The sequence below is a fragment of the Musca domestica genome, unplaced genomic scaffold (assembly GCF_030504385.1).
Source record: "Musca domestica strain aabys unplaced genomic scaffold, Musca_domestica.polishedcontigs.V.1.1 11, whole genome shotgun sequence".
NCBI classification, from domain to species: Eukaryota; Metazoa; Arthropoda; class Insecta; order Diptera; family Muscidae; genus Musca; species Musca domestica.
In genome coordinates, this window is record NW_026712133.1 from 13,897,830 (window position 1) to 13,969,918 (window position 72,089).

The 72,089-nt window shown below is 35.5% G+C and overlaps 3 protein-coding genes across 4 annotated transcripts; 1 reads left to right on the forward strand and 2 right to left on the reverse strand.

The window, feature by feature from the left end:
* The first annotated feature begins 310 nt into the window (after positions 1-310).
* On the forward strand, positions 311-22,229 carry LOC101899638 (cilia- and flagella-associated protein 44). 2 transcript variants are annotated; one of them, XM_020036722.2, is made up of 13 exons: positions 311-753; positions 817-979; positions 1,045-1,812; positions 2,413-3,238; positions 3,297-3,519; positions 3,582-4,223; positions 4,348-4,455; positions 7,190-7,228; positions 7,325-8,616; positions 10,467-10,771; positions 10,835-11,257; positions 20,969-21,193; positions 21,263-22,229. In XM_020036722.2, the coding sequence occupies exons 1-13, from the start codon at positions 662-664 to the stop codon at positions 22,157-22,159; spliced, it is 6,003 nt and encodes a 2,000-aa protein (XP_019892281.1). In that variant the 5' UTR covers positions 311-661; the 3' UTR covers positions 22,160-22,229. The 2 variants fall into 2 exon arrangements, with proteins under 2 accessions (XP_019892281.1, XP_005183495.1); XM_005183438.3 differs by lacking the exon at positions 7,190-7,228.
* A 2,639-nt stretch (positions 22,230-24,868) lies between these two features.
* On the reverse strand, positions 24,869-28,540 carry LOC101899479 (KIF-binding protein). The gene is made up of 2 exons (XM_011294201.2): positions 27,559-28,540; positions 24,869-25,855 (listed from the first exon to the last, which is right to left on the reverse strand). The coding sequence occupies exons 1-2, from the start codon at positions 28,532-28,534 to the stop codon at positions 25,068-25,070; spliced, it is 1,764 nt and encodes a 587-aa protein (XP_011292503.2). The 5' UTR covers positions 28,535-28,540; the 3' UTR covers positions 24,869-25,067.
* Positions 28,541-31,428: 2,888 nt separating this feature from the next.
* Positions 31,429-37,565, reverse strand: LOC101898606 (KIF-binding protein). Its single transcript, XM_005183432.4, has 2 exons — positions 36,456-37,565; positions 31,429-32,588 (listed from the first exon to the last, which is right to left on the reverse strand). Exons 1-2 carry the CDS (start codon positions 37,420-37,422, stop codon positions 31,792-31,794), a joined length of 1,764 nt encoding a protein of 587 aa, XP_005183489.1. The 5' UTR covers positions 37,423-37,565; the 3' UTR covers positions 31,429-31,791.
* Positions 37,566-72,089: the final 34,524 nt, after the last annotated feature.

The following is a 72,089-nucleotide window of genomic DNA, read 5'->3' on the forward strand; positions in this document are numbered from 1 at the left end:
GTTATTAAAACTGAATAATCTGAATAAATTAACTTTGTAATAATTGAAAATTTCCATTCAGAATTGTGAGCGATTAAAAACGCGAAAACCCTAAAAGTGCCGACTACTGGTACACTTACCCTATACCGGTTTTACGCATTTTAAAGGCCCATTAACATTTTTTAAAGAAAGTAAACTTTGAATTCTCAATGTACCGAACACATTCGCCCAAATATTTGTGAGCTACGTTGAGGTTTTGGAATAACTCCCCGTTTTTCCATAATCCATATACTGAAAAGATTTAAGAACGGAATGTCTCAGGACTGGTCCTTATCTCATTTCGTTTTAAAAATAGTAACTCCAAGTGTTTAATATGTGCCTAATTAGTTACACTATATCTTAATGATTTATAAATATTTGACAAGATACTCCCATATAGCAATGCCGCTCAATTCCATGTATTTTCTTAAACTGTTTACGTCGACTGTTTGGTGGCTTCCTGCTTGTAAACATCAGAAAAACAAGGAAACCAGAAATTCGTTGTCTAAGAAACAGCCGAAACAAACTTTCCTCGGGAAACTCTCTTAACATTAAAAAGTAGCTTTGCATTTATTTGTTTTCTTCAAACAAAAATAGTTTGATTTTTTCGCAAATATATAAACACAAATATTTATTAACTAAAATGCTAAACGAATCGGAAATATCTTTTGAAAATGATGAAAATGAAAGGGAGTTTGTACCATCCTTTGAGGCCAGTGAAATCGTAAAATTGAAGTAGGTGTTTTTGTTTCAATGTTTAAGGATTTTTTTCTGTAATGAAAATGATGTTCATTGCAGGCATTCCTTTGGCTATGACTGCAAACGTCTATACAATATGGTCCTGATTGAAGAGGATACATTGGTCTTTGCTTCCGGCACATATATTCATTATTTTAGTATATCACGGCGAGAAGTGACATTTCGTGAGTCTGTGTTTGGTTGTGGTATTGGCTTCATAACGGTAAGGCTAATCTGCAACATAAAAAAAAATAAAACAACATATTTTGTTAATGTATTGCCTTTTAGAAAAACTATCATCCGGATTATCCCCAGCTCTTGACAATTGGTGAAAATGGACCAAATGCAACGGTATTTATTTATGATTATCCCAATGAACAGCCTAGACTTAAATTGGAAGGAGCTGCCAAACAACAATTTACATGTGGCTCCTACAACTACAGCGGCGAGTTATTTGCCTCACAGGCCGGTTATCCGGATTTTATGTTAACTATTTGGAAATGGCAAAAGGCAGAAGTTATTCTCCGATCGAAGGCTTTTCAAAACGATGTGCTTCATGTGCATTTCTCGCGCTTTAATCCCATTCTCTTGGTGTCCTGTGGTCTGAGTCACATTAAGTTTTGGAAAATGGCCAATACCTTTACTGGCCTTAAGTTGCAGGGTGATCTGGGTCGTTTTGGTAAAACCGATTTCAGTGATATTTATGCCGTTTACATGTTGCCCGATGAGAATGTAATCTCGAGTTGTGAGTGGGGCAATATGCTGTTGTGGGAAGCTGGCTTGATAAAATTCGAAATTTGTCGCAAAGGCCGGCGACCGTGTCACAGCAAACCCATTGTCAGAATTACCATGGAGAATGGTGAAGTGACGACAGTGGGTATGGACGGTTATGTACGCATATGGTTTTGGGAAACTGTGGATTTGGCTGATCCACCGGATGATGATCGCTTTGTCGAAATTGAGCCGATATTTGAATTTTACGTTGGCGATTGTGAAATCAGGATGGTGCAGAAAATAAAACTTTTTGATGACGATGATTTCGGTTATTATGTGTTGGTAAGTTATTGGGCGAAAAAATAGAAATGGGAGGATGCATAGTAGTGATCATAGAGCATATAACGGTACCTGCCTATATTCAGTATTTTGACATTTTTGCGACATTATCATCCGGAATTGTTTCAAATTTCGTATTTGCACTTCGTAATGGATACTCCAGCCTGTGACAGAAAATTGCCTATGCAGGTCCACATCTTCGTATAGATACCAAAATAACGTTAACTCCCTATATTCGGCATTTTTAGGATTTTAACAGCATTTTTAAGTGATTCCATTTTTTATTGTTTTTTTTTTTTTTTGAAAACTTGAAAATTCGTTCCAAGTTGTGGAGGGTATTCCAATTTAGGACCGGCCGAACTTACTGCTTTTTAACTTGTTTTTTTTTTCAATTTAATGGTAGTACAGAGATTATGTAGTTGTCAAAAAGTAGCAGTCCCTGCTGGTCGAACTAAACATATTTTCTCTGTTCCAGAACCTGCAAAAATGTAAAAATATCGAAAAAACTAGTAAGTTCCTGTAGGTTCTGTAACAGATAATTTTTTTTACTTATTTACATCCAAACATTTTTTCATATTTCGAACAATTTTTATAACTTTAAAGGACGGCAATGGTGGAATTTGGTATGGCGATTTAAATACCCGTGATATTCCCAATGAATCGTATAAACTCTATTCATGCCATGGCGGACGGGTAATTGCAGCCCAAACCAGTCCAGTGTCGCCACACTTAATGACATTAGGCGAAGATGGACGAATTTTAGTCTACGATTATGAAAATGAAAAGGTTATTTTGGAAAAACAATATTCAGCCGTGGGTACAGATCTTTTATGGTTTGGCCCCAAAGTTTCGGATTCTTGCATGGAATTGGTGGCAAGTTTTGAAGATGGCATTCTACGGCAAATCTATTTGGACTTAACGCATCCCCACAAACCAAATATATATTTGATACGACCAATAAAAACCCACACAGCTGCCATAACAAAAATTACAATAAATCCCATGAATACATTATTGATAACCGGAAGTGCAGATCGTTCCATCTTTCTGTATAGTTTAAAGGATAAGAACGATGCCTATATGCACTTGCAGCCTTTGGGTTTTGTACAATTTGAGGCAATTCCCAACTGTTTCTATTGGAAAGATGAAGAGTCGACAATTCTTGTTGGTTGTAAAAGTGGTGAGGTGTATGAATATCGGCTGCCTTTGGATGTCAGTGAGGAACAAGTATTTCTCAGTTATAATCTGACCGATAAGAGTGCTGTGAAAAGTGTTAAATTCAATTCCGTCAAAAGTCAAATAAGGCGTGAACTGCGCAGAGAGGTAATAAAAAGGCGTAAGGAGAAGAAGAGACAACGGAAATTGGATGATATTGAACGTTTAAAGGCTGCCAATCCGGGCTTGCAAATTGATATGGAAGCTGCCTTGGGTAGGAATGAAGCACATAAATGCATGCTAAACTTAAATTTAATTATTTATATTTCCAGCTGATTCTGAGCCCGAAGAGGAAGAAGAACCTCTGCACATACCTGCCATACCTAATCCAATATTATGGCTTAGAACAACACCAAATGATACCATGTGGGTATCTATGGGGGGTTATGATGCCGGTTATATTTATGAACTAGCCATGGACACTGCCACAAATCCCGTTCGCTCGACAATTATCAAAGACGGTGATGACATTGAGATACACTCAGTTTTAGATATGTAAGTGGTTTTCGAACATATTTTTTATGAGAATCAAATTCAGTTACCACCCACCATTTCAGAGAACAATATTTACTTTTTGGCTTGGTTAATGGCAAGATACGCATACAACTCACAAATCCAACAGATTTTACCGATCTGCGTAATTATCGTACGGTCAACATGCATGATCCTCTCAACGGGAATATATCGCGTTTATTACTCAGCCACGATGGCCGTTACATCTTTAGTGTGGGTTACGATGGCAATGTCTTTGTGTATCATTGGCTCGGACCGAAAATCGAAGTTGAAAAGAAATCTCTGTTATTGATGCCACGAAAAATTATACCCAGCGAAGATATAACCGATCCCGACTACCCCTCATTGGAGCAGGAGAAAATCTATGCCGAAATAAAACGTCAAGAAGAAGCAGCTGCAGCCCATGAAAGGCAAGTGCTGGACAGTATTCTTAATCTCCAAAGGAAATTCAATCAATTCATAGAAAAAAATTCTAATATCGATGAGGAGATTCGTATCCGACATCGTGATTTGCTGTTGGACGAACGTATTACGAATCAAATACGTGATGAATTACAAGCTGAACTAGTTGATGTGCGTGAAGACTTGGCATATGATTTGGAGGTAGCTCAAGTTGGAAAGCGAAAGTTATATGATTATTTCATCAAGAATTTGGATCATATACCCATCAAGATAACTGGTATTGGGTAAGTACATTGGTTTGCAACTAATCGGAAAGGCTTCAAATTGTAATTTTATATATAAGTTGTATCAAAAAGTTCATTTAAATTTCAAATTCGTTTAAATCTAATAATAATGTATTTTCTTTAGATCCAATGATGTATTGTATTCGTTTCGAATGGAACGATTGGATGATAACTTCGAAGCTATTAAAGCTGATATCGAGGAACGATTAAGACTGGAAGCTTTAAAGAGAATGTAAGTAGCTTAGTACCCTAGAGCCCAGACTTGCGCCTTTTTTTGGGGACCGGACGTAACTCAAATCACGTTTTGTAGTTGTTACACCTCAAAATATACATGGGGACCGGACGTAACTCAAATCACGTTTTGTAGTTGTTACACCTCAAAATATACATTTTAGACCCCACAAAGTATATAAATTCAAGATCCGTACATCGCGATTTAGCGATGTCTGTCCCTCTGTGGAAATAATTCTAGCTTTCAAACGAAATAAAGTATGTTAATAACATGCAAAAAAGCAGCTAAGTTCGGCTGGGCCGAAATTTTAATGCCCTCCACAATTTGGAAGAAACTTGAAAAATTTCAAACTTCCGAAAACTGAAATGAAAACTGTTATATGGAGACTATACGAAGACGATGATCTGGAGCTTACAAACTTTAAATACCAAATTTGAAACAATTCCGGTGAATAATGTCGCTAAAATCATCACAATACCGAATATTAAATTAGATGTACATTAGGTCCGCAGAACAAGTAAGTGCCCGCTGCTTCATCAGCGAAAAGTCCACCTTAAAATTTTAGATTCGTGTTTTTATAACCTCCACCTTGAAAAGCAGAGTATATTAAGTTTGTCATTCCGTTTGTAACATCCCTAAATATTCGTCGTAGACCCCATAAAGTATATATTCTCATAATCAAAATTCTAATAGCCTGGTCACATAAATTTTGTTTAAGGCAGACAAGCAAATGCTCCCTAGACAATCAAGTTTTTATTTTATTTTTCGTCTGCGAGTAAAAGCTCATTTCACCTATTGCCCGACTGTCAAAAATTGGTTTATGTTTCCAAAAAGAAAATTTGTTTATTTTTTTTTTAAATGATTGCGTTCCAAACCTACCACCAACAGAGATCCCAATACAAAATATCCAGCTTCATTCTTTAACCCTAAACCAAACTTTTCTAAACTTAGTTCAATTTAGTACAGTACGCACACTTAGTACACATTTCCAAAACCATTCTCAAAAACTTATTCTCATATCAAATTTCCAAATGGTACCTTTTTTAAAGTTTAGTACCATTTTTTGAACTTTACGTAAACCATTAGTACATCTATCCTGTATTCCATGAATGACTCTCACTCCGTTTCTCCAATACAAAGTATTATATTTAAACCCTACACCACATAGCGGTAAGGGTATTATGTCTTTGTGCATTTGTTTGTAAAACGGAGAAGGAAGCGAGATAGACCTATTAGTTACTTTTGAGGATCTTCATAGAATCGCTTTCTGAGTCGATTTATTCATGTCAGTCCGTCCGTATTCTTGTGAATAAAATGCAGGCCACATTTATTATCCGATTAAGATGAAACAAACAATATTTGAAATTTGTGATAATCGGATCAGATTAAGATATAGCTCCCATATATCTTCAAACGATTTCGGGTTAATTGTGCACCAAATGTCTAATATAAGTCCAAATGACTTGTATTTTGGCACAACCAACCGAATTCAGTCTAGAAACAAGTAAATCACATTTGGAGGAAATCGGTTCAGATATAGCTATAGCTATATATGTTTCATATATATGCTTCATCCGATTTGGTGTTTAAGTCCCTCAGATGCGTAATATGCACTCAAGGGTAATGATATTTGGTACCGGACATCAGATGCTGCTCGAAAATACCTCTGTCAAATTTTATTGAGATCGGTTCAGATTAGGATATAGCTCCCATATATATCTTTATCCGACATCAGGTTTATTGTTCACCAAATGGCTAATATCAGCCAAAATGGACTGAATTTTGGCAATTACGACTGAATTCATCCTATAAACTAGTACTTCAAACTTTGTGTAAATCGGTTTAGATATAGTCATAGCTCCCATATATATGTTTTATCCGATTTGGGGCTTAAAGTCAATCACATGCGGTTTAGATATTGCTATAGCTCCCATATATATGTTTTATACGATTAGCGGTTTTAGGTCCCCACAAGCATAATATGCATTCCATAACAATGATATTTGGTACCAGATACAGCTCTGAAATAAGTGTATCAAATATATATCTTTATCTGATTTGAAATTAATATTGCACCAAATGGGCAATACGAGTCCGAATTTAAAAGATCACCAAATTTGGCATACTACCTTTTTGGCTCAATTCGGTTATATGTGCCAAATTCCATCCCATTTGGACAAATATTAGACGTTTGGTGCACAATAAAAGGTAAATCGGACGAAGTTATATATGGGAGCTATATCCAAATCTGAACCGATCTCGATAAAATTTAGCAAAGGTATTTCTGAGCTGCATTTGATATATTTCCCCAAATATTGTTGTTACAGAGTGCATATTACAGCTGCGGAGGACAAAAATAACAAATCGGATGAACAATATATATGGGATCTATAGCTACTTATACTTATTTTCAGCACTGATTTGGTAGTATGTGCAAAATTCCATACTATGCGGGCTGATATTACACAAAAGTAAGTATGAATCTATGTCGCTTCCTTCTCCATGTTAAAAACAATTTCACGAAGACATAATACCCTTGCCACTGTGTAGTGTAGGGTCTAAAAAACGAATTGGTAATCTTCAATAGCTATTAAAGACTGACGTAAACTGAAAGAAGACAAATGGGGGCGATGCAAGTCAGGGCTCTAATAAATTATCAAAAACATATTCAATACACAATACATACATTAAATAAATACTAACACACACAATCCCATACCATTACATGCTATAGAGGAAATACTGTTGTGGAATCCATCAACATCAGTCAAGAGTAAGAAACCAACAATTTTTGGAGGCATTTCTACAAATCCTCCCATATTGCTGTTTTAAATAACAATTAACCTTCATTGTCTTATTTCGATCCTAGTCGCGCTCAAATGACACTGGCCGAAGATAAAGATGACAGCATGCCAGAACCACCCTTTGAAACGTTTTTCTTTGGACGAGATCCTAATACGATTATACCACGCTTCACTCGCAAAATGTTAAGGCTTTTAAGACGCTATCGGTCTCGTCAACTGTATCAGGTTGAGCGTAGCTTCAATTGGGAGAAAATGCTCAAACACAAACCTGATCCCAATAAAAATCACCCCGATGATGATCGTAAGATACAAGAAGCTGAACAAAACATTGGTGATTATAAACTGAAAACTGGAGCTGAATATGAACCACAGCCGCATGAAACTCTAACCTATAAATACAAGGAAATCGTAACACTGCGGGAAAAACTAAATAGTCTAGTTGAAAATTTCAATGAAAATGTCTTTCAATTGCGGAAGACCAAGAAAAATTTGTATCAACTCATTGAGGAGAAGCGTAAACGTTTGGTAGAAATTCATCAGTTTTTACCGGAGAGTAATCGAAAATATCTTATGGACGTGCCTCCGCTCAATATGGACGATGAATGGCCGGAATTGAATTTAATTGAACATTGCCGGCCAGGATGTAATATTGATATCCAAGATATTCTTTATTTGGAAAACAAAGTAGAGGATTTGTTGCCGAAGGTGCCGGATCCTGAGATCAAAGAGCAAATCCCCCCAAACTCCTTACACGAATTGGAAAAGTATTTAGCTTTACATATTAAACAAGTCGATAATTTTCCGACGGGCACAGAACTTATATCGAAATTGCGACAATTACCACATCAGTCGGAGGACACATACTACACAGCCACGGAAGATGGCCAACCCTCTCCGTGGCTAATTGAAATACGTTATCGTTGGCTCTTGGATTTACTGGTAGAACAGGATGGCATCATACATCAGGTGCACGAAAAAATTCGTATATTTAATGCACGTCTTCGTGAGTTAGAGGACCTTCGGCTCCATACCAAATTTGAAGCAGAATTTATGCAAAGCTATTTAATAGTTCTGAATCAAGAACTTTATATTTTACGAGATAGTGAACAAATTGAAAATGAGCTACTCAACAATGCCGACGTAGCTATGCAAACCCGGAATGCCGCCCAAACTTCAATTAACGTTTTGAATCGTCAAATAGACGATTTGCGTAAATCATGCGATCGATATAGTGAACAGATATCACAGATTCAGGCGAAATTTTTGAGCACCACAAAAGGCCATAAATTCTTTGATTTTTTGCGACGAATATTCAAGAAGAAATGGCGCCCAACGAAATCGGCCAAGACGGGGGATGGTAAGTGAAAGCTGTATTTCTTAGTAAAATGTAGGAACATACTTATCTTTGCTGTATTATTTTTGCCTCTTCGGAAGTGGCGTACAGTGATTCAAAATCGTTTTTTCCTGGTCCTATTTTTGAAATGTTTTCTTTGTAACATGGAAAAGGATGCGAGATAAACCCATAGTTGCTTTTGGTGATTTGCATAAAACACATTCTGAGTCGATTTATGCATGCCAGTCTGTCCATGTGTTTTTGTAAACAAAGTATAGGTTGTTCGAAGGAGATGTTGTTGATGTTGCACAAATCACTTGATTTTTTGCGACGAATATTCAAAAAGAAATGGCGCCCAACGAAACCGGCCAAGACGGGGGATGGTAAGTAAAACTATAAGAAGGAGGATTTTTTGAGTTCCATAAGAATATATAAGAACTTGTCCTTGCTGTATTATTTTTCCCTCTTTGGAAGTGGCGTACAGTGATTCAAAATCGTTTTTTCCTGGTCATATATTTTAGAAATTTTTTCTTTGTAACATGGAAAAGGATGCGAGATAAACCCATAGTTGCTTTTGGTGATCTGCATAAAATCACATTCTGAGTCGATTTTTTTTGTAAACAAATTATAGGTCGTTCGAAGGATATGTTGTTGATGATGCACAAATCACTTGTTTTGCCCAAGAACGCACCCTTTTCATACCCTACATCACATAGTGGTAATGGTATTATGTCTTCGTGCAATTGTTTATAACATGGAGAAGGAAGCGAGATAGATTCATAGTTACTTTTGAGGATCTTCATAGAATCACTTTCTGAGTCGATTTATGCATGTATTTTTGTGAACAAAATGCAGGTCGCATTTATTATCCAATTAAGATGAACACCTCCAAATAATATTTTTTTGGCCCAAGAACGAACCCTTTCGAAATTGGTGAGAATCGGTTTAGATTTAAATATAGCTCCCATATATATTTTCAACCAATTTCGGGTTAATTGTAAACCAAATGGCTAATTTCAATCCAAAATGGAGTGAATTTTAGCACTTCCGACCGAATTCAGTCTTGAAATAAGTACATCAAAATTGGTGAAAATCGGTTTAGATATAGCTATGGCTCCCGTATGTATGTTTCATCCGATTTGGTGTCTCTCACATCCGTAATATGCATTCGACAATAACGATCTTTGTTACCTGATGTCCTATAGCTCGGGAATACCATTGCTAAATTTTATCGAGATTGGCTAAGATTTGGACATAGCTCCTATATATACCCCTAATTCGATTTCAGGTTTATTGTGCTAATAATAGAGTGCAGACCAAATGGAGTGATTTCGGGACGAACGTTTTCATTTGGTGGAACTCGGCTCGGGTATATATATATTTTAATATAATCCTTCTAGTTCCCTCTGAAACCAAACTATAACTGCTCTAATGCCAAATGTTGATATGTGCCGGCCCAGCAAAAAAAACTTGATAAAATGTTAAGAAAATAAAAGAATGTTTATTATACGGCTCTGAAATTAACAGCGCTTTCTTACCAAATTGACAACAAAATGACCATTTTTCCAAAAGTAATATTTTGACCTAATCGATAAATATTTTAGATATCGGTAATGAAAATCTGGAATTTTAAAATAAAAATATCTTTTATCTCTTATTTTGTTTGAGGGCTAGTTGCAATCACCTCCCATGGACAGAAGAGCATATTAACATACAGGAATATTAAGAAACCAGGTCTTTTATATTTGAAAACGTCGAGACCCTCATTAATATGAGCCTAGATATCTGATTAAGAAAAATATAGTTACGATTAACAAATAAACGCTATTCTTTTATCAAAACTCATTCATATTCATGTTTTTTTTTCTCCACAGAATCATCGGAATCTTCATCGGATAGTGAGTCCTCTAGTGAAGAAGAAGATGACACCAAGAGTATCGATTCAACCGATATGACAGCCATTCGATTGGATGAATCCCATTGTCCAGCTGGATTAGAGAGAAACATGTACGAAATGGCCTTCAAAATGCGAGCTGATCGTCATGAAATGGAGCGATCTCAAAGCGAAGCTCTTAAACTAATCGAAGTGAAGAAAGACGAAGTTAAGGAGGCCCAAAAGAAAATGAAATACCATGAGAATGTGTACACATTGGAAAATGAAAAATTGCTGGAGTTCAGAGTGAGTTCCACTGCAGAATCCAACATTTTCAGCGAGATTCTATTCCACTTCTTTTCTATTCAGCGTAAACGTCAACAGGAATTGAATAAAGTCCATGTAGCTGTCATACTTCACATGCATCAATTGCAGCATTTTCGGGAGGGTGAAGACTATCACGACCTAAGCAAGGCTGTTCTATTCGATTCAACGCTGCTCTTGGATTTGCAGGGTCGTGTCGATCAGCTAAAAGTGGAGACGTTGGAAACCAAACGTTTACATCGCATCAATATTGTCCATTTGCGTCGCATGAATACAGATTTGAAATTCATGCGAACCGAAATAACACGGCTCGAGGAATTAATACGTCAGGAAATGATGAAAAAGTTCGGCATGGTAATCGATTTGGATGAACTGGAAGAAGAGGTGTTGAGAAAATACGTATTTGAATTGGAGACAACGGCGGAGGATGAACTGCATTTGCTTGAAATCGAAATGAAAAAGAAAAGGGTGAGTGAAAAATGTTCGGCGGGACCATATTTTAAATGTGTGATCCCTGGAGCTCTTTATACATATAAAAATAATGCATTCCACCATTGATAGGTATTATATAGATTGAGTCGAAATAACCATTACTGGTACAAAATTTTTACTGTTTGTCGAGAACGGTCAGAAGCTGACATATATGATATATGTATTTTTCCGATCTTTAATACAAACGTTGTAAATGCAGACAAATAATAAAGGTAAGAAAACATAAAACGCTTTTCTGACTGGCGATGACTTACTTCGGCTGGCTTCTTCGGAAAAGAACAAACTCCTTCCTCTACGAAAAAGCCAGACGATGACTAAAGACGTTCAAAAAAGCGTTTTATGTTTTTTCATCCTAAGGGTCTTTGACAGAAACAAGAATACATATAAAGGGTGTTTAAGTGCTATAGAAAAGTTTTTCAAAAAAATAAAAAAAAAACAAGTAAAGAAACATTAAATTAGACCAGGCCGAACTTTTAATACCCCCCACCATTGTTTCCACTTTGAACTACACATACCAGTAAGACCATTCTGATAATGCAGTTAAACTTATCCAAAAAACCAAAAGCGAGTGGGCCGTTATATGAGGCCATACCATTCCGGGTACCTTCATACATTAAATTCTAAATTTGAAAAAAATTCGTGGGTAAATGTAAATAGTATTATCAAAATACCGAGTATCGTTATATGTGCGCTATAGGAAAACCTGCATCTAAATTTTCAATTTTCTGCCGCCGGAGCTAAAACCCATTATGAACTACAAATACCAAATTTTAGACAAATCCGTAGAAAATGTGGTAAAAATCATCAAAACACCGACTATCGGGAGGTATCGTTATATGGGGGCTATACAAAAAAGTGGACCTATACATACAATGTTTCGCCACCGGAGCTAAAACTCATTATGAGATACAAATACCAATTTTTAGAGAAATCCGTGGAAAAAATATGGCGAAAATCATCAAAATACCGAATATCGGTTGGTACTGTTATATGGGGGCTATACAAAAACGTGGACCGATATATTTTCAATATCAAACATTCTAGACACAATACAAATTGTTGTGCCAAATTTTAAAGCTCAAAATTTTGTGCTGATCGTGAATATACATACTTTGCGGGGTCTACGACGAATATTTAGGGTTGTTACAAACGGAATGACAAAGTTAATGTACCCTCCTTCCAGAGGAACTGAACACGACTACTTTTTAATCTATATATATAAAACTCAATTGTTATTCGTTGGTAATCGAATCAGCTAAGAACGGCTGGACGAATTTGGATATTGTACGTCCTACCCCGAGCTTGGTTTTTATGCAAAGAGATATATCGGTCCACGCCTACTTTTGCGCCCATTTTTTGACTTACCTAAAATCCTAATATTTGCCCAAATAATGAAAATATTTGTTCCATAGTTAGTATATGACGTACTCTTGTGTCTCCCTCCAACCCTAGTTATTTGTTTGGGGTCAGAGGAACTGGCCACACATGCTTCTTTAAATTTATATGTATACAATTAAAAAAAATATAGTAACACATCAGTTGAGAACTGTTTGGCCGATTTGACTTTTGGTTATTTGTAATTATAGTTGAAACGATTTCATAAATGAACATTTTTGAGATAGCCTCTAGAAAAATCGCGGAAGTGAAAAACTTGAATTTTCTATTTTGATAGGGATTTCGTATAGAATTGTTTCAGAATGGCTTTTGGAATTAAAAATTCTTATTTTAAAAAAAAAATCGAGAAATTTTGCATATATTCTATACAATTTTGATTAAAAATACTTCTCAAAGCATCAAAATATTTAAAATCTCATCGTACTTTTAAATTGGAGCTATGCATATTGGGGAACAATAGTAAATTAAATAGTAAACAGTTATTGCCGGTATGGATTTCACAATACCGAAAATTTTAAATGTCAAATTACAGTTAATTCTGTAGAAATTTTTACAAAAACATAAAAAAAGGACGAATGTTTAGCGGTATTATTATACCTAAACGAAACGTATATATTGTAACTTCCTAGGAATATTGTATAAATGTTCAAATATTAACCTAAATATTTTGCCTTCGAAATAATTTAACGAACGGCCACATTCACAGACGGATATAGATTAATTGACATGGGATTTTGCACCAACACGGTCTTCTAAAAGTTACGAATTCAAAATTACTTTTGATTTGAAAAATATTGCCAAGACCTTTATAATACTGACAATTGAGGTTTGAAAATTTTATTAAATTCAATGATATAACGAATATAAAGGGGTACTGATGAATAGGAAATAAATCATATAGTAGACTTTTTCGTATTTTTTTTAACAAATGATTTGAATCTCGAAAATGCTTTTGAGGTCTTCAAAATACATCAAATCGGCAGGTTATATGAGAAATCAGTATTAAAGGACTCTTAAGTCTAGTCCTTTAATACTGATTTCTCATATAACCTGCCAATTTGATGTATTTGTACTGAAATCATAAAATGCCACATTAGAGCACATTTAGTCGACGAATATTAGGAGATAATATGATATGAGGGCTATATCTAAATGAGAACAAATATATACCTTTTGTAACATCAATAATCCTAAGAATAATATGTGCTAAGTCTGAAAGACGCATATTAAATTTGGTGACCTCTATCGTAATTGCAAATGGAGAACGGAGAGTCTCACGGACATAATTTAATCGACAGATTTGTACTCTTTAACATACTTTATGGGGTCCATAACTTTTATAAACCGAGTACACCTTATTTATGATAGTTAAATTCAATTTAGAAATTAAATTGTCAAAATATTATTTTCTACGAAAAAAAATTGAAGTGTTTTCAAAACACATACAATCACAAAATAATTTTGAATTTATCTGTTTTAAAACCTGAAGTCAAATTTCAAATTTTTCTAGTCCAAAAAATTAATTAATCATAAGACACTGGCAATATGAAATCTGTAGACGATATAGATAGGCATATTTTTTTAAATTACTTTTTTTTGTAAAATATATTGTTTTTTCGAGATAAGACTTTCAATCCAGACTCAAATTATTCTAAACATAATATAATGCGACATTGCATCACATGTTTCCTCTGACACATCCACCCCTCCTTCCTACGAAATAAGTCGTACAACAAAAAATTGAAACCCAATACTAATTGTGTATTGTAAACAAAATTTTTCGAAGTCTTAAGGAACACTTCAATCAAGTGTTGAATCGTAAACTCAACGGATCAATGACATTACATGAAGATGTGTGTGTGTGTAGATATATACAAACATTTTTTTCATAGTCAAATTCATGCATGCTTATCATTGACATTTCTCCCTTATCTCATGGAGTGAAAATAAACATTTTAAAGCAATTTATTGGCAGTCTCTCATAAAGAGATCAAGTGACATACATACACTTCGCGCATATATTTAAAGAATATCAGAAAATGCCTTTTGAATTTTTTTTTTAGGAAAAATTTAATATTACGTTAAAAATATGATGGCTAACTAATGGAATAGTTCATATCTTCTTTTGAGTTTAAGCGGCATTAGTTTTAAATATGTGTTCAAAATTATATTGGTCTGTAATGTCGACTATATGACACCCTACACCACTATGCGCATTTAGCGAAACCCCCCCTAACAAAAAAAATATCTTGGGAATTTATGTAAAGTAGATCATGCCAACTTCGAACCTTATTTGAATGTGTACCGTGGCTTTAGAGTAGTCACAATTTGGGAAATATATCCAACTCTGAATCGATTTTCAACAAATTTGACGTAGGCTTTAGTACCTCTAGTACCAAATGACATTGCTGTATAGTGCATGATACGACTTCGATAAGAAAAAACAAGTAAACAAAGGCTATAGTAGTGCGGGGCCGACCATGCGATATCCTACTACACTACAATATGTTAGAAGTCCCCTTATGTCCAAATCCATTTTGAATGATTTCGCTTTTGAAATTATGTCAGGTAGCAATGCCCAGATGTTACCCTTAGCATTTTGACCAGGGACATTTGCCCAATATTTACGCACTCCGTCGTGCTAATTATTTTGCGATCCTCTCCAAAAGCAAGAGGCCCCTCTGTATCTCCAAATTTAGACTCATCTATTTGATTTGCTTGTCTACGATATTTGACTATATTCGTCAGCGAAATCAGCATAAAAAACCAGAAGTTCGCCTTTTGAGTATTACGGATATCGCCTACAAGTAAGCTGGTATTTTTCACACAAAAGTAGTGCTCCATTCTATCAGCTGTCATAAACTCTAACTTCATGCGAGATTTCGTGTCCTTTGGTTTCTATTTGTGACCTTTATAAGTTGTTGGTCCATTTCAACCCCTAAACAAATTGCGAACATCTTTGAACACAATAAGCCTAGCCCTACTGAGCCTAACACTACCCTTGTGAAAGTTTTCGTGAGGATCGGACGACAAATGCAATCTGTATACAATAACCCCAACCTGTGTTGTAAGGTGAAAAAAATATTACAAAATATACATTTCAATATTATAAGTCAAATTGAAAAAATCGCAAGCCATAAAAATATGAAAAAATAAAAAAATGTTACAAAATACTACAAAATCTTATTAACATCATTATTGGCATCTTTTAAAACGATTTTTTTATTTTTATTTATTTTATACTTTTATGCCAAGAGGGCATTCTGAATTGACAAAATCGGTCCAGCCATTCTGGAAATATAAGCATTCTAGCTAACACCCCCTTCCTTTCTATATACAAATTGTATATATTTCGCTATATATATCCGATATATTTATTATCGGCATCTTCGTAACGGTCAGAATTGACCTGTTCGTCTATTTGTGATTTCGTCGGAATTAAAAATATTCGCGGTTTAATGGAAAATTTGACTTTTACTTAACACCCACTAAATATTACCCGATGACCATCAAAATTGGAAGGCTTCTGCCCAGCCCATAGCTCTAGTCCCGTGCTAACTCCGCTTCGATTGGTCCATACTGCGAACATCTCCAAAAGCAATAGGCTTCTATTCTAGCCCCACCTCCATTCTAAATTTCGTGAAGATCGGGCCATAATTGCGACCTGTAGAATGATTACAAATTAAGATGGACAGACGGACGGACGGACGGACAGACATACATAAGTAGAATAAGGATGTATGATTTAAAATACAAAGGATTAGCCAAAAGTCATTAAAATGGTCAAAAACTCATTAAAGTATCAAATTACAGTAAACAAATCGTCTGTCCGTCCGTGTATGTGTGAACACGTGCGCTTTTGTTTACAAATAGTGTGTGTGTGTGTGTGTGATCCTCCGTTCTGAGTATGGCAATTTATGTATGCGCGTGTGTGTGTGTGATCCTCCGTTCTGAGTATGGTAAAGTATGTGTTTGTGTGTGTGTGTGTCTCCGTTCGCAAACTGTGTTGATCAACGTGTGTGGGCGCGCTCTTGACCTTGAGTATGGCAATGTGTGTGCGTTCGGTTTAAGAATATTAGAGATGGCAAACTATGTGGGCATGCGCGGAGCTTACCGAAATGTTTACAAGGGGAAGGGGGAACAGATAACGCCATCTCAAATTTTAGAATTTGAAAATGCAAAAATTTGTCGACAAAGAATTGGGTAGTGATAAGGTTCGTGATCATTGTCATATAACGGGTCGGTATAGGGGAGCTGCACACAAAGAGTGCAATATAAATTATACAGTTCCAACATTCATTCCAATTTTATTCCACAATTTTTCTGGATACGATTGCCATCTTTTTATAAAAGAACTAATTAAATACATCTATAGTAAGAAAACTAATATAATTCCACAAAATAAAGAATTATATATTTCAGTATCACATTAGCATCATATCGCTATTTACACCAGAAGTCGTTCTTTGTTTCATCCCTTCAATTTTATTTTGTTGATGGTTTGAATGTTGTATCTGTTGGTGTCTCTGCCATGTTCCTGAAGGTTGTTGATTCAAAGCTTCATTTTGCAGTTGATAAAAATTTGGGTGATACACTTCATAATGTAATTTTAAAGCCCACTTGTTTGCCAACATTTTCTTACATATTTCACAAACTTTATGTAACATCAAATGCTTTTTAAGTGCAGCTTTAGAACTCAACGCTTTTGAACAGAAATTGCATTGGAAGCTTTCCATTGTAAATACGTTTCAATGTTTTTCTCACTTTTAGTCTATTTTTATAACTTTATAACTTTCGTTCACTTTTCACTCTGAGTCTCTTTTTGGTTTTGCAGAAAGTATTGAAAATCACTTATACACTGTAAAAAATCACTTTTTACTCAACTGAAAGTGGAATATAGATTCCTTTTATATTATAATTATACCTCGTATTGACAATATCATGTATTATTACGTTCGTTTATTAAAAGTATCCCAGAATGCAAGAAAATGCCCCCCTCCGTCTTTTCCTCTTGTATCCAAACATTTCGTAAACACATATTTGTTCCTGTCTTTCCCCTTTTTACTCCTAATCATAGTTGCATAAGATTGCGAAATTCATTATGCTGTTTATCATATTTCTGTCCAATGGTTCTTATCAACAAGTGTTCGCCTCTTTATTTTTGACGCCCATCAGTCTTTAAAATCATACAAAAACATGCGTCTGTCTCCTAATACCGCTGACCATTTTTACCGATACAATTGATGCATGTATGTTGTTGTTGTTTGTTGATATTCTCAATAGTCCCTATAGTTTGTTTCCCATATTTGTCCCCCTTCCCGTTGTAAACATTTCGGTAAGCTCTGCGCATGCCCAACACTCAACGATGCTCGATTTAACACAAACACATTGGTATTAATATAATCAGATATAAACATCAAACTCAAAGCTAGGGCGTACATATTCCTCTCCCCCAGTTTCCAATTGGATCCACACATTTCGTAAACACATATTTGTTCCTGCCTCTTCCATTTTCACTCCTAATCATAGTTGCATAAGATTGCGAAATTCATTATACTGTTTATAGTTCGTTTCCCATATTTACCCCCCTTCCCCTTGTAAACATTTCGGTAAGCTCCGCGCATGCCCAACACTCAACAGTGCTCGATTTAACATAAACACATTGGTATTGATATGATCAGAAATAAACATAACTGCGTCTGTCTCTTCATGCCGCTGACCATTTCTATCGCTAACCATGCTGTTGTTGTTGTTATTCCCTATATTTTGTTCCACATATCTGTTCCCCCTTCCCCTTGTAAACATTTCGGTAAGCTCCGCGCATGCCCACATAGTTTGCCATCCCTAATATTCTTAAACCGAACGGACACACACACACGCACACACATTGCCATACTCAAGGTCAAGAGCGCGCCCACACACGTCGATTAACACAGTTTGCGAACGGAGACACACACACACACAAACACATACTTTGCCATACTCAGAACGGAGGATCACACACACACACACTATTTGCCCTTCAGAAAAAAAGAGTAGTACCGCAGTGCTGCTCGAGTACTCGCCAAGCGATACCGACCACTCGCTCTTCATTTCCCCGTTAACGGTAAGAGCTGCTGACTTTTACACTGGACTGTCGTGTGAAAGTCAGTACTCGCTTTTGCAGCGCTCTGTGAGGGGTGAGCGACTGCTGAATTTTGCATCAGTCGCCATTGAAAGAAAGTAACTGAACATACTGCACGAACGTAATTATTCGCATTGCCATTGCGAATAATTAAAAGAACGAAAGACAGATTTTGTTTTCATTCAGCTATTTTTATTTCAAAACAATATTAAATTACAAAATAGAAATTAAGTAAAATATATAATTTCAAAAAAAGGCACTTATTTGGTTTTAATAGTAAAGTATTAAAAAACTAAATAATATTAATAAAAAAAATTTGTACTTCGTTGGCATTTATGTTAAAAAGGAAAACTTAAGTCTCAGTCTCTCAGGTACGCTTATTCATTTTTTACATACACTTTCTTTTTCACTTAAAAAAAAAAACAAATATTTTACTTGCAAGTTCACACAATGCACAAAACACAAATCACAAATAAGCATAATCAGATGCTGACAGTGTTACCAATATATGCGATTATAAAAAAAAAACAGTGCAGCACTTGCGAGTAGTCAAGCAGTACTCGCCGCCTACAACCATTGATACTGCTGACTTTTTCATCAGTGTAGCACCACTCGCAGTTCATCAATACCTCCACCGTTTTCTGCAGGGTGTAAACAAAAGCGCACGTGTTCACACATACACGGACGGACAGACGATTTGTTTACTGTAATTTGATACTTTAATGAGTTTTTGACCATTTTAATGACTTTTGGCTAATCCTTTGTATTTTAAACCATACATCCTTATTCTACTTACATAGCTAGATCGACTCAGCTCGGCGAGATAGGAAGATCCATATATACTTTCCTATGTGGGAAACCAATATTTCGAGGTGTTACATAATTTTTGGCCTAATCAAACTTATAATACCCCCAACACATAGTGTTGTAGGGTATAACTATTTATTAGAGCAATAGATATACCGGACCGAGTTTCAGCAAATGGAAAAATTCAGTTGAATATGAAAAAATCTACTCAATTTGGGTAGTTATTACATATTTGGTGGACAATAACCCTAAAATCTGAGCTGATCTCGATAAAATTTGGCAGAGGTTTTTTCGAGCAGTATCTGATGTCCGGTGTCAAATATCCTTGTTGTGGAGTGCATATTATGCATGTCAGGGACTTTAACTGCAAATCGGATGAAACATATATATGGGAGCTATAGCTATATCTGAACCGATTTCAATAAATTTTAAGTACTTTCTTCTAGAATGAATCCCGTCGGAAGTACCAAAGTCCATTTGCGCTTATAGAAGCCATTTGGTGCACAATAAATCTGAAATCGTATAAAGATATATATGGAAGCTATATCCAAATCTGAACCGATCTTGACAAAATTTTAGAGACTTATTTCTGAGCTATATCTGATATCTGGTACCAAAGATCATTGTTGTGAGTGCATATTACGAATGTGCGGGACTTAAAACCCAAAATCGGAGGAAACATACATATGGTAGCTATAGTTGTATCTGAACCGATTTTCTCCAAATTTGATGTTATTTGCTTACAGACTGAATTCAATGGATGTGCCAAAATTCAGGTCATTTCGACTGATATTGGCACAATTAACTCGAAATCGGTTGAAGATATATATGGTAGTAAAATTTAAGCCGGTACTCACCAATTTTAATAGGATTTGTCCTTGGGCCAAACAAATATTGTTTGGAAAATTTCATTTCCATCGGATGATAAATGCGACCTGCATTTTTTCACAAGAATACATGGACGGACGGACGGTCCGACATGCATAAATCGACTCCAAAAGTGATTCTATGAAGATCATCAAAAGTAACGATGGATCTACATCGCATCCTTCTCCATGTTACAAACATATACACAAAGACATAATACCCTTACCATCATGTGGTGTAGGGTATAAAAACCGAACAAATTGACACAACTCGAGGTCAATTCAGCACAATTTTTCTATTTTCGAAAATTATAATTTCAAGGGACACCTTACCTTACCTCACCTTCAGATTCAGAGTTCGAAATAGACTTTGAAGATGTCATTAGGATTTTCAGAATTGACTTCCAAGTCTCGAAATCACAATAGAGATTTACTTACATAAAAACTTGTTTACAATATTTAATTCTTTTCCTCTACTTTTGCTTGTCACCGCAGAAGGAGCTGGCCATGGCTCAGGAAGAACTTATCAAGGAGACCCAAATGCATTGTGATAAATTGAACATTCTGGCCATTTTGACTGAAGAGAAAACCTATCTAGAGCGCTTACTTTTATGTCAGGAGAAAAACTATCAGAAATGGTCGAAGCCGCCAAGTTTAAGTGTGGACAAAGACATTGAGAAACTCTCAGCCATTGAGCGGGAACAAAAAGAACAAATTAAAGTAAGTAATATTCTAATAAATATTTAAAGATCTACCGACATAACATTGACCAAAAAAATTGTCTTTTAGTTTTTGGAACGTGAAATATGTACATTGCGCATGAAGGCCAAACCCCTGCAAATAGATGGCGAATTAGATGAACATGGCATATCGGCCCACCAGGAAATGATACCGACCGATGAACCTCGTACTTGTCCAGATATTTTACAAAGCGATGCCTACCATGCACATCGCTTGGTGCCAGATGATTTTATAATGGATCGCTGCCAAAAAGTCGTCCAAAAGCTATTCCTGCAACATTTTGGGAAAATGACATCACGTGAAAATATTCGACGTTATGCATGTAAGGTCACCCGATACTTGGGTCAGGCTGCATATAATTTTGAAGGTTCCCTAACGGAGGAGATTTTGAATTGCATTATTGAAAATCTACAAGATATCATACCGAAAAAATATTTAGTGGTCTTAACACGAGACCATTTGGAGAAAATGTTCAATGAAATACTGGCCGTGTTCGATTACGAACGTTCCGATGTTAATACCGAAGATGTGGTGTCTGGAATATTTGATAATGCTCGAGAGGCTCTGAATCAGGCTGGCACCAGCTCAACGGCTGTAATGAATAAAACACAATTCGTGTTGGTGCATATGTTCAAGGAGCTCATTGAAATTTTACCTCTCGAAGAGTTTCAAAGCGACGATACGGTGCGCTTCATTGCTGACAATTTGGAGAAAGAGGCATTCTTTGATGCTCGATGTATAAATATTGAAGGTCTGGTGGAGAAAGTTGTCGACTATGCGAAGGCGAATTTTTTGGATGCCATAACAGCAATTCCCATTCGAACTTTGGCAGTGCGAGTCCAAAAGGAATGTACCAAACATCGTCCACATTATGCCCTTAGTGTACGCTGCTCCATTGGTTCGGTTCAAAGTGTTTCGGTGAAATCCAAAGACCGTTTGCAGTGATCTTAAGAATGGTGAATTTTGAATTTTGTAACAATGATTATAGCAATACAGCAATGATTTTGAAATTTAATATTTAAAAAATCTTTGAAGTTATAGTTTAATCTCAAATACTTTAGTTTACAGCAAGAGAAGGTGGCTATTACATATCCCCATGCTACTAAGCTTGGTAACATTGAAGAATGTACTGATACATTAGGAAGCGGTAAGTCAATTATGCCCATACTGATGACGGATAGGAAAGGTTCGTATCTGGAAAGACTACGATTGGTGTGAATATCACAGAGCTTGTAAGTTCAGATTTTTCTAGCCAAACAAAGTTCTATTTTTCTTTTCCTTTCTTTTTAAATGAATATCCACAGTTAACGTCAGTGAGTATCTTTTCTAGAATACCTTTTTCAAATTTAGAAATAAAACGTCACCATTCCTCGAACTACTTTAAATCTTTGCCCCATCGTTAAAATACGGCTAAAGCATAGACTAATGAATATATAGACAAGTAAAAAAGCAGTAAGTCCGGTCGGGCCGAACTTTGAATACCCTCCACCATTTGGAACGAATTTGGAAATTTTCAAAAAAATGAAATCCGTTAAAATCTTAAAAGTACCAAATATAGTGATTTGTCGTTATATTAGGGTCTATACGAAGACGTGGACCTGCATGGGCAGTTTTTGTCATAGGCCATTACGATGTTCAAATACGAAACTTGAAAAAAATCTGGTGAATAAGGTAGCTAAAATCATCAAAATACCGAAAATAGGGAGGTACCGATATATGGGGTGTATACGAAGACGTGGACCTGCATAGATAATTTTCTGTTACAGACTGTAGTACCCATTACGAACTGCAAATACGAAATTTAAAACAGTTCCGGTGAATAATGTCGCTTAAATCATCAAAATAAAGAATATAGTGAAGTACCGTTATATAGGGGCTATACGAGAATGTGGACCTGCATACGTAGTTTTCTGTCACTGGCTGTAGTACCCATTTCGAACTTCAAATACGAAATTTGAAATAATTCCGGTGACTAATGTCGCTAAAATCATCGAAATACCGAATATTGGAAGATACCGATATAAGGGGGCTATACGAACGCCTGGACCTGCATAGACAATTTTCCGTTACAGTCTATAGTACCCGTTACGAACTGCAAATACGAAATTTGAAACAATTTCGATGAATAATTTTACTAAAACCATCGAAATACCGAATATAGTGAGATACCGATATAAGGGGGCTATACGAAGACCTGGACCTGCATAAACAATTTTCTGTCACAGGCTGTAGTTCCCATTAGGAACTTCAAATACGAAATTTGAAACAATTCCGTTAAAATCATCAAAATCATATGGGTGCTTTACCAAAACGTGGACAATATAGCCCATTTTCACATCTGAGTAAAATTTTATTAACTTACAGGCAGACAGACGGACGGACATCGTTAAATCGCCATAGAATTTTATGCTGATCAATAATTTATATATACTTTGTGGGGTCTAAAATGTATATTTAGAGGTGTTACAAGTGGAAGTCATACTCTCCATACTATGGTGGAGGGTATAAAAACGGAATGTTGGTTTTGTTTTTTTATCCAGATAGCTCTCAGCACGCTTTTGCATAGTCAACATGCCGATTAAGTCGACCTACTTGGCTTCGAAAACACATTTAATCATTTTCAGGAATTGCTCTGGAATAGTGGCGTCTTTTTCGATGTCATGATGTATTGTACACCCACATTTCATTATGGAGCTGAGTTAAAGTGGCAAATACCCTAAAATTGTTGATAATTTTAAAATGTTGGGTTAGAATGACTTCTCCTGAAACAAATGCTTCGAACTTTTTCGAAGATTAGCGGCGGGCAGCGAACGAAAACAAACGAAACGAATAACGTACTGCTCCCACGAAGTCACAAACTTTAAAACTATTTTCAATCGTTTTGTACTTCAAACAAAACAATACCGCAAACATTTCAATGTCAGAAGTATACAAACAATACGATTGCCTTCATGTACTTCGGCTGTGTTTTGCCGAGCTGCATCGTTTGCGAACGAATCGCCGGGAAACCTTTGCAAACGTTTGCAAACGATTGCTGAGCGAAATGAGGACTGCTATATTTAGAGCCGTCATTGTAAATATTGTTTTTTACACAGTTGCCATTGTATTATGGACGTAATAAATAAATAAAAAAACATGAATTTAAATAAATATTGGTTTTTACTTTTTTGTAATGAGTTAATATACAGGGAAACGTTTGCAATCGTTTGCAATTAGTTTTGTACTGTTTCGTTTGCAATGTTGCGTCATCCAGCGGAGTACATTTCAGTTTTTTTTTTTGTTTCCACTCATCTACATAAACAGAACAAAATACAAAAGAAGTCCCGTTATCTTAATATCGGTTGTGTTTCGTTTCGTTCTTCAAGAAAATACAGAACAAAACGATTGCAAACATTTGGTAAAGTTTATTTTCGTACGCTGGCGGCGGGAGCGTTTCATTGTCCATGTATTCATTAGTCGCAAAAATTATTTTAAATCGTGGTAAGAATATTTTGGCTTCAGTTCAGAATAACCAGATGCAAATTTGCCACTAGTAAAGTTAGGTACACCGTCGGCACTGGCTATGATCCTAAGGTCTGCCCCTAATGATAGAATCATTCAATAAAAATTTGAGAGCATATTATTTCTATGCGGTTTCTAATAAAACAAATATAGTTGGTGGAAATTTATTTAAAACATTCTTTATTCATATTGCACAAACATACAAACGGCATTCAAGAATTCATAATAGTTCATAATAGGTGTGTTCCCGTACGACAAAAAAAAATTGCAGAACTTTTCAAATTTATAAGGCAAAAATGGTAAAAATTGGAAATGTAGTAGGTTCTTGAACAGAGCATCTGATTGCACATAATTAGCTTTTAATCTTCCTCATGTGTCCAAACGCAGCCTTAATCTTTACTATCTGTTCTCGTGAAATTTCAATATCTGATTTTAATTCAATTCTCAATCTCTCATCCTTGCTGCATTCTTCGACAAATGTCTTAAAATAAAATATACACTTATTAATTGGTTCAGGTTTGCCGGTATCTATACCTCGACCATATAGTATGGCCAGTTTATAGTGGGCATCCATGCACATTTTCTTTTCGTCGAATGTCAATTTGGGTATCACCTGGCTCAAATTACCTCCAAACGAGGTAATTAAGTTTTTGAACTTTTCAATGGCACTTTCCGTCAATTGCTGTACCTCATTGCGAATCTTTGGAGAAGTGTTGATTTCTTCGACAATGAATCGCCATTTGAGTAGCAGTTGAGCGCTGTAACCCAGTGCCGCTTCATTCCAACATTCACGGCATATTGGCATGCGTGTTTGCGGATCAAGGTTATCTAGAAGTTCTTCACAGTATTTGATACGCATTTTTTGCATTTTGAATTGGTTTCGCCAATCGGTTTCGAAAAACGACATGTAATCGTAAAGTCTGGCGGAATCCTTCATTACATCGGCATAAAGAAGTATATCGCCATCCGGTGTGTAAATTTCTTTGGCCTTCTCCAGCCATTTCTTGGCGAACAAGAATACTCTTTTCGCCTCCTTGAATGTGGTACGATAACCAATTGATATTTGATTTTCATAATTGGCTAATGGTAATTTGTCGAACAAGAGTGGCATTTGGTTGTCCAGCTCCATCTTGTCCATATCTGAAAAGCAGAAAATAGGGAAACCGCATGAAGATATTCTTTATTTTTTTTTAAATGCAAACGGTATTTGATAACTGCAAATTATATGGTATATATTATTAGTAATAATATTAATAATAATAATAATTATAATAATAATAATAGTAATAATAATAATAATAATAATAATAATAATAATAATAATAATAATAATAATAATAATAATAATAATAATAATAATAATAGTAATAATAATAATAATATTAATAATAATAATATATTCAATATAATCATAATAAATTTGTTTATAATATATTCACAAATACAGATGCATAGTGATACAGAAAAAAAAAAGACATGTTATAAAACGCAAATGTGCCTGGGGAAGGGGAGTATATGAAAACGGGAATCTAGATTAACTATTTTCCATTTTTTTGGTGAGAATTTTCCAGAAAAAAAATGTTATTCGTGATGGAATTCAAGCGTAATAGTGTCATTTCTTTATATTTGGCTGCAAAACCACAAATGGCTATCGTTAGAGCACTTCTGCATTTAAATGTGAATAAATCTTTTGTACTCGTACCATCGCTCGTTACCGTGACGAGCGATATGGTTCGAAAAAGTAAAGAAGCGACTTGATCGAAACCCGCTTCAAAGTGGCCGAAAAATGGCTCGTGAGCTGAACATATCAAATTATTCCATTCGGCAAATACTGAAAAATTAGCTCGGGGTAAAGCCATTGAAATTCCAAAAAGTGCAGGAACTTGCACCGCAACAGAAAGAAGATAGACTTAAAAGAGCTAATGACTTGCTTCGCTTGGCCGAAAGTTGTGAACTGCCCAATTTGGTTATCTCCGATGAGAAAACATTCGTTGTTCAGTAGTTTGTAAACAAACAAAATGATCGTGTTTACTTGCCAAAGAGGTCAGCTAAAAATGTACACCTTCGTTTGGCTACCAGAACTCAAGCGTCGGCCATGGTGATGGCGTGGACCGCCATAACAGCCGATGGTCGCTCTCCGCTTGTATTAATCGACCGTGACATCAGAATAAATGCCGAATATTATCGCGAAAATATTCTGGAGGATGTATTAAAGCCTTGGGCACGCAAACATTTTGGCCGCAGACCTTGGACATTCCAACAGGACTTAGCACCGTCGCACTCAGCACGCGCCACCCAAGAATGGTTACAAAATGAGGTTCCTCGCTTCATTTCCAGGGCACAATGGCCAGCAAAATTTCCGGATAGCAATCCGTTGGACTATTGTGTCTGGAGTATTTTTGAAAGCAAGGTTGGCACTAAAAAATACCAAAGTGTCGATCACCGCAAGCAAGAGCTTCGCCGGGAATGGGCCAAAATACCGCGGAGCAACATTCGGGCAGCGTGTGATGGTTTCATTTGCCGTTTTAAGGCCATAATTCGTGCCAAAGGAGAGCAATTCGATCCAATCTAAACTTATTCTAAAATTTGATGCTATTTTCGATATTTTTTGCTTTCATTCAATAAAATTTAAAAAAAAATGTAAAAATTATGGCGTTTGACTTTGTTCCAGTTTTTTTATATCACCCTGTATGGGAGGTATATTCAATACAAAATCGTTTTTACTAAATTTTGTCGGAGATACAATTCCACATAAGTCTCTTTGACAGTTCTCACCGTCATATATTCAACTAATACCACAACAATATACTGAAATTCAAAAAGTTTTTTTAATTTACACATACCTGCCGTTAAATTATCCTCATCATTCTGTAAACGTTTCTTCGATGCCAACAGCAAGGCAATACCATATTTCGCCCAATGACGGCTCAAATGGCCAACCGCCGTTTTGACAGTTCCAAATACATTTGCTTCCCAATTGTTTTGTTGTTGATCGACAAAATAGTTGGAAGCTGCCATATATCGTCTGGCTTCCTTAAATTTATTTAGTTTGATATAATAATTGGCCAGATCGGCCGATTGTTCTGCCATATCGCCATTGTCATACGATTCGTTTTCAATAGCGCGCTTTAATGTTGAATAATTATATTTGGCCGACATATCAAATATTTTCAAATTATCATATACTTGGGCAAACCTCGTGGTAATTTTACTATAGAATGCTTCAATTATCATGGCATCTAGTTTGTCAACTTCTTTGTCATCCACTTGACTCCTCTTGAAATCCATGTAGGCATTTTCAGCATCCGTTAGAAAGGAGAGGGCCTTCTTATTATCCGATTGTTTAATAGCTATAACAGCGAGATCCAGCAGTGTTTTGGTATATGGTAAAACAGCTTCTTTTTTCATATCGCGATGTGTAACAAGTTTGAGGCATTTCTGAAAGAAAGTCTCGGCTTTGTTGAAATCTTCACGAACCATGTAGAGTTGTCCAATGTCAGTGTAAATATTGGCCAAAAGAACTACTTCATACGACAATTGTGAAGAATCTTCAATGTTTGCTAGCGATTTTTCAAGTATACTTTTCCTATGCAACAGAGATTCCATTTTCCTTTCCATATTGTTGGCCATCCACATTCGGGCGAAATTTGTGTTCATTTTGTGGTTGCAAGCTGGTAAGCACTGATCGATGTTCACTCGACGACTGTTTAAAACGATCTGAACTATGGTTACGCGGATGCATGGCGACACAACTTCTTGTGAATTGAATTCACAAAGAGTGTTACCGGACTGACGATAGGGGCGCACCATCTTAAGCATAGCATAGCTCAAGGGAATGCAATTGGGCTTAGGTAGTAAATATAAATAACCCTATCACCGATACATGTGTACACAAGGATATCAGTTTTCGTATTTTGTCTCGAAAGATTCCAGAATTTCGCTAAAATTTCAATACAACAAATAAAACGAAAGACATTGCGTGTAAAAAAATAAATAGATGATTAAAAAAAATATAGTAAATATTATAAAATTCAAATGGAACAAGTAAAAAAGGCTGGGCCGAACTTTGAAACAAACATTTTGAAACAAATTTAATTTTTTTTAATTTAGATTGTAGTTCCCATTACGAATTCTAAATACGAAATTTGAAACAACTCCGTTGAATAATGTCGCCAAAATCATTAAAATACCGAATATTGGAGGCTATACGAAGATGACGGCCTAAATAGATAGTACTTTTCCAGGGAGTAAAGTGCTTCGAAAAAACTTCTAGTATGGATTTTTAGAAAATTCCATTGAAAATGTAGCTAAAATCACCAAAATACCGTATATTGGGAGGTACCGTTATGTGGGGGATATTTGATATCGTAGTCCTATATAGACAATATTCTTCCAGAGGGTAAAGTACTCAGAAGGAACTCCTTTTGTGGATTTTTGACATTTACATTGAAAAATGTAGCTAAAAAAGCTAAAGAAACTGCAACGAAGTCAAACGCCATAATTTGTACATTTATTTTTTTTTAATTTTATTGAGTGAAAGCAAAAAATTTCGGAAATAAAACCAAAATCGGCAGTTCACCACTTTCGGCCAAGCGAAGCAACTCTTTAGCTCTTTTGACTCTATTTTCTTTCTGTTGCAATTTCAAAGGCTTTACCCCGAGCTCATTTGGCAATATTTACCGAATGGAATATTGCGATATGTTCAGCTCATGAGCCATTTTTCGGTCACTGCGACGCGATTTACTTTTCGAACCATTTCTGCTGATGTTACTGTTTTCTCCGTCCACTTCCTTGACGTCGGGCTACGTTACCAGTATCACGGTAACGAGCGACGGTACGAGACACAAAATATTTATTCACATTTAAATCCTGGAGTGCTCTAAAAATAGCCACTTTTTTTCTAGCCAAATATAAAGGAATCAAACTATCACGCTTGAATTCCATCACGAATAATTTTTTTCTGGAAAATTCTCACCAAAATGCTTTTGTACGCTTGTAAACAATATATTGAACTGTCACTGGAATAATTTTAACAGCTGTCGGACTTAGTTAGAAATGTCAGCAGTCTGAAGTTGGTTGCAGTTTTTTCATCTCACAGTGTATATACTTTGTTGGGTCTAAAATTATTATTTCGATGAGTTACAAACGGAATCACAAACATAATAACCCTCCATAATATGTGTGATAGAGGGTAGAAAATATAACAGGGTTGGGCATATTGCACTAAATTTTTAGTGCACTAAGAATTAAATAATTAGTGGTAGTGCAATTTTTAATTCCACTACCACTAAAGGGTTAGTGGTAGTGAAAAATAAATTGCACTACCAATAACCCTTTAGTGATATTTAAAAAAAATTGCACTACCACTAAATTTTAGTGGTAGTGAAATTTTAATAGCACTACCACTAAATTTAGTGATTTTTCAAAATAGAATTGCACTACCACTAAATTTTAGCGAAGCCAAAAAAGCACTATGTATATAAGTATTATACCAGCTATAACGAAGTTTATTGAAGTGAGAAGGGAACAACAATCCAGAATCCACTAAATGAACAGTGATAGTGAAATTATTAGTGCACTAAAAATACAGTGCATTATGCCCATCTCTGAAATATAATTGCAAATACAAATCATCATTAAATATATAATTGTGACATGTCTCGAAATGCTTAAATTATAAATTGACATTTTTAAACATTTTGAAATGGTTACTGAGTTAAACTTTCATCTATATCTGCTGAACTGTTGGGTGTTCGGAATCGAACATAATACAGCTCATTCCCTTTCGAAATTTAAAAGTTGGTCCTTGAAAATTGTTGCCAGGAGTGGTTATATTGGTCACAAAGGCTGCTTTCACTTAGTCTTGTAAAACGGGTTTATATACAAATTAAATAACTTTAAATTTCCACTGAACCTTATTAAATTTATTATCAAGTAAGTATAAGTAAAATATCATTTAATGTTAATATTGGAGCGAATTTGGTCTCAAAATCCCCATCAACCTTCGTCGCAAAATTCGATATAGAATGGGATTGCCCCCAAGAATGTTTATTCCAAATATTATACAACGTTTTTACATTTGCCATACTTTTCTTTTCCGAATGGGTTACACTTTTGGTGATATATTCTTTGCTCTGTTGCACATCCTTAATATAACCCGTACTTTAATTTTTTCATAAATAGGAGATTTGCTTGAATCCTTCACTAGAAACTACGGATTTAGTTTATTTATTACCACAAAAGCCATATCGACATTTGCTTTTATGTATCCCTTAATCAACAGAAATGCGAAACTAAAACTATTATGTTCTATGGTGGTCCAATGTGGTCTACATATGCGAGATGACACATTAATAACATTAACATTAATTTTATAATTTAAGCATGTCATCACAATATTACATTTTGCTGCTTAGTATTTCTAATTTGTTGCTCCAGTTATTTGTCAGTCGCAACACGAGGATGTCTGCAAGATTTTTTTAGATTTTCCTTTATTTATTAATACGTTGAAAGATTTAATGTAACGAACTTATTTTAGTTATAAATTGTCTTACCAACACCACAGAATGCTATTGTGAATACGACAACTGCTTTTTATTAAAATTGTAGACAATATTTTAAATATTAAAAATGTTTAAAATTGCTACTTTTTCTAAAGATTTCTCTCATTCATATTTTTTTTCCAGTATTCTGCAGTAAAAAGTACGTACATATATACATATTTTCTAGGTCAATATTGCTTTATTGAGAACAAAAAAATCGCTTACATTTGCAAAACATAACAGATAAAAACCAATCAATCTCAAAAGATAATTTATTTATTCATATTTTTTTTTGAGAAAGATTGAAATTAAAAAGCTTAAAATAGATTTCAATATCTAATGTTATGTATTAATAAATACAGATCAATTTTATTTTTATAAAAGCATAAATTATCTAGACATGGACAAGAGTTGAGAGGTATGTAAGGCAGAAACACAAAGAAATTAGACACATACTTTCTTTGTCCTTCTTGTTGTGAGAATGAAATGCATATTTTGTATCCAGCACAAATTTAACACAGCGCACTTTTTTCCTTATTTAGCTAAACGTTTTTTCACATTTGCTATTTTCATTGGCAACAAATTAACCATTTCCCGGCAAACGCCAACTTCTGCCTGCAAAGCTTTGGCTGGTTCCTCCAATTTGGAGCATTCATCGATGAAGGTTTTGTAATATTTAAGGCTGTTGGAGAGATTTTCTAATTGCAAATTCTGATCGGGAGTTATAATTTTGTAGTGCAGTCTTCCCACATGGAAATGGGCATACAAAACAGTGCGCTGTTCCTCCACATCCATGTTGGGTTTCCATGAACCATCCTTTTCGGTATACGATTCGATGTAACTTTTAAAATTTTTAATGGCTTGCTGGCAGACTTGATTAATTTTACCCAATTCCTGGGGATTTGGTGTACGACTAGCTTTAAGTAAATCTAATTTAATATCGAGTATGGCGCTGTAAGCAAGCCCAGCTCCATACCACGATTCACGACATATGGACAAGTAGAAGGTAGGATTGAGCAATTCAAGAAGTTCTTCGTAGTATTTGGCGCGACGTTTTTGCATTTTCGACTGATTGACTGGATCTTCTTCAAAGAAAGCAATATGCTGATACAGTTCGGCGAAATCGTTAATAATTTTCGCATACTCAGTTGCATCGGTATCCGGTTTGTAATGTTCTTTGGCAATATCAAGCCACTTAATAACAAAGTGATAGACTTCTTTGGCATCGTCAAATGTTAAACAATAATCACAGGTAATACGTTTTTCATAGGTATCCAATGGGAAATCAGCAAAAAGATATGCATTTTCATTGATTTTCAAGCGTTTGGCATCTGAAAATAAAAAAAAAAAAAAACATGGCGGTTTATTTGTGTATAAATAAATATTTGTGTTCTAAAAAATTAAAGAATTACAAAATAGATTACATGTATGCATCCTCACATTCTACCTGTGTATCTTTAGATAAACATGTTCAATATGAACCCGTGTTTAAATTGTTTATTGCGCCATTATAAAATGAAAACAAAACTCACGCTGGTTTCCAGATTTTTTTGCAATCAGTTTTTTTATGAGACTTGAGGCTGTCTACCTACTTCCTATCGTTCTGGGATCTGTGAAAGGTCAAGTTGGCTCAGCATGACAACAAAACCACGAATTCATATATTTCCCCATATAATACTTTACTTATTTTTAGACATTTTTTCGTCCTGAATTCTTAGAATATGTGTTGTTCGCGTTGAACCAATGTGAATTCCTTGTAAGATATTGAATATTTTATCAGCGAACTTGGAATCTATTATAACCAGACACAGCTACAAGGCCATATGTTGACATAAGAGAGTTGTACACAATTTTACGGATTTCAGAACAACGGTGCAATGTCAGTATTGCTGTATGTAATGTTTAAACAGATTGGAAAGTAGACTCGAAAAACACAGGTATGACAATTCAAAAACGTAACGCTTGTTATGATGTCGTTCAAACTATTCTCAATCGAGTTAGGCACGTTCGCGGTCGTGAATGTTATAGCATTTAATTTGTACAACTAAGTTGTATCCATATTAATTTATAAATTGGAATATAATGGCCACTAGATCCATTCATACGATGTCCTGAATACTCCTATAGTATATTTTTAATCAAATGCCATTTTAAAGCAGTTAAAAAAAATGACTATCAATAATTGCAGCATTTGCGAACGTGTTAAAACACTATTACAATCTCAATCTGTAGAAAGCCTGTTCGCAAACATTTTTCAATACGAATTCAAGGTTTAATATAATGTTAACACCATAATATTTTTCACTTGAACATTCTTTACATATTTTGCAACCAAATGGGTACCATCTTTCAGGGTTAAAAAGATTGAAAATAATAAGAAATTGTATAATTGAAATATTATTATTTTTTTTTTTATTTTCTTCATGTTGGGTTTTTTAAAACCTCGGTCCGGTCGTACTTACATTTGCTTATTTTTATTTTAAATAATGTATCTAAATGTGAAAGATTAAGGTATGAATGACTGATTGATCACCGACGCCCAGTCGATACGATATAAGCTTAGATAAAGAAAATTTGCATTGATAGTCACAATGAGTGCGAAAAAGGCTACGCAAAACTACAGTTTGTAATAAGCTTCAAAAGAATTGTGGCCGTAAAAATACCCAAAAACAAGATGAGGCATTTCATAGCCTACACCACATTATGATACAGGTTATTATACCCTCAGCTACATAGCTACAGAGGGTATATATTATTTGATACGGCTAAAACGTGCCTCATAGAAATAACGGTGTTAGACCCTAGGTCTCTTTGGACCAAAATCCGTTTCAGGGGAGTATCTGATTTGATCCAAACTTGGTACATGGTAATATTATTGTCAAACTCAGATCAGGTTCGGAGATGGGAAATATCGGTCCACTCCTTCTGGTACCTCTCCCACAAAATGTCAACATTTTCAAAGAAAATAATTTACTGCACAGAAAGAGAAAGGATAATCCGATTTTGCTCAAACTTTGCATTTCGTAATATTTGCATCAGTGCTAGGTCAGGTGCAAAAATGGACAATATCGGTCCACTCCATCAGAGGTACCCACAAACGGTTAAAATTTGGAATAATTTAAACTCTTATAATATGTGAGGTAAGTGTCCGATTGTCTTCAAATTACACACATCACAATATTTTTTTCAATTCAAGGTCTGATGTGAATATGGAATATATCGGTCCAATACTTCCGGAAACTTCCCCACAAAGGGTCAAAATTTTATATACTTATAAAACACGAAATTAAGATCCAATTCCATTCAGACTTGGCGCATCTCAATATGTCCATCAACACAAGATCTGTTATAAAGATGATAAAGTCGGACCATTCCTTCTGGTACCTCCCCCACAAAGGGGTACAATTTTGAAAAACCAAAACGAAATAATCAAATTAAACACATCACAATATTTTTTATCAATTCAAGGTCTGGTGCGAAGATGTAATATATCGGTCCACTCATTCTGGTACCTCTCCCACAAAGGATAAACATTTTGAATATCAGTGAAGCTCATATAACACGATCCCATTCAGACTTATCAAATCTTAATATTTCTATCAACACAAGATCTGTTACAAAGATAGTACCTGGTTTTGTTCTGGTTCCTGGTTTCAAAATATTGATAACAAATTTCAATTCTTTTATCTGTCATAACTTCCGAAACAACACAGCGATTCTTTTCAACTTGCTCTAATACTTAAACTCTAAATATTTCTCTCAACCAGAAACCTGAGATGAATATGGAATTTATGATTTCGCATAAAATTGGATATAAATGTTAGATTTTCTTGTAATTTTGCCCATACCAATTTTATTTATCTGTTTTAGACGATGTTTGAAAATGGAATGCTTCGGTCGAATATATCTGGCACCCCACACGCATATTAACATTTTTTAAAAATTATCACACATTTCATATAAAGTGAAGGGAGTAATCAATATAATTCAAACCTGGCATGTTGCAATATTTATATTATTTAGGTCCGATAGGAAATGGACGAATTCCTTCGAAACCTACTCCTGAAAAGTATTCAAAATATATATATATATATGAGGGTAAACATCTGTCGGCAAAACCGACTAATACTTTTTAATTTTTTTTCTAACAAAAGAAGACGGGGTAGACCAATAGGTCATATTCAGATAAGCTACCATCTGTCCATTCATGTAGTTTTGTTTACAGGAACCCTATTTAAATTTGTTATTTCCCAATGCTTATTGGATCCTTCAGTATTTGGGAATATTTTCTCCAGGAATTGTGTAATACCAATCGTTAATACTTCCACAAAACGTAAAATGCAGTGTTTAAGCATAATATTGTTACATTGGGGTAAACTTTGACGTCCTAGCTCGCATTAAAAAGTGGTCAAAAATGGAGTGGAAGAAAAGAGTGATGTGAGAGCAAAAATCTTTAAGACGAAAATCGAGACTTTGCTTCCGAACGACCAAAGCTCCTGAAAACTGACACAGACTTTCAGCTCAGCACATTCTATGATCAAATTTAAATTAAGTCGAAACTATCGAGTAGAAGTCATATCGTTTTCTTCCATGACTTTGTTTACATTGATGTCAGGCTCTACTTAAAAACGCTTGCCAAAAATACTTGGCTATACTATACTTATACTATACTTGATGGGTATACTTTATGAGAAAAGTTCCGAAAAAATAAAAGTCCGAATTTACAAGTTTCTGTTCCTGTCCAGGGAAAATTTAAATTAAAAAGTTGTTCGTCAGACGGGATTACTGGCCGATCTTATATCCCTTGATATTAAAAGTAATGTCTGAAAAGGAAATATGATTTTTTTGACAAAAATTATACAAATAAATTATACTATGTGAGGATGTAAAGGCGATTGAACACACACTATTAAGATGCCCCATGTTAACAAACAGGAGACAAAGGCCATTTGAACGGATCGAACCACCGTGCTACAACATCTCTTCAAATGTTCTTTTTACTTCTATATGTAGCCCCCTATACTTTCTATTACGGACACAATTTACCAAAGGTCACCGAGTGAAATAGCTGGCGACTCCTATGTATGTGCTTCCTTCCTAAGAACTACTTTGTGTTAAATCATTCTCTTCACATCAAAGTTAATCATTAACAAACTGGCTTGCATAAACTCCCATATTTTTATGTTTACTTTACTCACCTTCAGCCAACTTCGTTTCATCATCGTTGAAGAGACGATCTTTAGATGCGGATAACAGCGCCAAACCATATTTGGCCCAACATCTGGCCACATCGGCATAACGATGTTTAAATGTCTCCTGAATATCAGCTTTCTGTTCCTCTGTCAGATTGGGGGGTGTTAACATAGTTGCTTCGTGTTCTGACATCACCAAAGTAGCTGCCGCCAAATGATGACGTGCTTGCTTAAACATATTTTGTCCTATAAAATACTGCGATAGCGTTGCTGCATTTAAGGCAAAGTCTATGGGTTCATAGGATTTAGCCTCAACCTGGCGCCTCAATGTCATGTGACAGTATTGAGCTGATTTTTCTAATTCACCCAAATGACCATAGACCTGTGCCAAATAGAATGAGCAAAGTGTGTACAGACTTTCCAGTTCTTTAAGTCCCTTGCCTGGCTCAATTTCGTCGGCAGTCCCGAAAACATCAGTTATTGCCAATGGACTTTTCTTGGTCTGCATAAATTCCTTATACGATTTTTCGGCTTCAGCTAAGTATTCAAACGATTTCTTATACTCAGTGCGATTTGCATAGATTATGCCCATTTCGTTCATGGCACCCATATATGGTATAATAGCCGGGGGTTCCAGTTTACGGTCCTGCACTAAGTTCAAACAATCTTGCAAGCACTTTTCTCCCGTACTAGGCTCTTCACAGAAAACATAAATACGTCCCAAGTCACGACAAACAAATGACTGCAGCACTTTGTAGGTGAAGTCATCTGTACCATCATCGGCCTCCTCGGCTTGCACTGAGACCAATTCATTCTTGAGATTCTCCTTCATTTGCAATAGCAAATCCCTTGCGGCATAATGCGACCTATACGGGTCTGTGGGTGGATCATTTTTACTCTCATCGTTGACGAGTTTAAAGGCCTTCTCGTAGATCTCCTTGTAGTCGCTGAGTATTTCTTTGGGAATTACCATAATGCAGTCGTTGCTGGAGCACGAGTCTAATTTATCGTTTACGTAAAACGATCTATAGGTACTTGTTTGTGCTGCCACAAAAATTTCCGGAACGGGAAGCGCACGCACTTGATGAAAATTTAGCTATGAATAACTTAGGGATTTAAAAATCGATTTTTGGCCAAACGAAAGAATCGATTTTTGGCAAGGGAAGGAGTTGCGATTTTGAACTTTTCAACAGCTGACTTTGTTTGATAGAGACGGAAATTTTAATGGAAAAGAAGAAAAACATTTCAGAAGAAAAAAGCAAAAAATGTACCATTCATACCATTTTTACCAATTTTAGAATTGAAAATGTTGTATGAAAAATTATTTAAATTCCTAAAAATTGTTGGAAAACGCGTGTTATAATAACCTCCGAATGACGTCGTATTAGAAAACATATAAGAATCTACTTATATTTGAAAAGACATTTACATGTTTTTAATATATCAATGTTTCCAAGCGTTGATGCATCTACCCGTATCCTTCTACCATGATGTATACCATGGCACAAACTGAACCCATGCAGATTCTGGAAGAGAGCAAAAGTTTTATTTCAAAATTGTAAAATTTATTCCGCAATATCGTCGAAAATATGCATTTTTATACCCTACACCACAAGGTGGTCAGGGTATTATGTGTCTGTGCATTTGTTTGTAAAGGGCAAAAGGAAACCAGATAGAACCATAGTTCTATAGAATCACATTCTGAGTCGATTTATGAATGTCCGTCCGTCAGTCCACGTATTTTGTAATCAAAGTACAGGTTGCATTTATTGCCGATCGAGATAAAATTTTGCACCAATCATTTGTTTGACCCAAGGACGAACCCTGTTGGAGATAATCGGCCAAAATTTAGATATAGCCGTTATGGCTTTTATTGTGCGCCAAACTTGCAATGCTATCCCAAATGTGATGGAATTTGGCACTTACGACCAAATTGAGTATAGAAACTAGTATGTCAAATTTGATCGAAATCGGTTCAGATATAGATATAGCTCCCTTATATGTGGTTCTTCCGATTTGTTATTTTTGTCCTCCGCAGCCGTAATATGTACGCTGTAACGACGAAATTTTGGGGAATAATATCAGATTTGGATATAGCTCCCATATATATTTTTATCTCACAAAGTTCCCATAAGAACTTGTTTTACGTGAAGCTCTACTAAATATGTAAAGTGGTGTAGGGTATCATAAAGTCGGCCCGCCCGACTTTAAGACTTTCTTTACTGCTTGTTATTACAGAATTTTAAATAATATATCTCACTTCGGACTATTCCTATAATATTTACAATTGCCCTGTTCCAGAACCTGATTCAGAAAAGATTCTCCCTATACCGAACAAATTTCGGCCGGCTACTAGTTTTTTGACTAGTTTTGAATGGCAAATTTGAAGACCAGATGTGTGTGCAAAAGTATTAATTTTTATCAATCAAAAAATGCGCATATAAAAATTTGTTACGAAACTTTTTCGATATCGAATGCAAGAATTTGGACCAGTAGTGGAATTCTCTGACTCATTTTTTGGAATTACCGACAAAAGTCGGTAAAATAAAAATGCTCATAATTTCGGTAATTTACGAGTAAAGTTGTCGCTAAGACCTACCGATAGATACCTATGTTGTCAACATTAACTTATTTTTTATATCAAAATTTTGGGTTTCAAAGTTACCGATTTTTGTCAATAACTCAAAAAATGAGTTAGAGAATCCCACTGCAGAGCAATAACTTTCTAATTCATAGGTAATAGCAAAAATACTAAATGTTTCTACAAAATTTCTTAAAATTATTACCAAACAAATGTTTCCTAGTTCCCACTGCCTTCTGTTGTTTTGACACTAAATGCTTTCTTTTCCCTCACATGAGTTTATGCAACTCCTTCACAAATATTACACTTCATTCGTCAGATGGATGCACTTCGGTTGAATCTTGCAACTTTTTTGATATGTCCAGTCTGACATAAGATTAAAATTATATAAACCACTGATTGCCAAAAAAATTATAATTGCCTTAAGAATTCGACCAGGAAAAAGTTGTAAAAAAACATTCATTGCATCTTTAAATAAACTAATGGATTTTTTTCTTATTATTTATACGTCGTGAGTAAAAGAAAGATTATTTCTTTATTAACATCGAAAATAACAACAAAAAATAATAAAAAAGATGTTGATAATTCCACTAAATAAATTAGATAAACTTAGCAACCCTTTCCAAAAATACTGTTGTTAGATGGCGCTGTACACAATTTTTTCCCCCAAAAATACAACTCTATCGTTTTAACCAATGTATCGGTAGATGTCGCAGTCTAAAATGCAACTCTGTTACATACACAGCTATGTTCAATAAGCACTAACTATTAATACACCCCTCTTTTTATATGCTTATAATTCTCATATGCTTTTTCCAAAAATACTAAGCATATATACAAAATTTGTACGATATGCCAGCGGAAGTGTGTGTCTTCTGTTTGTGATGGCACGTAGCTGGACATTGATCGCTAGACCGTTATTAGTGTTTGCAGATCTGCTCAGTGGACATCCGTCACACTATTGTTCTCCCAACATAAATTTGCCTGACAGACGTTTGGTGCTGAAGTTCTAGTGCCGGTCTTCTGTTGCATCGACGCCGGGTCGAAACGCACAGTCATGCATTGTCCGTCGGGTGTTTCTGGCGAAGATGGTGGTGTCATGCCGCCATTCCGAACCAAGGCTCCTTGGCGGTATACAATTGCTGTGAGACCAGCATCGAATTTCCCAGTCTGTCGTTTTCAAAATTTCTTAGTTAAGTAACTTGGTAGCTTAGCTTCGGATTTTCGTAAATTTACAGTTCAGAACACTTCCATACCAGTGGCATTGCCGAGCAATTTGCCCATTAATTTTGCTTTTTGTTGTTGTTATTTATGTTTTGTTTTTGTTTAGGAAATAGAGATAAAGATATACATAAATTGCTTTAAATAAAGTAATGAACATCATTAGAGAAAGCATAAATAAATATGTATATTAGTGGATATTATATAATAATTGAATAGAATAGTTTGTTAGCAAATAAACTCACAAGGAAATGTGTGGACATCACTTATACTTCAAATAAAATAAAGCAGGTTAATCCTATAAAAAGTTCTAAAGTAAACTTGGACTAAGACCTTCCCATACCTTCGAAATTATTGTACCCTATAAAATATTATAAATCTGCGTAATGAACGATAGAAAAACGTTTTTTCAGTTTGCATTTAATACATACCTGTTTAAAATAATTATGTGTCATAGCCAAATATTTAATCTTCATTTTAGTCAATTAATAATAACCAGTAAAGAAAGTCTTAAAGTCACCACTTTGCATATTTAGTAGAGCTTCACATAACAATTAAAAGTTTTTTTTTTTTTTTTGGATAATTAAATCATCAACAAGCTATGATTATAATTATAATTTAAGTTCAAATTATTTAATTTGCCGAAGAATTTGTATCTTTTCAATTTTGGCTTGTATTGCACATTTGGGGCACAATTATTATAATGATATACACTGGTGGCCAAAACTAAAGCAACTGAAATCGCAAATACAATAAATACCCGGTTACTTTTACAAAAATAAACAAGTCGTATTTATTTTTCCAGTTTTAAATGAGGTACTTTATTCAGTTTTAAAAAACTTAAAATGAAAATACAAAAATAATTTTGAATGAAAAATAATATAAGGAAAAAGAAAATGATCCAATTTTTTGCTTGGTCAAAACTAAAGCAACTTTTTGATTTTTTATTATAAAATAATTAAATTTTGGCTAGTCGATAGCATAACCATTATTTTAGATAGCAGCTGCACACCTACGAGGCATTGAATCTATAACACGCTCAATTTGATCCTTGGGTATGCTTTCCCAGGCACCCTGAATTCTTTGGAAAATGTTGTGTTTATTTGTTTCCGAAGGTTTTCTATGGGGTTTAGGTCAGGTGATTGCAGGCCATGACAAAACATCGATTTTTGACTCCCGCAGCCAATCTTTGACAAGTTTTAATGCATGTTTTGGATCATTGTCATGTTGAAGCACCCAAATAAGCCGAATATTTTCCTCAGCGAAAGGGAACAACATGAGGTCCAACTCATCTTTGCAAACAAACCGATCCATAGTTTCTTCTATTTCATGGATAGGCCGAAGTCCATACAAAGAAAAACAGCGCCACACCATTTTTTACCCTCCCTCATGATTTACTGTACTTTTGCAACACTACGGCTTTATTCTTTCAATTTTTGGTCTTCTCACCGTAAAAGTTTTCATGTCTGAGCCTTTAATATTAAAGCTAGACTCATCCCATAATAAAATGTTTTTCCATTGAGCTGGATTCCAATTAATATTATCGCTTTCGAAAGGCTTTCCGATTTTTTCTGATACAAATGGCTTTGTCGATGGCTTACGGGCATGCAGACCAGCTGCCACTACTCGTCTACGTACTGATCTCGAGCTTATATCCAATGATAGCTCTCTCACCAACTCAGTTGGACTCTTAAATGGTTGTTTTTTTATTTCTCTCACAATTTGTTGATCAGTACGGGCTGAAGTTTTTCATGACCTTTATCCGGTATAGACTTACTACTGTTCTAGTTGCATAAAACCGACTTAGTATACGAGAAATCGAAGATATATTTATGAAATATTTCTCGGAAATCATTTTCTGTGATATCTTATTTTCATAAACACTGATAATTTGCTGTTTTAATCATGTACTGTATTTCCTTCAAGCCATTTTTAAACTTTTTTGGGCAGTACTTAAAAAACGAAAACAAACACGTGCTATTGTAAGAAAACTTCTCAAAAATAGTTTATGACAAGCGAAATTGTTGAAGGAAACAAAAAGCAATAGATATAACAGTAAAACAACTGACATTGCAGCGGTTATATGAATGTACAACAGAGTTGCTTTTGTTTTGTCCAAGCCAAAATCGGGTTAATCGACCTTACCATACATTATTTTTTATATAAAAATTAATTTTGGTTTTTTGTTTTAAGTTTTTATAAGGCAAATAAAGTGCCTAATTTAAAACTAGAAAAACTTTCTCATTTTCTTAATTTTTAAAAAAGTTACATGGCATTCATTCTCCTTGTAATTTCAGTTGCTTTAGTTTTGGCCACCAGTGTATATGGGAGCTTGTCCAAATCTGAACCGATTGCGATAAAATTGGCAAAGATATCGTTGGTACGAGGTGCATATTACGGTAGTGAGGAACAAATATAACAAATCGGATGAACAATATATATGGGAGCTCTAGATATATCTGAACCGATTTTCATTTGACATAATAGCTTCTAGACTCAATTCGATCGTATGTGCCAAATTCCATCCCATTTGGGCTAATATTTCACGTCTGGTTCACAATAAAAGGCAAATCGGACGGAGTTATATATGGGAGCTATATCCAAATCTGACCCGATTTAACTAAAAGTTATTGTTGTTACAGGGTATTACGGTTACGGAGGACAAAAATAAAAAATCGCTTGAACAATATATATGGGCACAAAAAAGGCATTTTGTTCACAAGAATACTTGGACAGACGGACGGACAGACAGACGGCCGGACTCAAAATGTGATTCTATGCTGATCACCAAAAGGAACTATGGGTCTACTTCAATTCCTTCTCCATGTTACAAACAAATGCACAAAGACATAATATCCCGACCATATAACGGTACCTCCCGATATTTTTATTATGATTTTTGTCACATTATTCACGGATTCGTCTAAAAATTGGTATTTGTATTAATGGATTTCGCTCCAGTGGCAGAACATTAAATATTAAATATCTAGGTTTTACTATAGCGCGAAATATAATGGTACCCACCTATATTCGTTATTTTTGGACAAATCCGTGGAAAAATGTGGCAAAAATAATCAATATACTAAATATCCAAAAGCTATAGTCGAGCGGGGCCGACCATGTGATACCCTATAATACTACAATATGCTAGAAGCCCCTTTATGTCCAAATTCATTTTTGAAAATCTCGCTTTTGGAATTATGTCACGGAGCACTGCCCAAATATTACCCTTAGTATTTTGACCAGGGACATTTGCCCAATATTTACACACTCCGTCGTATTGTTGTGGTCCATATTATAGCTAAATATAATCCAATGGTCAACTATAAATGCTAGAATTCTTTCCTGTCCCTAACTCTCTTCTCAGGCGGGTCGATTGGCTTCAATTGTGTGATCAGGATTTTTTCTGTTTTTTAAGTTATTTTCAGCGTTTCGGTAGAATGGAAATTTTTGTATTTTTTTACACAAAAGTATTTCATTGCGAGATTTCATTCAACATTTTTAGTTGTTGGCCCATTTCAACCCCTAAATATATTGTGGACTTGTGAAAATTTTCGCGAGGATCAAACGATAATTGCAATCTGCATATAATAACCCCAACTTGTGTTCTGAAGTGAAAAAATATTACAAAATATACACATCAATATTATAAATCAAATTGAAACCAGTAAGGAAAGCTCAAAAGTCGGGCGGGGCCGACTATATGATACACTACACCACTATGCATATTAAGTAGAGCTCTCGTAAAAGGGTTTATACAGGGCATTTCAGAGCTCTATGAGATATTTGGTACAAAATCAAAATCTATCTAATTCTATCGTGCATTTTACGAACTATAGCTATCTCTGAACCGGGTTTCTCCAAAATTGACGTATTAGCTTCTAGACTGAATTCGGTCTTATGTACGAAAAATCAGGTGATTTGGGCTGATATTGACCATTTAGTGCACATTTAACCCGAAATCGGATGAAGATATATATGGGAGCTATATCCAAATCTGAACCGATTTCGATAAAATTTAAAACAGCTATTCCTGTGCTCCAACTAATATCTGGTACCAAATATCACGGTTGTGGAGTGAATATTACGTATGTAAGGGACTAAAACACTAAATCGGATGAAACATATATATGGTTGCTATATCTATATCTGAACCGATTTTCACTAAATTTGATATACTTGCTTCTAGGCTGAATTTGGTCAGATGTACTAAAATTCAGTCCATTTGGACTTATATCGGCCATTTGGTGCACAATTAACCCGAAATCGGATGAAGATATATATGGGAGCTATATCCAAATCTGAACCGATTTCGATAAAATTACAAACAGCTATTTCTGGGCTGTATCTTATATCTGGTACCAAATATCATTCTTGTGAATTGCATATTACGAATGTGAGAGGCTTAAACACCAAATCGGATAAAACATATATATGGGAGCTATAGCTGTTTCTGAGCCCATTTTCTCCAAATTTGTTGTATTTGCTTTAAGGCTAATCTCGGTCACATGTGCCAAAATTCGGGCCATTTGGGCTGATATTGACCATTTGGTGGTCAATTAACCCGAAATCGGATGAAGATATATATGGGAGCTATATCCAAATCTGAACCGATTTCGATAAAATTTAAAACAGCTATTTCTGTGCTCCATCTAATACCTGGTACCAAATATCACGGTTGTGGAGTGCATAGTAGGAATGTGAGGGACTTAAAGATCAAATCAGATGAAAGATATATATGGGAGCTATAGCTATATCTGAACCGATTTTCTCCAAATTTAATATACTTGCTTCTAGGCCGAACTCGGTTGGGTGTGCCAAAATTCAGGTAATTTGGACTGATAGTGGATATTTGGTGCACATTTAACCCGAAATCGGATGAAGATATATATGGGAGCTATATCTAAATTTGATCCGATTCTCACCAATTTCAATAGGGTTCGTCCTTGGGCCAAAAAAATATTGTTTGGAAAATTTCATCTCAATCGGATAATAAATGCGACCTGCATTTTGTTCACAAGAATACATGGACAGACGGACGGACGGACGGACGGACAGACGGACTGACATGCATAAATCGACTCAGAAAGTGATTCTATGAAGGTTCTCAAAAGTAAGTATGGGTCTATCTCATTTCCTTCTCCATGTTACAAACAAATGCACAAAGACATAATACCCTTACCACTATGTGGTGTAGGGTATAAAAATCGCATGCGCTAAAAAATATGAAAAAATAAAAATATGTATGTCACAAAATACTACAAAATCTATATTAACATCATTATTGGCATCTTTTTATTCGATTTCTTTTAGATTTTATACTTTTATGCCGAGAGGGCATTCTGAATTGATAAAATTTGTTAAAATCGGTCCAGCCATTCTTGAGATATAAGCATTCTAGCTAACATTCCCTTCCTTTGTATATACACATTATATATATTTCGCTATATATATCCCATATATTTAGTATCGGCATTTACGTAACGGTCAGAATTGATCTTTTGTTCTATTTGTGATTTAATTTAACACAAATGTTATGGTCTATGTGACCCACTAAATATTACCCGATGACCATCAAAATTGTGTAGAGCAACAACAAAATCAGGAATTTGTTCAGTTTTTGGTCCATTTCAAACCATAAATATTATGCGATCATCTCCTTCATCTCCTATGCTTCTCCATCATCTCCTAGGCTTCTATTCTGACCCTATCCCCACCTCCATTTTCAATTTCGTGAGGATCGGGCCATAATTGTGACCTGTAGAGTGATTACAAATTAATATGGACAGACGGACGGACATACATAGCTAGATCGACTCAGCTCGGCAAGATAGGAAGATCCATATATACTTTCCTATGTTTGAAACCAAAATTTCAAGGTGTTACATAATTTTTGGCCCAATCAAACTTATAATACCGCCAACACATAGTTTTGTAGGGCCGACCGGGCCGAACTTTGAATACCCTCCACAATTTGGAACGAATTAGGACATTTTCAAAAAATAAAAATAAAATTCATTAAAAATTCTGTTAAAACCTCGGAAGGTGACAATATATGGGGGGATAAACGATATTGTGGACCTATATAGACAAATTTATGTCTAGGTATAAAGTACTCACAAATAACTCCTTGTAAAGAATTTAAGACAATTCCGTTCAAAAATGTGGCTAAAATCATCCAAATACCGAATATCGGGGGGTACCGTTATATGGACCGATATAGCCCATCTTCGAACTTGACCTGCCTGCAGACAAAAGAGAGATCTGGGCAAAATTGTAGCTTTCTATCTTAATTCGTTTAGCCTGTAGCGTGTTTACAACAGACGGACAGACAGGGCTAAATCGTCTTAGAAGTTTACGCTGATCGATAATATATATACTTTGTTGGGTCTAAAATGAATATTTCGATGAGTTACAAACGGAATGACGAACTTAATATACCCTCCATACTATGTATGGTGGAGGGTATAACAATATTGGTAAGTTACAATTCAAAAATAAACTAAGATTAGCTGACGAGATCGAAATCATGAACGTGTTTTATTAATTTGTATGTTGACAACAAACAACCATAAAAATATGTTTTCGGCTGCTCATTCGGCTAAAACGGCTCATTTTGTGTGCTGAATTTTTATACCCTCCACCTTGGAAAGGACGGTATATTAAATTTGTCATTCCGTTTGTAACATCCTTAAATATTCGTCGTAGACCCCATAAAGTATATATATTCATAATCAGCATAAAATTCTAAGTCGATTTTACGGTGTCTGTTGAAATCACGATACAGCCCACATTATTTGACGTAGAGCGCCAAAATTTAGCAGAGCAAAATGTATTGTGTCTAGGATGGTTGGTATTGAATATATCGGTCCACGTTTTGGTATAGTCCCCATATAACGGAACCTCCTGATATTCGATATTTTCATGATTTATGCCACATTTTTTCACGGATTTGTCTGAAAATTGGTATTTGTAAGTCATAACGGATCCCAATTCGTGTGGCGAGACATTGCATGTATAGGTCCACGCTTTGGTATAGCCCCCATATAAAGGTACCTCCCGATATTCGGCATTTTATTATTATTCTTGCCACATTTTTTCACGGATTTGTTTAAAAATTTGTATTTGTTGGTCATAATGGGTTCCAGCTCCGGTGGCGAAACATCGCATGTATGGGTCCACGATTTGGTATCGCCCCCATATAACGGTACCTCACGAGATTCGGTATTTTGATGATTTTTGCCACATTTTTCACGAGTTTGTCTAAAAATTGGTATTTGTAGGTCATAATGGGTTCTAGCTCCTTTGGCGAAATATTGCATGTTTAGGTCCACGATTTGGTATAGCCCCCATATAACGGTACCTTTCGATATTCGGTATTTTGATGATTTTTTGGCACATTTTCCCATGAATATGTCTACAAATTTGTATATGTGGGTCATAATGGGCTCTAATGTTTCCTTTACCCTAAGGTGGGGAGTATTAAAAGTTTGGCCCGGCCGCACATTTTTGGCACATTTTCCCATGATTACGTCTAAAAATTGGTATATGTGGGTCATAATGGGCTCTAATGTTTCCTTTACCCTAAGGTGGAGGGTATTAAAAGTTAGGCCCAGCCGAACTTAATGTTTTTTTACTTGATGGATTTGTTGTCGGTTATGGCTAAACAAAAATAGCTAGCGCGTCAAAAACGAGCTAAATATTTAATAGAAGCTGCACTGAAAAGCTAAGGCTATTTTCAGTAGGTGCTAGCATTCAAACACTGGTTGTAAATTATTTTCGTTTTTATTGAAAATACAGTGTATGTGTTTTGACATACAGTGTATGGGGTACCAAAAGAAAAAAAGCTTTTGAGTTTTGCCTTGTTAAGGCGAAGATCATATGTTTATGATTTATGTGTTTGTTTCTCTTTCGAGACGAGCTTAATGATCTGAAATTTGCATAGAAAAGTGTTCTACCTTCTGTTATTGTGCAATGCTACAACCTAACACAAAAAAAAATCACATATGCAGGTCCACGCCTTCGGATAGCCCCATATAACGATACCTCCCTATATTCGGTATTTTGTGGATTTTAGCGGAATTATTTACCAGAATTGTTCCAAATTTCGTATTTAAAGTTTGTAATGTGTGCTACGGCCTATGACAAAAAATTACTTATGAAGGAACATATAAGGTGTTTCATCTGAGAGGTATTTTATACCATCCACCAAACTTAGTGTGGAGGGTATATTAAGTTCGTCATTCCGTTTGTAAGTCATTGAAATAATAATTTTAGACCCAACAAAGTATATATTGTTGATCATTGTAAAATTCTAAGACGATTTAGCCCCGACCGTCCGTCTGTTGTAATCAAAACGAATAAAGATAGGAAGCTAGAATTTTGCACCGATCTGTCTTTTGTCTACAGGCAGGTCAAGTTCGTATAGCCCCCATATTACAGTACTCCCGACATTCGGTATTTTGATGATTTTAACCATATTTGTCAATGTTTGAAATTCTACACAAGCACTACTTTACCACCTAAAAGAGAACTGTCTGTATAAAGCCACGATATCGTATAGCCCACATACAATGGTGCCCCTCGATATTCGGTATTTAGATGATTTAAGTCACATTTTTTAATGGAAAAGTCTAAAAATCCACATTGAGTACTTTACACCCTGGAAGAGAATTTTCTTTATAGGTCTACGTTTTAGTATAGCACCCATATAACGCTACCCCAAGATATTCGGTATTTCCAGGATTTTCGCGACATTATTCAACAGAATTGCGTCAAATTTCGTATTTGAAGTTCGCAATAGGTACTACAACCTATGACGGAAAATTGTCTATGCAGATTCGGTATTTTGTGGATTTTAGCGGAGTTATTTACCAGAATTGTTCCAAATTGTTCAATGAAATTGACCGAAAATCCACCAAAAGAGTTTCTTCTGAGTATTGTCTCTCCCCATGTAACTGTATCCCATATATTCGGTATTTTGATGATTTAATCTACATTTTCAATGGAATTGTCTAAAAATCCATACTAGAAGTTTTTTCTAAGCACTTTACCCCATGGAAAAGAGATGTCTATATAGGTTCACGATTTCGTATAGCCCACATGCAAAAGTACCCCCAGATATTCAATATTTTGATGATTTTAGGGACATTATTCATCGGAGTTGATTCAAATTTTGTATTTAGAATTCGTAATGGGTATTTCAGTCTATGTCAGAAAATTGTTTATACAGGTCCTGGTCTTCGTATAGGCTCCATATATAGGGTTTCATTTGAAAGGTATTTTTCTACGGATTTGTTTTTAATTTTTCAAGTTCCTTCGAAATGCTGGAGGATATTAAAGATTCGTCCAGACTGCTTTTTTTACTTGTTCTATTGGGTCTTTTCCTTTTGGTCATATTTCAGATGCATTATTGACATTTTTGTCAGCATTGAAATTGAAGAGATTCTTTTGTGTTTAAATAATTAATTATTTTTCAGATTAAAATTAAATTAGTTTAAATAAGAAATAATTTCTTTTATTTTAAGATTACAATTAGAAAAAAATTCAATTCTAAACTTACGATTAGGAGACGCGTTATATGCCAAAAAAATATGAGATGTGTGTGAGGCCATTGGTTCTGTTGGTTATGTAATGTATCAATATGAGTACCTGGGGGTGTTTGTCAGTTCTACCAGGCGCGTCCCCACCGGCGGATAGGGGCTCGTCATAGGGGCGCCACATTTACGAACTGATTGGAGCGTAATAGTGTTGTCTCTCGTCTCTGGGGATCTTCGGATTCCTTGCGGATAAAAAACTGTCTATGGGGGCGTTCCCTTAAAAAAAAAAACAATTTTGGAAGAGGAAGAATAAAGGAAAAAGTTATGGTGCAGGGCCTAAATAACGCAGAACCGGTGGTTGTTTGTGATCCAGCCACGAGTTACATCCTGTCATTATCCAACGATCGTGAGCAATTTTCTCCCGCAGTTGTGGGTTCCTTGGCATCTATGGTCGAAGGTATTACTACAAGCACACAACCTTCGGGCAAAAAGAGACACAAGGACTCCGACCCAGCCTTCAACGAAAGGTAGTGACCCGGACTACGAATTTTAAGTGGTAATGCACCAGCAACTAAGAAGGAGGAGAAGATATCTATATTCACATATTCATTGGAGTATTTCCATTTCGAGCAGTTGATGAATTAGAGATGGACACAGATTTTTCTGTATTTTGATGATTTTAGCCACATTTTCTAATAGAATAGTCTGAAAATCCACACGAGGAGTTTTTGTGAGCACTTTACCCCATGAAAGGGAATTGTCTATATAGGTCCAAAATATCATATAAACCCCACATAACGGTACCCCCGATATTCGGTATTCTGATGATTTTACCCACATTTTCCAATTTTTATTACAACAGTTTATATTATATTTATTATCATCTGGGTACGATGATGTTTCAAAGGTCAATGTCGGGTCTTATTACTTCATAAACATCTTCAGAGAATATTGCATATATAAAAAGTCAGTATACATGTAATGTAAAATTTCGCGCTGATCGAATTTCTTCTTCATATATTCAATAGCGGAAATCATAAATCTTCCACTTGGCTAATTCCAATATACAAAAACCAAGATATATAGGTTTATTGTATGTTACTTGTAGCCAATTCATTTCAATAATCCAAAAATCTGTACAAAATTCAGTTACGCTGTAAAATTCGGTCTAGACATTAAAGATCTAGTTGTTACCAGCTTTATATCTCACTTTTTATCAACATTCTCCATAGTTTTGGCAAACACGGCTGTACAAAATACTTTGCCATACTTTTGAGTGCGGTTGAGGCGCTGGGAAATTCCAACAATTAAAAATGAAGATTCTAAAATATCAGTTTCCCAGCTGCGATAAAATATCACATGTGTAGAGTTCAGTGATCTTGTGCGCTGTCGCATATGATAATGTGTAAAATAATAAAGGACATGACCCACACACACAGATATCGATGCGCCAGCAGGTAGTCAAGACCACTTGAATGAAGGTACAAGCAGCCATGCAATAAAAATAGATAAGAACAATTGTGAGGCTGTGACTAGGTTAAGAAAGATTAGTTTCAGTAGTACATAAGGAACATATTTTAAAAATAAAATCAGAATTGAATCAGCATTCGAACAGTCAGGTTATGTTTTTCCTTTCTCACTTTTACGACTGCATTATTTAAAAGTTTAAAAAGTTTCTAAAAAACCTTTGTTGCTTCTTGCCTTTCTTTATTATTTTTATTGATATACGAGGCTAGCCTTGGAGATTGTGTAAATGATAAAGCTCGATGAACATTTTTGAAGACTAAACCGTTTTCAAAGCATTGTTTTAGATTTATGTAATGGATTTTATAATTGGTTTTTGAAACAAAATCTGCTATACGTGTTGGATACTTTGAACATCCAATTTTGTGGACAGAAGGGTCAATTATTATGTTTATCATGAAGTATCTCTGGATAATTGCAGTCAACCACTAGAAAATATCCAGTTTCTTGATTTACTTTAAAATTGTCAATTGTTTGATCATCAAAAGGCGTCTTCTCGAGATCAATCCACGCAAAATCTCCTGTGGGTAGGTATAGTTGCTTAGACCAACCATACAAATTGTCAACATTTACATACAATAGATAGCTAGATGGTTTACTAACGTCTAAATCGTTCATCTATTTATTATTTGCTTTGGTATGAATTGTAGAACATTGTGCAAGGTCACCTCTTATACCATATTTGGACAAATTAAACATTTCTAAATCTGTTCACAAATCTAATGGAGGAGCAGTGTAATATTGAGATGCGTCTAGTTTGTGGATTCCTTTCATGATTTTGTAAAATTTATAAAAACGTCGGTCAGAAGAAACACGTCAGTTTTTAAATATAATTCCATGTAATCACATATTGTCTTGCATTTAAAGGGCTTTTAAACTTGTTTTGCGTGTTCAAAGTCTTCTACGCAACAACTTTTATCGTTTATTTACTGTGAAATGCTTCAATACGAGGTACAGCAGTTTCACCTATTTTTCAAATGAGTCGATATATTCATAACTGAATATACCTTTTTTCCTCATCAATCTAAATTCATCATCGTTTGAAAAATGTTTTTTTTTTAATAGATATCCAGTCTGAATCATCACAGAAACTTGCTAATGCGTCTAAACTGACTGCCATAAAGTGGAAAAAATCTAAAACTCTTTATTCGAGTGTATCATATCTACCATCACTCATTTTTATAGTTTGTGATAAAGATGTATACAATTCTTTATTGTGAGGTACAATATTTCAATTGTACTCAGCAAATTTGTTACGAATAAATGACAGTCATAAGCAGAGAAATTGTGGAAGTAAATAGGGATGAATTTTTAAATTGTATAATTTATATTACACTCATTGTGAACTGCTCCCCTATACCGTCCTGAAATATGACAATGATCACGAACTCTATCTGTACCTAACTCGTCATCACATATATAACAATACACTGCGGAAGAAAATGATTTCTTTAATTTCAATGGTGTCATTGTGCGGTTTACATTTAAATACTTATTATAAATATTTTTACCTACGCTTTCTAAAGTTTCTATAAATATTTGAGCGTTACCATCGGTATAAGAATAATATTTATCTGAACTACTATCAAAACTACACTTTACATTAAAACCAAAAGCGAATTTATGGTATTACCCTCTCCCCCATATCTTTTAAAATGCACTCAAAATCGGCCTATACTACAAATGGGACATCCATTTGTTTATTGTAGTTTGCAAATGCTATTATATTCTTACCATCTTTGGGGTAATGTGTAATAACACCACTGCAATTCTCCTTATGTTCCTCAAAAAGTCTTTAATCTGGTGTGTAATAAAAACATGTATTACATATTTTAAGATGGTTTCTTCCTGAGGAATGTTGGAATGATGCCAATAACCTAAAAATAAAATATATGTGTATGTGTTATTAGAATTGTTTATGTGTATTGTATTTTCAATAATCACCTTGATGTATTCTTAATTACTATGTAGTGTGAATTGTTGTCGATTTCCAACAACAGCAAATTAATATGTATAGGCTTCTCTTTATTAGTGATGCGATATGGTCCACTAACAGCACTTTCTTCGTGCCCAAAAATGTTAACACCAGTATTTGGATTATTTTCTTCAACGATTTTTATAAAACTCAATTCTAGTGGAAATTGCAAACCAATTAAATTTAATTTAAAACCATTTTCCAAAACGATTATTGGATCTGCAATATTTCTGATGATGATGAAGTTTTACCAGCATTCGTAAGCCTATATCCGAATGCAGCAATTATGCACCATTTGAAACAATACATATCATTATTTGAAATATTCATGCATGCTGTCTTCTTTGCAAGTGTCACTGGTGTTGGTATATATTGGGATCCTTTCAGTGGAAGAGATTTGTTAACGCTTATTTCTAGTGTTTTAAATTGGGATAGAGCCCATTCAGAGTCACGTTCTTGGAACTCTTACAGCTAATTTTTTATTAATCAAAATGCTGTTTTAATGCTGATCCACATCATCAGACAAATGTAATTTGTATGGTTTTACTGTTCTAGAATATAGAATTAAATGCATAACTTTTTGCAGATTCTTTAAAATATTCACCAACAAGATTTAGATTAAATTTGATTAAACAATGTGTGCTTAACATGCCCTCTAGTAGTGCGATAATCGATTGTTCAGCATTGCAAATTACTTCATTGAAACCGAGTGTATTATTAATTATTTTATGTTGAAACTTCTAGATTCGTTTGAAAGCCTGAACTCGTTGATTGCAGGTTTTCTTTAATTATTCTCTCTCTTTTTTTTCTATGCAACTGTGATCTACAATGCAGTATCCAAGTTTCCAATAAAATATTATCATTGCATGAATTGCAATATTTTGTTCTTTTTGTGCAAGGTTCATTTTGAATTTGGTTACCTAAATGTGGTGCTTGTTGCTGTAGTGGTTGATTCTATTGTTGTCAAAAATATTGTGGATTTTGTTGTAAATTATACTGATGATTGAAATCTTCTTGTTGGTGTTGTGTTCGTTGATATTGTTACGTTCTTGGATTTTACTTAATCCCGTGTAGACGTTGTTTTATTTCCCAATACAGCTCGTACCAAATAAAACGCGGGTTCTTTCGGATTACGATTATTACAATGATTTTATTCACACAACTTTACTTGGCACTTTACTTTACTCGACGGTTTCAATTCGCGATCTGATTCACAACTGACTAACTGCCTTTCCATTTCCCCTATTTATATGAGCCTCGCCTGTCGCTACAGAAGTTTCTAGACGATCTGGTAACGCCTAGATTACGAACAATCTACCAATGCAACGAACACATACAAACTTACATTGAGTGAACAATAACAACAACACATACAAACTTACATTGAGTGAACAATAACAACAACACATACAAACTTACATTGAGAGAACAATAACAACAACACATACACAGGCGAGGGGGTACAAAGAAAGAGGAATTAAGCGATCATCAATGATGACGTTTAACAAGAATTGTACGTCAGCAACAAAATAGAAAATGAAAGAGGAAATGGAAGGATTTAGAAAAATCTATACAGTAGTTGTTGTTGTGAAGTTATTCAAATAAACTGCGTAGTAGAAATTTACGTTACAATTCAAATTCTTAAATTAACGGAATTCATCTAAATTAACTTAAATCTAAAGTTATATTCGTAACATTGCCCCCCGCTTAAGCCTGTTCGTCCCGAATAGGCACAGTTCCCGTTCCGTAGGGGGTCAGCCGCTCCAAATGTACAACTTTCATCTTCGACCTGGGACTGTCGCTCCCCTGGATGCGATAAACGACGTCATTTATTTTCGTGACAATCTTGTAGGGTCCTTCCCAGTGCGTTTGTAATTTGGGGCATAGTCCTTTCTTTCGTTGTGGGTTGAACAATAGTACCAGTTGCCCTTCTTGAAACCCATCGGTATTTGCCACTCGATCGTACCTTGCCTTCATGCGGTTGCTAACCATTTTTATTCGATGTCGGACTGCATCGTGGACTTTACTAAAAGAGTTTTGACTGTCTTCATCTTGGTTCACATCGTCGTTTGGGGTAGCACCGAATATCAAATCGCCAGGTAGCTTTAATTCATTTCCGAACAGAACTTTGGCTGGGGTCCGGGATGTGGAATCATGAATGGCCGATCTATAAGCCAGTAAAAACTTGGGAATATGCTCATCCCAGTCTCGTTGGCCACTGTCCACCACTTTCCGTAGATGTTCTTCCAGGGTGCGATTGAATCTTTCCACCATGCCATCTGATTGTGGATGTAGGGGCGTCGTTCTGGTTTTCTTGATTCCGTAGGAGTCACACATTTCCTTGAAGATCGCTGATTCAAAATTCCTCCCTTGATCGGAATGAACCTCAGATGGAACACCATAGCGACAAATCCAATTTCTGCTGAACACATCCACAATTGTCCTGGCTTCTTGATTTGGGATAGCATAAACCTCTGGCCATTTACTGAAGTAATCCATGACCACTAAGACATACCGGTTCCCAGAGTCGCTTGTTGGGAACGGTCCAGCTACATCCATTGCGATTCTTTCAAAAGGGGCTCCTGAATTATACTGCTGCATGTAGCCTCGACTCTTCCGTGTTGGACCTTTAGCTCTTATGCACCTTTCACAATTGGCGATCCAGTCGGCAATGGATTTTTGACAGCCGACCCAGTAGAATCTCTGCTTTACCTTTTCAGTGGTTTTTGCTATGCCAAGATGTCCTCCACTTGGCCCATCGTGAAACTCCGACAAGACATCTCTTATTTTGGAGTCTGGGACGACGATCAAGTTCCGGTGAGATTTACCGTCCTCACTTTCCCATTTGCGATATAGGCAACCATCTATTATAAGTAGACTGTCCCACTGGGCCCAATAGGATTTTAAAAGAGGGCTTTCGGAGGTAATTTCTTTGCGACTAGGTCGTTTGCCCGTTTCTATGGCCGAAATTACTTTGCCCAGAATGGGATCTCTTCGTTGTTCCGTCGACCAATCTTCACCCGACTCAAATTGCAATAGTCGGACATCAACGATATTCTCTTTATTCTCAGCCTTTGAGCAGTGCTTGCATTCTACTTTGCATGGCCGACGAGACAGGGCATCAGCATTACCGTGTTTTCCGCCTTTTCTGTGCTCGATTCTGAAGTCATAACTCTGGAGCCTCTCGATCCAACGGGCTAGTTGACCTTCCGGATTCTTAAACTGCAGCAACCATTGGAGAGCAGCGTGGTCGGTCCTCAGCAGGAAATGCTGGCCATATAGGTATTTGTGGAAGTGTTTAACGCACTCAAGGACAGCAAGCAGCTCTCTCCTCGTCACACAGTAATTCCTCTCAGGTTTCGACAATGTCCGGCTGTAGTACCCGATGACTTTTTCCTGTCCGTCGATTTCCTGGGAAAGGACGCCACCGATGCCGCACGCACTTGCGTCTGTGTCCAGGACAAACTTGCCGCCAGGTATAGGGTATGCCAAAATGGGGGCTCTGCATAGCATGTCTTTGAGCTTTCTGAATGCCTCCTCCTGGTCGTTGCCCCACTGAAACCTCTGGCCTTTTTGCGTCAAACGGTGTAGACAGGCGGCGATGTTGGCAAAATTTTGGACAAATCGACGGTAGTATGTGCAGAGACCCAGAAAGCTTCGCAGCTCATGGAGATTTCGGGGCTGCGGCCAATCTCTGACGGCTTGAATTTTCTCCTTATCCGTCGATATGCCCTCCGGCGTCACGTGGTGCCCCAGGAACTTCACCTCTCGTTGGAAGAGACTGCACTTCTTTGGGTTCAGCTTGAGGCCTGAAGACGAAAGCTGCTGTAGAACATCCTTTAAGTTCTTGATGTGTTCGTCGAAGTTGCGTCCCATGACTATGATGTCATCCAGGTATATGAGGCACGACTTCCACTGCAGCCCTTTTAACACACGCTCCATCAGCCTTTCAAATGTAGCCGGGGCGTTGCAGAGTCCGAATGGCATGACATTGAACTGCCAGAGACCCCCATTTACGCCAAACGCTGTTTTCTCCTTATCTTTCTCGGCGATCTCTACTTGCCAGTACCCACTCTGCAGGTCGAGGGTGGAGAACCATGACGTCACGGCTAATGTGTCCAATGTGTCGTCGATTCTTGGGAGCGGATAGCTGTCTTTCTTGGTGACATCATTCAACTTTCTGTAGTCCACACAAAATCGGGTGCTTCCGTCTTTCTTCTTGACCAAGACCACTGGGGAGCACCATGGACTTGACGATGGTTCTATTACACCACTCTTTTCCATTTCACTTATCAGCTTCTGAACCTCGTCTCTTTTTGCCAGGGGAACACTTCTTGGAGGCTGTTTAATGGGTCTCGCGTCTGCTGTATTGATTTCATGCTTCACCACTGATGTTCTTCCTTGGTGCTCTTTTGTCAACGCAAAGGTAGAGGCATATTTCCATAATAGCTGCTTAGCCTTGTTCCTCTCGGAAGGTGATAATTGGTGTGTCCACTCTTTTATGTAGCCGTCGAGGTGCTTCTTCTCCATGGCAGCTGGCTTTTCGGTGCTAGTTTCCAAATTAACTACAGCTTCAGCTGGTGTGCATTGTCCAACATCGGAAAATTGGCAAATTTGCTCTTGCTTGTTTGACAGGTTCAAAACTCTAACAGGAATTAATCCTTCCTTGTTGCTTTTCACCAGGGCATTCGCTATTAGGATGTTACTGTTTCTGTTTTCTGCTGGTTCCACCACCCACAACTTCTCGGCTCCACAATCTCCATTCATTGGTACCCATATTATTGCTTCGGCACAGGGCGGTATTATCTCTGGATGGTCCGTGGTCAGACGTCTAATGGGTGTACTTTCATCGTAGCCCACGTTTAACGGAATTTCGACGTTAGACCAGGTCATCACACGTTCTTTCATATCCAGATTGATACCAAAGGCAATCATAAAATCTGAGCCTATTATCACTTCGTCTACGATATCGGCAACTATAAACTCGTAATTCTCCGATTTATTGGCAATAGTTAGTCTCAGGGTAATCTTGCCGTGTACTGCCGCGGGCTCCCCCGTTGCTGTGCGCAGTCTGACTCCATTAAGTTGCGTTATTTTTCCCTTTACCAGATCTAACGTCAGAACTCGCTTATCACCATTGATGTACCCAGTTGTTGTTAGGTTGTGACTTTCCTGTTGTACTATTGCTATGGAGATTGTGGGGCCATCGTCGATGGGAGCCAGTTCATGCCCCGCTGGACTGGCTCGATTTAGTTTAACTGTGACTCATTGGTGGACTGTTGGGCCATTCTTCTACCATCTTTCGTTGGAGGTGGTGACGATGACCTGGATCGTTTGCGCATAGCTCTGCATTCGCGCGCAATATGACCTGCTTTATCGCAGTTGTAGCATCTAACCCTAGGCTTAGTCATCCCAACTAACTTTGTCCCGCCTCATGGCGTCTTCGATCGAGTTAACGAGAGATTTGGGTTCGCAACCTTCGGTCTCCAGTTGGCGAATCTTGTGGGTCTGGGGCTTAACAACTGTTCTTGCCGTCTCTTGGGCAAGGGCAAACGACACAGTTTCGGAAAATGATGCTTTTGGTGACGCATATGTTGCATACTTAATCTCAGGGTCACGTATGCCATTCACAAAGGTTTCGATTTTCATACGGTCCAGCAATGGGTGATCCTCTCCTGGATACGTCATTAGCACCAAACGTTCCACCTCAGCTGCAAAGTCTTGTAACGTCTCGTTTGCCCTCTGTACTCTTCCCCTTAATTCCATAAGGTAGATGTTTCGTTTATGTTCGCCACCGTACTTACGTTCCAGTGCAGCAATAACATCTTCATAGTTGTTTCTAGAAGCGACAGGAATACTCTGTATAACATCAGCAGCACTGCCCTTCAATGCCAGAAGTAGTGCAACCGCTTTGTCGCTGTCGTTCCACGAATTTCTAGAAGCCACTGTCTCGAACTGTAACTTGAAAACATTGAATGACGTAGAGCCGTCGAATACAGGAGGTTTGATTTTTAGTGTGTTATCAGGAACTCGCACCGGACCACCTTTGATTTCCAGTTCCGAAATTTTCTTCTCCAGATTTGTAACCCTATGGTCGTGGGACAGAAATTTCTCGTCAACCGACTGCACTTTCTTATCCAACTCTTTAATTTGGACCTCCACGGTTTCCATTCTCCTTCCAATAACTTCTGTAATGTACTCGAGTTTCTCTTTCGTTATTCTCGAATTTTCTTCGACTCTTCTGAAATTTTCCTCAAACATTTTGGCTAGCATTTCTCTGAAATCGTCACCCCTGGCAGCTACTGACGAGACTTCCCCACCGTTGGATTCGCCCATTTCCGATAAATCCACTTCATCCTTACTGTGAAACTCATATGTATCGATGTTCATACCACGGCGCTCGAACTCATCCAACAGACGTTTTTGTAGTTCAGCCTTGTTGCCAGTAGAGGACAATTCCAATTTATTAAGTTCCTTCTTCAAGTCTTCCACTCGTAGATCCTTAAACTTCATCGTAGTATTATCGTAATCTCACTTCCGACACCAATTGTTACGTTCTTGGATTTTACTTAATCCCGTGTAGACGTTGTTTTATTTCCCAATACAGCTCGTACCAAATAAAACGCGGGTTCTTTCGGATTACGATTATTACAATGATTTTATTCACACAACTTTACTTGGCACTTTACTTTACTCGACGGTTTCAATTCGCGATCTGATTCACAACTGACTAACTGCCTTTCCATTTCCCCTATTTATATGAGCCTCGCCTGTCGCTACAGAAGTTTCTAGACGATCTGGTAACGCCTAGATTACGAACAATCTACCAATGCAACGAACACATACAAACTTACATTGAGTGAACAATAACAACAACACATACAAACTTACATTGAGTGAACAATAACAACAACACATACAAACTTACATTGAGTGAACAATAACAACAACACATACACAGGCGAGGGGGTAACAAAGAAAGAGGAATTAAGCGATCATCAATGATGACGTTTAACAAGAATTGTACGTCAGCAACAAAATAGAAAATGAAAGAGGAAATGGAAGGATGTAGAAAAATCTATACAGTAGTTGTTGTTGTGAAGTTATTCAAATAAACTGCGTAGTAGAAATTTACGTTACAATTCAAATTCTTAAATTAACGGAATTCATCTAAATTAACTTAAATCTAAAGTTATATTCGTAACAATATGTTGATTTTGTGTCGACCTTCTGGCTGATTGTGGTCTTGATTACATTCCTGAGGAATGTATTGTTGGTTCCAAATGTTCATCTCATTACGAAATTGTTTCGATTGTTCTTCATATTCCCAAAAAAATTCTCTCTTTTTTTTTTGCTGGCTCAGAATGTTCCACAGCATAATGGAGCTTAAGAGCTGGGGAATGCAATAACAATTTATGCTTTTCTAAATGATTTTTATAAGCTGAAGGGCTAGTCGAATTTTTGGAGCAGAATTTGAACACAAATTTCCCGCTTTCCCTTTTCAAAAGAAGGTGAATATAAATAACAGACCGTTCACAAAACGTCGACTCTGTTGCAACAATTAAGACACATATTCTACGCTCGAAATCATTCGTCATTTGTTGTGCAAAAAACTAGTAGTGTATTTTCTACATTCAATGGAGAAGGATAATCATTGCTACTACCCAAGTCTTAAACCTCATCTATTGTAGCTAAGTTTTGCAATTCAATGAGGTCTAAATCTACATTCATTGGGATTGTTGAATGTAAATTATTTTTATCTGAAAAATCCTCGTTAATCCTATAGTGTCCCTAAACATACGTATGTATTCCATCTTCTCTAATAAATCGTTTGTCATCTTGATAACTGAGACAAACTTTGGATATCCTATATTTATATACATCATGTTTCCTTTATCTAATTGTGTACATACTATTAAAATAATTTTGTTTATTGTACAGACAATCTCTGTACGCATCAATTGTATATTTCTTTAACACACATTTTTTGACACCCTTAGATTTTTTTATATCTTGGCTATCACTCTTTAATGGCATACATTTTTGGTCAAAGCCCGACAAACTCTATCATAGTTTTACCTGCATTCTCATCTTTCATCATACTTATAACCTTTTTGTTAAGAAGCGGTAGTTTATAAATGTTAGATGGTGAGAAATCAGATGTATCGAATTTTGCCTTTATGTCGTCTAGTATTAGTTCTCGGTAAAGGTTCCGACCATAAAAAGTTAGTAAAAATGAATCGGTGCCCATATAGTTTAGTATGAAATTATTTTCAAACTCTTCTTTTAAAAAGTCGTATTCGAAATCATACATCACCCACTTGGATATCTCTAAAATGCTGAATCCTAAATAAATGGGTTTATCATATTTTATCCTGACCTTATTCATTTCAATTGCCACCATATTTTCCGAAAATTGTGATAAACTATGGAAATTTGGTTTTGAAATAAAATCTCTTGCGCCCAATCGTTTTCCATATGACTCTCAATGTGTTCTAATCTAAACAATTTTTCTTTTGTTAACATTATCCATTGTGTTTCCGTAAACAGAATTATTGAATAATTTGTATAAATCTTTTCAAATGCATTTGAAGCTTGAGCTCAAAAATAATTATTTTTCATAATATTTTTTTTTCAGCCAATTAGATTGAGTGAAAGATAAACATATATTCACTTTTTTAAATATTAAGTTATGCTTCAAACATTGCTTTAAAACTCTATAATGTATGGTGTAGGACTTTTTGTGTGAAAAATCTGCAATTAGTTTTTTCGTCTTGGATACCCCAATACATATTTTTTTTGGGCAGAAAGGTAAATATTTTATCCTGACCTTATTCATTTCAATTGCCACCATATTTTCCGAAAATTGTGATAAACTATGGAACAGAATTATTGAATAATTTGTATAAATCTTCTCAAATGCATTTGAAGCTTGAGCTCAAAGATAATTATTTTTCATAATATTTTTTTCAGCCAATTAGATTTAGTGAAAGATAAACATCTCTTCACTTTTTTAAATATTAAGTTATGCTTATTGCTTTAAAACTCTATAATGTATGGTGTAAGACTTTTTGTGTGAAAAATCTGCAATTAGTTTTTTCGTCTTGGATACCCCAATACATATGTTTTTGGGCAAGGTAAATCGTTATGCATATAATGATCACTATTCATTTTCGATTTCTACATCCAATCATCCGGAATTGATAATATGCTATTAATATCATAAAACTTTTCCAGTTCTTCCTCTTCTACACATTTAAAATCCTTTATTGGGAGATATTGTGTCATAGCCATTCCATACATATTATTAACATCTAAGTAGTAAACATTAACGTCAGGCTTACTCTGATCTTAATTTGACATATTAGGGTTATTGGCGACAAAGTGTACAAAAGTTACTCAAAGACTCAAAGTCACTTATCAAATTCTAATAATAATCTAAGGAAATATTTGACGAAATGATCACTTTAATAAAAAGTGGGTTTAAAAATCGGATAAGAACTTATCAATATAACTGTGATAGACTTCAGATTTACTATAATGAATTCTCAACAGATTCTAGTCAACCGATATTTCAATTATTGAAATTTAGCTGAGCTAACAATAATAAAGTTGAATCTTATTCTTATTGCGGAGTACATTAAGACATCGGATGAAAAATGACTTCAACGAGGATTAATCACTCAATTAAGATGTCCCATATAACATCTGGACTTGGTATAGATGAAATATATAAAGTCCATAAAGATTCTGTAAAATAATAAAATGACAGAATTTAAAGAGAGAGATATTGGATGAGCTCTACACTAAATAATTGGCCAAGAGTTGAGTATAATATAAAATAAATCCTCTCCAATAAAGGTTCCGAATATATAAGAACCCCGTGTGCGCTATATAATTGAAAAGCATGCTGGAGCATTTCCAATGATGATGTATATTACTTCAAGTGGTGTGTTATTGCAGCATTGGAAACACCTCCATCAACAAACAAGACAGTGTCTTCCGCATATCATATACTTCATATATAGATGAAGATAAAATCACGCTTAAAAATCGGATAATGCTCAATTTTGAAGGATTATCATTCCCTATGGAATTAAGAGCAATCCACAAATTATAGAAGAATAATCCAACAATAAGTATTAATGAGTTCGGATTTGACGTAAGGACTGATTCTGTTGTTGGGCCTTTTTACAATACAAAAGAGGAAAAGGCGTCGCATATTAATTTAATATTATTGGAGGATGATCAAAAATTTTACTACATTTTAGTAAAAAATTTGTCAAAGTAAGTAAAATATTCGAATTATTTATAAATAATTATTAATTTATAATTAATTATTAATATTATTTTATTCATTCTTTTACTTTATTTGTCTCTTCAGATTGTTATCAACACAGCTGTCATTAACGAAAGGACTTTTACAGATATATAATCAGTGTTTTTATTATATAGCTAGATTAGATCTAATAAATAAGCATAGTATAGAGCGTAGTCATATTGTTACCAAAATGCCCGATCCAGGGAAAAATAGTGTAGTGTTTAAAAAGTATATGAAACAGCTATATGTACCATTTGTCATATATGCAGACTTCGAGTGTATATTAGAAAATGTTAGGAGGGAAGATAGAAAAGTGAATAAATTAATATTAAAGCCAAATGGCTTTAATATTAAATGTTCTTACGATACCAGTCTTAATAGATTCTTTATTTATTCCGGGGAGGATGCTGCTCAGAAATTTGTAGAACGGTTAGATGAAGAATGTAGAAAATTGTATAACGTTTTCTTGAAGTGAATCGCCTAATGACATTGTTAGAGATAGATGCATTCAATGATGCATAATTTTGTCATATATATACTGAGTGTAACTTGAAATACTCTGTTCCAAAATTTATTCCAAATGTCCCCATATTTTTTCGGCATACCACTGCGACTTATTTGTGAAGGAGCTAACAAGCATCATACTTGGGAAGACTACTATTATTCCTCGGAATAAGGAATGCTATATTTCATTATCACATACTATTTTTTTACGAAATTTTTTTAAGTTATTGAGTAACGCAGTATTTGATAAGCGTAAAGACATAAAGAATAATAACAAATTGGAGAAATATTAACCGTAACAAACTAGGAGCTCAATCGCTTATAGGTAAACCAAACTTTCATAGAATTGCAGTATTTCCAGATTTCTCAGCTGTTTCATAAAATGATAAGCGCATATGTTTGTGATTTTGTCTACTATAATTAGCAGAATATATGAAGAAGAAATTTGGCGAACGCATAATTTTACATGGTTACCGATTCCTTCATATACACGATCTGTACGGAGGATGTATATGAAGATTTTAGAACTGATATCGATATTCACGTTGACACATCTTCATATCCAGAGAATAATTTATATAAAATGCCACGTCGCATTAAACAAAATTATGGGTATGATGAAAGATGAAAATTCTAGTAGGACAACCCATTTGTTGAGTTAGGTCCGAAAATGTATTCGTATACGGTGGATAATGATGAAGACGTTAATAAATACCAAAGGAGTTAAAAAGTGTGTCACTGGGCTATACAATATTAATGATTATAAGAACAGATTATTCAATGAAGAAGTGATAAATGATACTATGTTTCATTTTAGATCGAACTACATGAAAAATATACCAATGAATTACATAAGAAACTTTAACATTTTAAAGATACGAAAAGAATGGTTAGAAAAGATAAAATAGGTACATATGCCTGGGGACATGTTGATATAGAACGGAAAAAACTATAAATCTATTGATATAAATTCAATTTTCCGAAAGTAACATATCAGTTTTCAAATATAATTCCATGTAATCACGCAAGTTTTTACAATTAAAGATTTGTCAGACTTTAGTTGCATATCTATAGTAGTCTTCCCAAGTATTGTGCTTAGAAGCTCCTTCACAAATAAGTGGAAGTCGTTCACCGAAAAATATTGGTATAAATTTTGGAACAGTTTACTTAAGCTTACACTTAGTGTGTGCAACTCTCCAGTACTGACGAGTTATATAACAATGATTGCGAACTCTATCATTATACAACTTCTTATCACATATATGGGTAGCATCATTAAATGCATCTATCTCTAACGGTTTCAACTGTGTCATTGGGCAATTCACTATCAAATGATCGTTATAAAATTTTCTACATTCTTTATCTAACTGTTCGAAAGGGACATGCTATCTTCCGCCTAACAATTTTTAATACACACTCGAAGTCTGCATATACGAGAAATGGTACATATAGATTTTTCTTATAGTTATTTTTTATCTTTTCGTGGCTCGGGCATTTTGGCAACAACTCTACCCCATGCTTATTTATTAAAACTTATCTAGCTGTATAATAAAAACACTGATTACATATCTGTAAAAGTGTTTTCGGAAGCTTTTTGTTCATCCTCCAATAATATTAAATTAATATGTGACGCCTTTTCGTATTGTAAAAAGGCCTAACAAGAGGATCCGTACATCATATCTGAACACATTTATACTTATTCCTGGATTATTCTCCATTAATTTTTGGATTGCATTGCAGGGCTAAATCGTCTTAGAATTTTACGCTGATCAAGAATATATATACTTTGTTGGGTCTAAAATGATTATTTCGGCGAGTTACAAACGGAATGACGAACTTAATATACCCTCCATACTATTTTTGGTGGAGGGTATAAAAATACACTACTAATACAGAAAGGAATTAGAGCAACACATATAACATTTATAACAAATATAAACAAATAACAGTGAAAATAATATGTTTAACAAAGACTACTGTTCAAAGGCTGGTGTCTATTGTTTCTGCAGAGGGAATTGTAGACTAGGTGCCGTGAAAATGAACTTAAAGATTCTGACAACTAGTGCTTAAAGGCTTTGACTACTGGTTCCGCAAAGGGAGATGTAGATCTGGTGCCGCAAAAATGAGCTTTTTAAAGTAAACAAGTAAAAAAGCAGTAAGTTCTGGCGGGCCGAACTTTGAATACCCTTACCATACCATTTGGAACGAATTAGAAAATTTTCAAAAAAATAAAATCCATTAAATTTTATTTTAAATCTTTACAATATCTAATATAGGAAGGTGCCGACATATGGGGGTATATATGACCTATTAAGACAAAGTACTCACAAGGAACTCCTTGTGTGGATTTTCAGTTAATTCCATTACCCAATATCGGGGGTACCGTTATATGGGTGCTATACGATATCATTAACCTATATAAAGAATTCTCTATCGGGGGGTAAAGTGCTCACAAAAAACCTCTTGTGTACAATTTCCTTTGAAAAATGTGGCTAAAATCATCAAAATACCGAATATCAAAGGTACCGTTATATGGGGGCTATACTATACCGTGGACCTATATAGATAATTCTCTGCCGAGGTATAAAGTACCCACAAGGAACTCCTTGTGTGGATTTTCAGACAATTCCGTCGAAAATGTGGGTAAAATCATCAAAATACCGAAAACCGGGGGATGCCGTTATATGGGGGATATACGATATCGTGGACCCATATAGATAATTCTCTGCCGAGGTATAAAGTACCCACAAGGAACTCCTTGTGTGGATTTTCAGTTAATTCCATTGGAAAAAGGGGCTAAAATCATCAAACTACTGAATATCGGGGGTATCGTTATATGGGGGATATACGATATCGTGTACATATATAGATAATTCTCTGCTGAGATATAAAGTACCCACAAGGAACTCCTTGTGTGGATTTTCAGAGAATTCCGTTGAAAAATGTGGGTAAAATCATCAAAATACTGAATATCGTGGGGTACAGTTATATGGGGGATATACGATATCGTGGACCTATATAGACAATTCTTTCAGACAATTCCATTGAAAAATGTGGGTAAAATCATCAAAGTTCCGAATATCGGGGGGTACAGTTATATGGGGGATATACGATATCGTGTACCTATATAGATAATCCTCTGCTGAGGTATAAAGTGACCACATGGAACTCCTTGTGTGGATTTTCAGACAATTCCGCTGAAAAATGTGGGTAAAGTTATCAAAATACCGAATATCGGGGGTACCGTTATGTGGGGGATATACGATATCGCGGACCAATATAGATAATTCTCTTCCGAGGTATAAAGTACCCATAAGGAATTCCATGTACATATTTTTAGACAATTCCGTTGAAAAGTGTGGCTAACATCATCAAAACACCGAATATCGGGGGGGGGGGGGGGGGGGGTGTACAGTTACATGTGGGATATACGATATCGTGGACCTATATAGACAATTCTTTTTCAGAGGGTAGAATGCTCACAAGGGACTCCTTTTGTGGAATTTCAGACAATTCCATTGAAAAATGTGGCTAAAATCGTCAAAATACCGAATACCGGGGGGTACCGTTATATGGGGGCTATACGATATCGTGGACCTATATAGATAATTCTCTGCCGAGGTATAAAGTACCCACAAGGAACTCCTTGTGTGGATTTTCAGACAATTCCGTTGAAAATTTGGGTAAAATCATCAAAATACCGAATACCGGGGGATACCGTTATATGGGGGATATACGATATCGTATACCTATATAGATAATTCTCTGCTGAGATATAAAGTACCCATAAGGAACTCCTTGTGTGGATTTTCAGACAATTCCGTTGAAAAATGTGGGTAAAATCATCAAAATACCGAATATCGGGGGGTACAGTTATATGGGGGATATACGATATCGTGGACCCATATAGATAATTCTCTGCCGAGGTATAAAGTACCCACAAGGAACTCCTTGTGTGGATTTTCAGTTAATTCCATTGGAAAAAGTGGCTAAAATCATCAAACTACTGAATATCGGGGCTATCGTTATATGGGGGATATACGATATCGTGGACCTATATAGACAATTCTCTCTCAGGGGGTGAAGTATTCACAAGGAACTACTTGTGTGAATTTTCAGACAATTCCATTGAAAAATGTGGCTAACATCTTCAAAATACCGAATATCGGAGGGTACCGTTATATGGGGATATACGATATCGTGGACCAATATAGATAATTCTCTCTCAGGGGGTAAAGTATTCACAAGGAACTACTTGTGTGAATTTTCAGACAATTCCATTGAAAAATTTGACTAACATCATCAAAATACCGAATATCAGGGGTACCGTTATATGGGGGCTATACGATATCGTGGACCGATATAGCCCATCTTCGAACTTGACCTGCCTGCAGACAAAAGAGAGATCTGTGCAAAATTTTAGCTTCCTATCTTAATTCGTTTAGCCTGTAGCGTGATTACAACAGACGGACGGACAGGGCTAAATCGTATTAGAATTTTACGCTGATCAAGAATATATATACTTTGTTGGGTCTAAAATGATTATTTCGATGAATTACAAACGGAATGACGAACTTAATATACCCTCCATACTATTTTTGGTGGAGGGTATAAAAAATATACTACTAATACAGAAAGGAATTAGAGCAACACATATAACATTTATAACAAATATAAACAAATAACTGTGAAAATAATATCTTAAACAAATATAACTGTTTCTGCAGAGGGAATTGTAGACTAGGTGCCGTGAAAATGAACTTAAAGATTCTGACAACTAGTGCTCAAAGGCTTGGTCTACTGGTTCCGCAAAGGAAGATGTAGATCTGGTGCCGCAAAAATGAGCTTTTTAAAGTAAAAAATAGGTAAGTGAACATATACAGTCACATGTGGAGAATAGATCTTTTAATAGAGTTCAACGAATTACTTAAACAAATACTAGATTATTGTAAATTACATATAAGGATCTCAATGGGTTACTGATTGCGAAATTCAGGGGTATGCAACCATAATATTGCTTTCAAGACTTGTGAGAGATGCGAAATTTTTTATGGTTCTCGATGCTCCCAACCATTGTGTACGATCAATTTCAATACCATTGAGCACATATCGGATTTCATCAAATGAGAATGCACTGCAATTATTGTGTAAGCGAGCGTTTGCAGTAATTTCTCTTGTTGATGTTGTAATAAGAACTCAAATTAAGATGTAATTAGAACATCAAAGTAAATGTAATTTTCCCTCGGTAAAATGTGTAAATCTTAATTTTTGTAATTCTTATTTCATTATTATTTTTAACGGAATATATATAAAACATGCCACTATGTCAATATGATAATGTTATCATCTGAGAACGGCGGGTCTTCAGACGTTTTCCTTTATGTATAATTTAATATATTTCAAAAATGTTTTACATTTTCCGTTAGTAATCTTCTTTTAGGTTTGATTGTCATTATAGGAATGTGAGATTCTTTCTGCTTATTTCTTGTATATTCACTGGTAAATAAATCAAATTACTAGGTATTTCGTCCATTTTATTTCCAGGGGAAATGTTGAGTCACGTACATATCATTGATAAGTGCCGCATATGTGCCGTAATAGGTACTACCTATTACGTACAGTTACAGGATCATTCTAATTTTGCATTTCACTGCTTTATTTATTGTGGTTAACTAAATAAGAGAGACTTCGATTTCCTGTTCCACACAGAGACTTCGGATTCCTGCACCCCACGGATGCTTCGGGTTTCCGTCCCACTCAAAAATTTCGGTTTTTTCCGTACCATACGGAGGCTTCCGTTCCCACAGAGACTTCTGTTTACTGTACCCAACAGGTACTCGAATTCTCTGTTCGTATAATCACGGAGTAGTTTGTGATCATATCCCGTATAAATAGTATTCCCGATCGTCGTCGCATAGTCATTCCCGATTATCAACCGAATTCCCGAAAATCATCAACTCCATGACAAATTGTAACGAGTAAGGGTGCTCTTTTCGCGCCTATTGGCTCGCTTATTCTTCTTCATTATTGTTATTCTGATTTTCGTCCAAGCAACATTACATCGCAACACGCATTGTTCAAAAGGTAAATACCATTATTTATTCGACTAACATTATCAATAAACCCGGCAATTGTTATTAATATAAAAATTTTAATATTTGTGTTTAATTATTCTCTTTGTTTATTTTCGCTGCTCCACTTTTATAGAAAAAATTATTCATTATATAAATAACGATTTTTTTAATTTGAAAGACGTGCTTAATTTTTTTTGTATATGAATTATTAATATAATGAATTTAGATGTATAATTAATATATTTAATTGCATTATCCGGTATATGGTGAATAAAAGAATTCCATCGTACTGTACTTTCACTCCCATCACGTAAATATTTCTTCGTGAGTGAAAATCCTCTTTCACTCTATTGGGTTACTGTTTCATCTCCAATGGAAAGAAATCTGGCTGTTGGATCGAAAATTAAATCGCCCAACTTCAAATCTATTTTATTTCCCTATTTCATTTGAGTCCTATATGCACCGCCAATGACATATTCCCATGATAAAAGAATACAGGTAGAAAATTTGTAAATGCTTTTTTCTAAAATGAGTTAATTTTTATATATAAAAGAGAGCATTTGACTTATTATTCTATCTTTATGAAGTAAGCATTATTCTCCATCACTCTAATGTATTATAGAAAAAAGAATATTCTCGTAATTTATTTCTTTGAGCTTTTAGTAAAATATTCAACAGTTTGTTTTTAGAATAATTACATATTGGTTTTTATAAAATCTTTAAGTTTATTTAGATCCTGGTCTCAGGATGCTCTAGCACTTTGTTTAACCAACAACCGATTAAAGATTGTGTATTTTGATGTAGCTCTCCTCCGCTAGGTGGTATAAGTTAAGGTGTACAATTATCAAGATTTCTAATTGGTTCTTAGAGCTTTTTGTGAAATATTCAACAATATGCTATTCGGTAAACCCATAACTAGTATTTTGGAATAATTACAGCTTTTTATAAAATCTATAAGTTCATTAGGATCGTTTGGTTTTACTTCACTCAATGTGAGATCCCTGCTTTCAGGCTGCTCCAGCACTTTGTTAACCAGCAATCGGTTTAAGAATGTGAATTTTGATGTAGCTCTCCTCCGCTAGGTGGTATATGTTGAGGTATAAAACTATCAAGATTTCTAATTGCTTCCAAATGTTCCACACTACATTGATCCCCTGATGGCTTTAATAAAATATCATCCTTATATATCATCTCCTCTGTGTTCTTCTTCAACAGCTTTACAATGGGCTGCTAATATATCTTTCTGCTCAAAGCAATTCCACTATATGAAGGCCAACTTAGGTAATCCATGTTAACAATTAGAATGACTTTGATTTCATACTGAGGCCAGTTTTTATATATTTTAAAACTCCAAACAGAATGTTTTTTTTATTTGAAACTCCTTTCTTTTGGAAATGTCAAAACGATTCTCTTTTTAAAGATAAAAAAAAAAAAACATATTTAGATTTTGTGCGCTGGCGCATGCGATAATGTGTGAGATAATAAAGGTTATAACCCACACGCACGGATATCGATGCGCTCACTAGATGTACAAGACCACTTGAATGAAATGGCAAGCAGTCCTGCAATGTTCTCCATTCATTATTAGAACAGACACGAATAATTGTGTGGTTGCGATTAGGTTAAGTTAGATTAGTTTCAGTAGTACTTAAGGAACATATTTTTAAATAAAAACAAGAATTGAAATTACACCCTAACGAAACGGTCGTTTTTCTTTTCTCGCCATCTTACACGTTGCCGTAAACAATACTCACCCCACAGTTTACAAGATCAATTCTTCTTGTCGCGCACCTATTCGCCGGAAAATGTCACTTACAATCCCTTTTTTACTACCATTTCAAGTGCTAACAATATCAACATTTTTTTGGTCATATTTTATTATCTAAACCGACTTTTTCTAA

Coding starts and splice junctions, on each gene's coding strand:
- LOC101898606 (XM_005183432.4), bottom strand. CDS start 37,422: ATGGTAATTCCCAAAGAAATACTCAGCGACTACAAGGAGATCTACGAG. Junction 32,589..36,455: donor TGAAACGAAGTTGGCTGAAG/GTGAGTAAAGTA, acceptor TTTTATTTTCAG/ATGCCAAACGCTTGAAAATC.
- LOC101899638 (XM_020036722.2), top strand. CDS start 662: ATGCTAAACGAATCGGAAATATCTTTTGAAAATGATGAAAATGAAAGG. Junction 8,617..10,466: donor ATCGGCCAAGACGGGGGATG/GTAAGTGAAAGC, acceptor TTTTCTCCACAG/AATCATCGGAATCTTCATCG. Junction 11,258..20,968: donor TCGAAATGAAAAAGAAAAGG/GTGAGTGAAAAA, acceptor TTGTCACCGCAG/AAGGAGCTGGCCATGGCTCA.
- LOC101899479 (XM_011294201.2), bottom strand. CDS start 28,534: ATGCTTAAGATGGTGCGCCCCTATCGTCAGTCCGGTAACACTCTTTGT. Junction 25,856..27,558: donor TGAGGATAATTTAACGGCAG/GTATGTGTAAAT, acceptor TCTGCTTTTCAG/ATATGGACAAGATGGAGCTG.